At 52.5% G+C, this 52,376-nt stretch overlaps 8 non-coding genes across 8 annotated transcripts; 2 read left to right on the top strand and 6 right to left on the bottom strand.

Annotated features, from left to right (window-relative positions):
* Nucleotides 1-97: 97 nt before the first annotated feature.
* On the bottom strand, nucleotides 98-170 carry TRNAK-CUU. Its single transcript has one exon. It is a non-coding gene; the product is annotated as a tRNA-Lys (tRNA).
* Nucleotides 171-1,894: 1,724 nt separating this feature from the next.
* On the bottom strand, nucleotides 1,895-1,978 carry TRNAS-AGA. The gene has a single exon. It is a non-coding gene; the product is annotated as a tRNA-Ser (tRNA).
* An 8,070-nt stretch (nucleotides 1,979-10,048) lies between these two features.
* TRNAT-UGU lies at nucleotides 10,049-10,122 on the bottom strand. The gene has a single exon. It is a non-coding gene; the product is annotated as a tRNA-Thr (tRNA).
* A 6,203-nt stretch (nucleotides 10,123-16,325) lies between these two features.
* TRNAS-UGA lies at nucleotides 16,326-16,407 on the top strand. The gene has a single exon. It is a non-coding gene; the product is annotated as a tRNA-Ser (tRNA).
* An 11,807-nt stretch (nucleotides 16,408-28,214) lies between these two features.
* On the bottom strand, nucleotides 28,215-28,301 carry TRNAN-GUU. Its single transcript has one exon. It is a non-coding gene; the product is annotated as a tRNA-Asn (tRNA).
* Nucleotides 28,302-39,430: 11,129 nt separating this feature from the next.
* On the bottom strand, nucleotides 39,431-39,594 carry LOC123359175. Its single transcript, XR_006575828.1, has one exon. It is a non-coding gene; the product is annotated as a U1 spliceosomal RNA (small nuclear RNA).
* A 3,684-nt stretch (nucleotides 39,595-43,278) lies between these two features.
* Nucleotides 43,279-43,394, top strand: LOC123359186. Its single transcript, XR_006575834.1, has one exon. It is a non-coding gene; the product is annotated as a U5 spliceosomal RNA (small nuclear RNA).
* A 1,913-nt stretch (nucleotides 43,395-45,307) lies between these two features.
* LOC123359188 lies at nucleotides 45,308-45,471 on the bottom strand. The gene has a single exon (XR_006575836.1). It is a non-coding gene; the product is annotated as a U1 spliceosomal RNA (small nuclear RNA).
* Nucleotides 45,472-52,376: the final 6,905 nt, after the last annotated feature.

Genomic DNA, 52,376 nt, shown 5'->3' with positions numbered 1-52,376 from the left:
CAGGAAATGGCCACAGCTTCTGGGAATCCACATGTGGCTGGTGTACAGCACCAGGAATCATTTGGCCCCTGGCACACAAGGCAACTTAAAAGCTGAGCGCCCAGACAAGGGCTTCAACCCTGGACCCTCAGATTAAGAGCCTGATGCTCTACCAACTGAGCTACCTGGGCTTGTTGAGACCATCTTCACCGTTCACCACAAGAGCGAGCAGGCAGGCAAAATGGAGGCAAAAAAATGTCCCCAAAACTCCTCCTCTTTTTCTGCACAGCCACTGCCTGTCAGCAGGATTCCTCCTCCTCCTCCCTCCTGTGCCTCAGTGCGACTAAATCTCCACAGGTTCCTCCTGGCGCTCACGTCCGTGAACCCGAATACGCTCTCAGTCCTCAAAGAGAGACCTGGAGAAGGAGACTTGCTGAAGCAAAGCCACAGGGGGTCTCTGAGGTTTCCCTGGCCCCTCGCCCCTGTCCTGCCTGGCTGATGTCAGCATCTCTCTGTGAGGTCACCACCTCCCCACCACCTTTGACCAATAGTCTGAGGTCCTGCAAAAGGCCTTTGTGATGTCACTGCCACACCCCTCCCTTGCTGTGCCAATGTCCTGCCCCTGACCAGGCACTTTGGAGGTTTGAGCTACTCCCTGTGGATCCCCCCACTCAAGGAGCGTTCGTTCTAGGAAGCAAGCCGGTAGTTTTTGATCATCTACAAATTCTATCAGCACACTATTTAGCAGGTCATTTATGAATATGTTGACTAGTACTGGCCCCAGTACAGACACCACTAGTTACCTGTTTCCATCCTGAAAACTGACCATTTATTCTTACCCTTTCTTTCCTATCTTTTAACCAGTTATTGATCCACATGAGGACCTTCCGGAGGTGAAAGTAAGCCGGTATGTTCCGGTATGGGGTACCGGCAAGAGCCAGTACGCTGTGCCAGCCCGGCCCGGCTTCCCCAGGCTGGTGATTTAAAGGGCCCAGGGCTCCCTGCAGCGGCTGGAGCCCCGGGCCCTTTAAATCACCTCCCAAGCCCCACTGCTGGAGCCCCAGGGAGCAAATCACTGCCATGGATGCTGCTCTCTCCCGCTCTGCCAACACAGAGCAGGGGTGGTGGGAGCTTCCTTACAGTGTGTGGGGGGGGCACCATTGTCCAAATTGTGGCACCCCCATGACACCTTCCCTAAGGACCCCCACTCACAGCAGCTCTCCCCACGAGGCCACAGCCACAGACGCCTCTTCTCCAAGACTGCACCCTTCCCCCCCCCATCATTTGTCCTAACAGCCAGTAAAGAGTGGTGGGTCCATGGCCCTCTAAACCCCCTGTTCCAGCCCCCCTGACACAGAGCTAAGCAGGCAGCAGTGTGTGTGTGTGTGACAGAGAGTGCTGTGCTGAGCTGAGCCAGTGAGAGAAGGGGGGCTGATGTCGCGGCTGTCCCCTGCCTCAGGACTGGTTGCTTCCAGCAGCTGTCTGAACTTAGAGACAGTGTGCGACACACTCACTCTTCCGCAACACACACACTGTCTCTCCCTCCCCTCACACACACACTCTCTCCCCCACCACACACATTGCAGTTGAAAAGCAGCTGGCAATCTAGTAGGATGCCCATGGAACAATGGGATAGAAACCTGCATCATGTGATGCTGTACCAGCCAGTGAGGCATTGCAAACCCTTCCCAGCCAGTTGCACAGTGGGATAGCTACCCACAGTGCACTGCTCTCTGTGGCAAGACAAGAGATGCTAGCATGGATGTGCTCTGGTGACACAGGGGCATAGGGTGGACATGCAACAGCTGTTCAATTAAAACACTTTAACTAAAGCCATGTTACTCTTTCATGTAGCCATAGCTTAAGAGTGAGACAAGACTCAGATCCAGTGAAACTAAAGAACCACAACTTCCTCCGTAGTTGACAGGATTTGAACCTGCGCAGGGAGACCCCCCAATAGATTTCTAGTCCATCGCCTTAACCACTCAGCCACAACTACTTGCTGGATATGTGATTCTCACTGCACTCTAGTTCTGTTCTCACTGAGTGATCAATTACAGTTGTTTCCTGGAGGGGGCAGAGAGGGGTGGGCAGGGTGAGTCTCAGGGGAGGGGGGCAGAGAGGTGGGGGCAGTGGGCAGGGTGGGTCTCAGGGAGGGGGCAGAGAGGTGTGGGCGAGGGCAGGGCAGGTCTCAGGGGAGGGGGCAGAGGGGTGGGGGCGATGGGTAGGGTGGGTCTCAGGGGAGGGGGCAGAGAGGTGTGGGCGAGGGCAGGGCAGGTCTCAGGGGAGGGGGCAGAGGGGTGGGGGCGATGGGCAGGGCGGGTCTCAGGGGAGGGGGCAGAGAGGTGGGGGCGATGGGCAGGGCAGGTCTCAGGGGAGGGGCAGAGAGGTGTGGGCGATGGGCAGGGCGGGTCTCAGGGGAGGGGCAGAGGGGTGGGGGCGATGGGTAGGGTGGGTCTCAGGGGAGGGGGCAGAGAGGGGTGGGCAGCAGGCAGACCTTGGGGCAGGGGGTGGAGAGGCGCGAGGAGGCCTTGGGGGAGGAGAGGAGCGAGCGACCAGAAGGCCTCAGCCAAAGAGCAGGGGTGGGAAGTGGCCAAACGGGAGTGAGGGCGGAGCACAGGTGAGGCCTCGGAGGGAGGAGAATGAGGGAAGGGGGTGGAGTGGGGGGACAGCACCACGGTCTGGGCAGGGGCCGCCCACAGGATTCAGGGGGCCTGGGGCAAAACAATTTCAGGGGCCCCGTCCATAAAAAAAAGTTGCAATACTATAGAATCCTGTATTCTCCTGGGGGCCCTGCAGGGCCTGGGGCAAATTGCCCTCCCCCCCGGGCAGCCCTGCCCTCAGCCTCTCCCTGTAAGTCCCCTGCCCCCTCATCATTTTTGTTGCCCTCCCCTAGACTCTCTCCAATTTGTTTCTGTAGTGGGGGGGAGGGGGAACTGGACGCAATGCTCCAGATGTGGCCTCACCGGTGCTGACTAGAGGGGAATAATCACTTCCCTCAATCTGCTGGCAACGCTCCTACTAATCCAGCCCAATATGACCAGTTACCCATATTGAATGCAGACACAGCAATATCTGATACATTGGTTCCTGTCCATTCAGGAGGTTATTTCCCACCTGTTCATAAATAATGAAGCTGCTCTAAGCGGAGGGGAGAGAGCTGTCCCATCCGTGTAGTTAACCCATCTCCCCGAGAGGTGGTAGCTATGTCAGAGGGGGAAGCTATGCTGGTGGGTGTGCAAGCTGTGGTGTCTACATGTGTATATAAAGTTTAATCAAACCCCATTTTTAAACCCCATGCGGTCTGGGAATAGAAAAGGAGCTCGCTGAGGCAGAGCCCGTCCTTCAAAATCCTAAAGATCACTGACTTACCTATGCAAATGTCATGGGGGTATAGCTCAGTGACAGAGTGTTTGACTGCAGATCAAGTAGTCCTTAGTTCAAATCCAAGTGCCCCCTTACAAGCCTGTTTCTTCAACAAAAATAATTCCATTTTCAGTATGCTCAGGAGCTCCACTAAATAGGGATCCTTGACATGAATGGGACACACTCAATATTTTCCTGTGCAAATGCATAAAAACCTAGCAAACATGTCCCCCAGCTGAAATCAGTTCCAATCCTCTAAGTGTCTAGGTTTGTTTTCATCAATGAAACAAAGGCACATGAAGACACATTTGCAGGTCCTTGGCCTCCATGGGCTACAATGTGCAGAAGAACAAGAACCACATCCACGTGGGATGCATGGACTAGTCTGTATTACATTTGGTAAGTAAGTTGCCATTGGGACTGAAAACTCTAATGGGGGTGGACAGGAGCCTGTTACAAAACTAAAATAACCAAGATTTACCAAACTCCCTGTTACACATTCAATCCTCAGTTTGTGCACACGGCATCAAATGGGGCTCTAGTAAATGGCAACCCTCCTTTAACACAGATCGTTGTTCCTTGTGACTTTCAGATGCATTCAAATGGCAGCTGTTCAGAGGTCATGTGATGCTAGTTCATGAGCAGCAGCAGAGTCTCTGTACGTTACCAACCGTAGAGCTGGGTGTGTCTGCATCCAAGTAACTGCAGAGTCAGTGTAGTCCCAGACAGTTAATTGCACAGTCTCACTTTCTGGTCTCATTGATCATTTGGGTAGAAACAGCAACGGTTTGGTGGGTTTTGGTTTTTTCCCCTTCGTTTTCTCCTAAGGAATGTGTGATCTTGAGCATGTTAGTTTAAGTTCCCTGTGGGTCAGGAAAATTCCATATCCTTGAAATAGCTGGGGAAGTGACCTGTTTGTATAACCTAGATTAAAGGAGCTTTTAAAGAAGAAACTGCTTTACAAATACAGTTGAACCCTGTTATGTCGCCGGCCTAGGGGTTTGCCAAAAAGCGTCGAGATAACCGATGATCGAGATAAACCCCTATCCACCCCCCCCACCCCTGAACTCCCCTGCCCTCTCTCCAACACCCCCTCCCTGCCCCCTTACCGCGGTGCCTGCACGTGGCTGGATCCGGCGAAGCGGGACGGGGAAGCGGGGCCGGGCGGCCGTGGATGGGGACCCGGAGCCGGGCAGCCAAAGAAGCGGGACCCGGTAAGCGGGCCGGGCGGCAGGCGAAGCGGGACCGGGTAAGCGGGGCCGGGCGGCAGGCGAAGCAGGACCGGGTAAACGGGGCCGGGCGGCAGGCGAAGCGGGGACCGGGTATGCGGGGCCGGGCGGGCGGGCGGGCGGCGAAGCGGGGACCGGGGAAGTGGGGCCGGGCGGGCGGGTACGTGGGGAACCGCGGGGCTGGGGACGCGGGGCTGGGGAGCCGGGGAGCGGGTGGCCGGGGACGTGGGGAGCCGGGCGGCCAGGGACGCGGGGAGCCGGGCATCTGGGGAACAGCGCGGCTGGGGAGCCGGGGAGTGGGCGGCTAGGGACACGGTGGGTCGGGGACGTGGGGAGCCGGGCGGCTGGGGAACCGCGCAGCTGGGGAGCCAGGGCTAGGGCAGGAGTCGCGTGGCCGGGGAGGGATGCGGCAGGAGCCGGGCAGGGCCGCCACCGGAGTTACAGTCGAACCCATTTATCTCGACCTCGGTTAGTGGCAAATTCGGCGCTCTTCTGTGCTCGAGATATTAGGGTTCGGCGAGATTAAAGAATCGACATAACCGATGAGAAACCGATAAGACAAAGAGGGAGTTTGGCGGTTCCACTTCTAAAACGTCGACTTAATAGGATTGGCAAGTTAACCGAGGTCGAGATAAATGGGTTCGACTGTATGCTGGGATAAAAACACTAAATTCCCCGGCCAGACACCAGGCCAGGATCAACTGATGGGGCCAGGATCAATTAATTACAGAAGAAACAAACTCTTGGGAAGTAGCTGTAATTTGTCCCCAAACCTTTCCTTGTTCTCATATGCTATCAGGGATTCTCTTCTAGAGGGCAGAGTTAAGGTTATCTGGGCATGTACCGTCACTCTGTATTCCCGGTTTTTCCAGAGTTTTACTGAACTTGATGTTCTGGAAGGTAAGAGATAGTCACAGTCAAAGTTAACTCTGTGTTAACAAAGGTTTTGTTAGAGGCAAATAATGAGACTAATCCCTCATTGCGGTAATTCCACTGACTTCAATGTGCTCTTTCCCCATTTCTAGTTCCAAAAAAATAAGCAAATTAAAACAACCTTGAGAACTAAAATGCTGTGAGAAAGTGGAAATTTTAGTAGCTCAAATATTTCAGTTTCTTCTGTGTTTTGTACATATGTAAACGGCACAACATGTTAATTTATAAGCACATCTTTCTTAACATCTTTAAATATTCTGTAGTACATTGACTAGATCAAGTGGGTTGTTCAATGCAGTGAGGTTTTCATGCATTGCCTAATACATATTTTTCGTATTAAGTAAATGAACACAACTCATTGAACACAAAATTGTGTATTTCACGCTGTGAACTGTGTTGGTAGCTCAAATTAATAGGTTTATTTTCTCTCTCTCTTTCTCTCTCTGTGAGGCACAACAAAATAATTTAGTGATGCTGAAAACGTTCCCTTCTCCTCCAGAACTGCCTTGGAATCACCTTCCCTTTGTAGATTAATCTGCCCCATGTCTCTACAAGGAAAATATAGTTTCTATGAAAAAAACACATTTTTTTAATTAAAGGGACTGAGACAGAATAGATTACTCAGACATAGGTTAGGGGTTTGTTACAGGAGTGGGTGGGTGAGATTCTGTGGCCTGTGTTGTGCAGGAGGTCAGACTAGATGATCATAATGGTCTCTTCTGACCTTAAAGTCTATGAGAATAGCCACATGAGGGTGACACATCAGGAATGCAAAGCAACAGGTTCCTGGTTTGCACATTGATGGTGACAAGGGATTGAACTCGACTCCCCTCTTTTCACAGACACATTTGTTTTATTCTCTGAGGTCAAACATAAGTTTAAATGTTGTACTTAGTCCTCTGCCTTGTAGCTTCAACAGCCACAAATGCAAGATGAGTTACTGCAGCTAGACCTTGTGTCCGTGTTTAGGTGGTTTTCACCTAAACGTTCAAGCAGCTCCCAGTAATGTGCCGAGCTCCCCAAGTCCCACTGACAGCTGAGCTCTTCCTGCCCACTGAGCCCAGCCCAGACAGTGGGTGGGGGATGAGTTTGTACCCAAATAACTGACAGAGCCAAGCAAGGAGCAAAGAAATGTTTGCTTCGGTCACTAGGTCTGTGTTTCTATTGCTCGTTTGCTCTCTCCCCTTCCCTGATAAGGAGCAACAGTAAGAGAAGAAGAGGTTAAAACATGTGCAAGGTGGTGGCTGGGTTTGGATGACAAATTTAAAACCATCTCAGCGCCCTCTAGTGTGACACTGACACCATCAGATTCTCACCTTTCACTCACACTTCATTAATAACAGTTTCCCTGAACTACTTTGCTGTGATTATTTCAATAGCTCCTACACCGATACCTGCTGCCCCTTCTGGCTGGTTAATTGCACTATTTGGAACCTGCTCCTAAAATTACACCCTTCGTGGGAGCAACATTCAAAACTGCCCAAGGAAACCCCATTGGGTTTCAAGTGCAGCCCAGGCAGGGTGGCAAGGGGACAACCCAGGGGTCCCAGAGCTTCTTCTTCCTCCTCACAGAGAGAAGGTTAAGGGGGGGCCACCAGTTATGACTCCTGGGTTTTAGTCCTGGCTGTGGGAGGAAAGGGGTGTTTAGTGGATTAGAGTTGGGGGCTTAGGAATCTAAGAGGAAACATCTCCCTTTTCAGCTTCAATGCACATTGAAGAAGAACATGGCTTCTCATCTCTTAGGTTTCAGAGGAGCAGCCGTGTTAGTCTTTATCCTCAAAAAGAACAGGAGTACGTGTGGCACCTTAGAGACCAACAAATTTCTTAGGTTCTGTTGCCATCATGTGGCCATTTCATTTCACTTCTTATTGTTAAAAGGTCTGGGTACTTCAATGAGGCTAATCATCTAGTGGAACAAGCTCCGCAAGGGACGTGGTTAATTCCCCATCACTGCCGTGTGTAAATGAAGACCGCAGCTCTTGCTGCAAGACACCTGGTGTGTGAGTGTCCCTGTTCCCCCTTCAGAACCTCTGGGACATGGTGCTTCCCTCCTCCCACTTCAAGATCCCCAGCGTGTGGGTGCTCCCATCCAGGATCTCCGGTGGGTGTCTCTGTCCCCCACCCCATGAACTAGCTCCAGTGTGTGGTTTCCCCTGCCTGCCCCCAATTCAGATCTGTGGGTGTCTCTGTTCCCCTTTTCAAGATCCATGTTGCTTGGGTGCATCCCTCCTCCCCAATTCAGAATCCCCAGCGTGTGGGTGCTCCCATCCCCCCTGCAGGCTCTGCGGGGGGTGTCTGTATAAAAAGAGACTGTGTCTCGCTGAGGCTGCGCTGCAGGGGCTACTCACAGGTGTGATCCCACTACTGATTGGCACAAAAGTTTTGACCTGCTCTGTTTCTGACCTGGACCACTTCACTCCTCCTTAGGCAACCTGGAGACCCCAAGCTGCCCTGGGATCACCATATTGATGCTGAAGTTAGTGCGGACACCCGATTGGCACAGCCCCCTGCAGCCCAGAACTCCTGAGCTCAAGCGAGCCGCTGGCCTCAGCCTCCCCAGGTGCTGGGATCACAGGCACCAGCCACGGGGCCTGGCTTGTTTTGTGCCCTGGCAGCTGGAGCTTTAAACTCTGCTTGTGAGCTCTGTGCCTTGGCCAGACGGGGACAGCCTGGAACTGGGAACTGCTCCTGCTTCCCCCGCCCCCCTCTCATGTCGAGCTGCAGGCGCCGCTGTCCTCTCATGTAAGGTCCCGGATGTTTCGGTGCCCCCTTCCCCCGCCCAGGTGTCCGGGTACCTCTGCCCCCCCTACAGAATCCTGGATGTGTGGGTGTCCGTCCCTCTGCAGAGGATCCCAGAGTGTGGATGCCCTTGTCCCCCCCCACAAGAACCTGGGTGTGTGGGTGCCACTCTCCCCCCCAGTAGATCTCTGGTGGGTGGGTCCCCAGGGTGTGAGTGCTCCCATCCCCCGATACAGACTGGGGCGGGGGGGTATAACTGGCTCTCCCTGTCCTGCCCAGGCAGTGCTACAGCAGCTGTTCACAGGGGCAGCAACCCCACTGTAACCCTGCAGCTTTAACCTGCTCCAGGGGTGACCTGCTTCACCCCCCCTTTGGGAGCCCGGGGACCCCGAACTCCCCAGAATCACCTGATCGATGCCGAGCTTAGCACAGACACCGGCTCAGCATGGCAGGGAGCTGCCCTGAGCCCTGACAATCAGCTTCCCCCTGCTGCACAGCGAGGGTCCCACGCGAGAGGCTTCGTACCAAGTTTGTTCAGGAGCGTCCCAGGCTCCAGCTGTAAACTCTGCTGGTCAGTTCTGACCTTTGGTCACACGGGGGCGGCACTAACGGTCCCATCTAAACGCTGTTTGCGTTCGGCCCTTCGGATCGCAGATTGTAACCCGCGGGCAGATCTCTGAGTGCAGCCAAATCCTTCCCCAAACTGAACATTGAAGCAGAAGCTCCCATTGGAAAGATCAGGATTTTTGCCTTTAAAAACAAGGGAAATGTCTACAACGAGAGACTGAAGAAGCTCAATTGATTTCATTGACTGGAGGTTAAGAGGTGATTTAATCACTGTTTTAAATACATTTTACAAATGCCCAGAGGGGGGAATATGTGATTTTAAACTGTTCTTTAATTCACCAGACAAAGATTGAACAAGACCCCATTGGCTTGCAGTCGATGTCAGAAAATCCCACCTGGAAATGACCGTTTTTTAACCGTGAGGCTAATTATCTAGTGGAACAAGCTCCGCAAGGGAGGTGGTAAATTCCCCATCAGTTGCAGTTTGTAAATCAAGACCGCAGCTCTTGCTGCAAGATACCTGGTGTGTGGGTGTCCCTGTTCTGCGTTTCGGGATCCCTGGTACTTGGTGCCTCCCTCCCACCAGTTCAGGATCCCCACAATGGGAGCTCCCATCCCCCCCTCCAGGATGAGTGTAATGCTAGGCTATGTCCACACTGCAATGAAACACCCATGGATGTCCCGTGCCAGTGCAGGCTCCCAGGCTAGGGCCGTGGGGTGGTAAATTTGCACCATAGACATCTCGGCTCAGGCTCAATACCGGGCTCTGTACCCCACAAGGTTGGGAGGGAGTTTAGGAAGCAAACAAGGTAAAATGGCAGTGGAGTATTACCCTGGACTCAACGGCATTTCTCCATTGGTCTGTCTGCTTTGGGGCAGGGACAATAACACGTCCTGCTGTTTTCGTTATTTCAAAGGGCGGTTTAGGATTTTCATTCTCACACACGGTGCACAAAGCAGGACTCAACCCTCGGTGTAAACTAAATGAGCTGCCCACAGGTTCTAGCAGCCACAATGAGCCCTTTGGTGTGAGATCCCAGACCTGCCTCTGTCCCACAGGGAGGGGGGTTTATCTGTGACAGGCTGGAACACTGACCTATCAGCTCTTAACTCCCAAACTTTCAGTAAGTCTGTTATCAGTGCAATTTAAACAACCATACTGGGCTGGACCAAAGAGCTCTGTGTTTTGTCCTCCCACAGTAGCTGATACCAGGTTACCCAAGAGTTAGTCAACAAGGCACCACTGGGAATTGAACCCAGGATCTCCTATTTACAAGGCAGGTGCTTAAGCCAGCTAAGCCATGGTGCCTGCCTGTGGCAAAAACACACTGTCTGCCCACACCTGACTCCCTGTCATCCCCACTGGGGCCTGAAAAGCTTTGCTTGTGTTTGGATTCTGCAAAGCAGAGGAGCAGGTGAGGTTTTCCTTGCAAGCTGTGTGTGTGTTTGTGTCTGTGTGTGTGAATCTTTGGCCAGGTCTGCACTACAAGGTTACTTCAGCATCATTATATTTCTCAGATGTGTGAAAAACACACAACGCTCCCTCGGTCAACAGTTTTTGGCTGGTGCACACACTGCAATACCACGTCTGGCGACAAAATTGCCCTGTTTTGGTGACAAAATAAAACCACCTCGACGAGAGGCCTAGTGCTTTTTGCAGCAAACTTAAAGTGACAAATGTCAGTGTAAATGCTGCTGGTCATTATATCACCATAACTGGTTTCCACCAGTATCCCACCACATCTGCTATGAACTCACCTGCCCTGCTTTCCTGCTACAGAGGCTGGGTCCCTCCCCTTTCATAGCTCCAGAAAGTTCTGACAGCTGAGCCACTATCTATACCGGGATTAGCTTGATAGAACTGCATTGCCAGCCTAAGTACTGTAATTACACTAACCTAATTTTGTAGTGTAGACCTGTCCAAAGGATCACACACACACCCTGGGAGCAAAACTTCATCTGCTCCTCTGCTTTACAGAATCCAAACACGAACAACACTTGTCAGGGCCCAGTGGGGATTGGTAGAGTCAGGTGTGGGCAAACACAGCATTTTAAGCAACAGTAGGTATCCTCGGTTAGCTGGTTAAAGTCTCTGTTTTGTAAACAGGAGATCCTGGGTTCAACTCCTTGTAGTCCCTTGGGAATGGCTTTTGGGGCACCTGGTATTGGCTACTGTCAGAAGACAAGATTCAGGGCTAGATGGACCTATGGTTTAAATTACACTCACAGGCACTGATAATAGAGTTACTGAAAGTTTGGGCGTTAAGAGCTGACAGGTCAGTGTTCCAGTACCCTCAATGTGGTTTTACCATTTTCACTTGCTAAACTCCCTCCCAACCTCTATAAAATTACAGTGCAGACATATGGGCTTGAGCCCAACCTCTGAGGCCCCATGAGGGGTGAGGGTTTCTGAACCCAGGCTTCAGCGTGAACACAAATATCTGCACCACAGTTTTTAGCCCCTCAGCTTAACGTCTAGGAGCCCAAATCAGATGACCCAGGCCAGCCCTGCTGCCATCTTTATCCCAGGAGAGATGGACTCTAAGGGTAAATCTCCATTGCAATGTAAGCCCAGGTGTGGCACGCTGTGCTCAAAGCAGCACCTGGAAGCCCCATATTCACCACTCTCATATAATGATGACATGGTTTGTACAAAGTCTGCCTGGTGAGGTATCATTTCAAAAGTCTTGATCTGTTGAACATTAATATCGGGTTGGATTGTGTGTGCTCACATTGGTTGGGAAGTTATGAAGTTTTGCTCTGTGTGTGTTATTGAGATATGTTATGAGGTTGGGAAATGCCCCCCACCAGCCTTTCAGGTGTGACAATGGAGGAGCCAGACTCACTGCTGGCCCATTGACGGTATCCACACTCCCAAGGACTATCCTAGGGTCTGTGTACAATGCAGGCTTCTCCGAGATAGCACAGAGACAATGGACACTGCTTGACTCACATGGTAACAAAGGAGCTTCCTAGCAAGTTGGAAGAAACTATGAAAGAGGGGAAGAGACTTCATGACTTGGCCTCTCTCCCCCACAACTCAGCAGGTGGAAACACACCTGGAGGACAAAGACTGGACTGAACTGATTCAGAAATCAGAAGAGAATAATAACAATAATACTTGCAAACCAAAGTCCCCAAACAGACTAGTATTGTTTTTTCAGCAGAAAATTTTCAGTTTGGGGAATTTTGTTTTCTCAGTCAGACCTTGCCAAGGGAAGCAGGGAGAAAATGTTGGAGTTGCCTCCTTCAGAACAGCTCGGCCTAGACACTAGCTCTGGTTCACTGCTCTGGCCTTGCTCGGGTTGAGGGTATTTTAATAATTTGGGCAGGTCCCAGGGTGTTTGGGGGAGATGATGAGGATGTTCCCTTTTGAGATAAAAACTAAGAAATACAGCACCAGAGAATTATTTTTTTTTAGAAATCTGGGTTTTAGACATTTTATTTAAAGCAAGGGAGTTCTGAGTTTCTGAGAAGGTTTTTGTTTGCAAGAAGCACCATTGTTTGATCTGTCATTGTACCAAAGGGGAAGAAGGTTTTTTATAAAGGATGGGTGAAGACTAAATGTATCCGATGAGGATGGGATTCAAACCCATGCGTGCAGAGCACACTAGAGTAGCAGTCCATCACCTTAACCACTCGGCCAGCTCATCATAACTGTAAAAAAAGGGACAGGAGGAGAAATCTAAGGCCAGCAGAGATAGGGACAATAAGGCGTTTTAAATACTAAGCGGAAGCAGGGGCTGAATGAGCTCCCCCCTCACATCGAGTGAGGAGCTGGGGGAAAGACTTCATGAACAGACCGTGTTTGCACAGACACACCTAGTGTGCCTAGCTATGCAGCATGATGGGGCCACTTTCCCAAAATGACCAGTTTTGGCTGGTGGTGGGTTACAAATCACTTTAGGATTGAGTGGAATGAAATGTTATTATCCTTCCTGCATGAGTGAAGGGCAGCAGAACATACCTAGTCGGTCCTGATGGAGGGGTAGGTGGGTGAGGAATAGCTTTATTGGACTTCATAGAAGAGATTGAGAACGTCACCATAAAACAGTGATTCCCCAAACATTTCACACTGTGCCCTCTTATCCAGTTGGGGGAAGGCAAAACCAGAGCTTGAGGGATTCAGCCCTGGGTGGTGGGGCTCAGACTTTTGGCTTCAGCCCCAGGCCCCAACAAGTCTAATGCCAGCCCTGGCGACCCCATTAAAACAGGGTCACGTCCCACTTTAGGGGCCTGACCCACAGCTTGAGAACCACTGCTCTATGCTGAGGGGAGAGAGTTTCCTGTGGGTGCAGTTAATCCACTTCCCAAGAGGTGGCAGCTATGTCAGTGGGAGAAGCTATATCGGTGGGTGTGCAAGCTGTGGTCTTTACCACATTTAAGAAGTTTAATCAAACCCCATTTTTAAAACCACGTGTGGTCTGGGAATGGCAAAGGACCTCGATGAAGCAGGGTTTGTCCTTCAAAGTCCTGGAGATCATGAGTCCATGCTACTGTGGGCATGGGGCTATATCTCAGTGGTAGTCTGCTTAATAACAGATCAAGTGGTCCTTGATTCAAGCTCTAGTGTTCTCTTATAACCCTCTTTCTTTTTTTTAAAAAAAGGAAAACATTTTCATTTCCATTCTCCATAATGTTCAGGGGATCCTCTATACAGGAGTGCTTGATATCAATGTAAACACTTAACATTTCGCTGTCCAAATGCACAAAAACCTAGCAAAGCTGTCCATCAGCTGAAATCAATTCCAATCCTCTAAGTGTCTAGTTTATGTTTTCATCAATTAAACAAAGGTATCATAGGAATGTACATTTGCAGATCCCTCTTCTCCAGGAGCTGTGTTGTGCAGAAGAACAAGAACCACATCCAGCTGCAGTTCAGGAGTCTGATGACCAAAGAGCCAATAAATGTTCTGAGGCTGGATAAAAATGCCTTCTAGTGAGCTATTGAAGGAGCTCAACCTGTTTAGCTTATCAAAAGAAGATTGAAAGGTGACTTCATTGAAGTGTTGAAGGGCCTTAATGGAAACAAAAGATTGGGTATTAAAGGGCTCTTTAATCAAGGAGAGAAAGGCATAACAAGACCCAGTGGCTGGAAGGTGAAAAGAGACAAATTCATATTAGAAATAAGACACAAATATTCAACAGCGAGGATGATTCACCACAGGAACAAGCTACCAAGGAAAGTGGTGGATTTGCCATCTCCTGATGTCATCTAATGGAGACTAGATGCCTTTCTGGAATGTGTTTGCCCCAAAAGTAGGTCTGGTGTCATACAGGAGGCCCGTGATATGCAGGGGGTCAGATTAGATGCTCTAATGGTCTCTTCTGGCCATAAAGTCGACTAATTTCTGAAAAACTGAGTGTAGCATTGGGAGCAGCGTCTGATGTTTTCCTGTCTAGCCGGCTTGCTGCCTAGAATGAACGCTCCTTGAGTGGGGTGATCCATGTGGAGTAGCTCAAACCTCCCAATTGCCTGGGCAGGGGCAGGACATTAGCACAGCAAGGGAGGGGTGTGGCAGTGACATCACAAAGGCTTTTTGCAGGACCTCAGACTATTGGTCAAAGGTGGTGGGGAGGTGGTGACCTCACAGAGAGATGCTGACATCAGCCAGGCAGGACAGGGGCGAGGGGCCAGGGAAACCTCAGAGACCCCTGTGGCTTTGCTTCAGCAAGTCTCCTTCTCCAGGTCTATCTTTGAGGACTGAGAGAGTATTCGGGTTCACGTACGTGAGCGCCAGGAGGAACCTCTTTCGAGTTGTCTCCTTCCCTTTGCCTGATTTTACTAGAAAACAGACGTCCCTGTTTAGAAGGTAAGAGCCTCCTCGAGGTTTGAAACCTGTTCAGTGTGATCCATCTGGTGACTGTTGAATTCTAGGCATGGAAACCACGAGCTTAAGGAGGCAGAATTTTATTGCGCACCTGGGATTTTGTCCCTTAGAATCACTGGGGATATTAGGGTTTGTCCTTTTTGTTTCACCTTTTCCTCCATCCATCCCTCCCTTCCTCCTTTCTCTTTGTCTCTTGCTTCTTTTGTCTTTTCACCTGTTCCCCTCCCAACACCAGGAGCGAGGGGTGTGTGTGCGTGTGTGTGTGTGTGTGTTGCGACGGAGTGGTCTGCAGCTCCCACTGTGGGAGGTCCACCCAAAAATGTGGGGCTGAAATAGTGCTCGGGCAGTGATCCCCACTGGTGACCTGGGCCATCCTTTGGGCTCTCTGGTGAGAACCCTCAGCCTCCCGTCCTCAGTCTCTACCCTGATTGGCTGAGCAGGGGGTTATTGACAGGGAGGAGACTCAGGTCCTTGTTGTTCTCTTTTAACATCAATTAAATAAGTCATAACCAGTCATATGTTTGATGAATTTTGCTGCTTCTCTGCATTAATGGTCTCTGAGCAGTTCATGATGCTCTTTAACATTGCAGTTCTCCTCAAATACTTGCTGAATAATTACTGTGCACTGTTGTTGGTGTGGAGCTCATCTGAGAGCACTTTAATCAGGTCATTCAATGTCTGCAATTCAAGATCCGATGGTTAGTTTGAAAATCAGGGCTCTTGTGTCCTATTCCCAACCCTGCCACTGTCTGGCCGTGTGACCTCAGACAAGTCAATTCTTCTTTCTCAGCCTTAGCTTCTCCCTCTTTCAAGGAGGGATAATAATGATCCGCTCCTACCTACCTCAACACACTCACTGTCTCTCCCCACACACAAACAGTCTCCACATTGCAGTTGAAAAGCAGCTGGCAATCTAGTAGGATGCCCATGGAACATTACACCATTGGACCAGCTCATGCTGCTGTATCTGTGCATCAGTGACCCTCACAGGGCCGGCTCAAGTAAGGGACTGTTGGCCCCTTACTAAAACTTCGTGGGGGTTTGGTTGGCTAGTTCCCAGCACCAATAGAAGGGGGAAGGGTCAATGGGAAATCAGGACCCTGAGACTGACAGTCCCCAGGGGCAATGGGGAGAGGCCAAACAGCCAAGTTAGCTGCACTGACAGGCCAGGCAGTGTAATGAGGGAGTCACCAGGCCAGGGGGTCCCATCCTCCGTGGGAGCTGGAACTGCCTGGGCCAGAGTGGGGTGGAGCTAAGGAGAGAGCAGGAGCCCGAGAAGAGCCGGGGAGCAGAGCTGCACAGGTGTAGTGCCAGAACCTGCTCCCTGTAGGACTTTGCTACCTGCAGCAGTTACTGAGACCTGAGGTTGTTCTTCTTTGCTGCCTTGTCCTAATTGGCTAAAACTTGACAGTGGTTTCTCTAGCAAAGGTCCAGACATCCTCATTCACATCAGGCTTCAAGTTGAGAATCATTTCCCCTTCCCGCTCTGTGGGAGGGGAGACTTTTAAATGCACTCTCTGGGCGACTGCACATGGCTAAGCAAAGAGAACAAACACCCCAATCCCCCCTGTACTTTGGGAGCCAGGTTTGCGGTGGGAATTCTGTAGTTCAGATGACTTCACACCTGGGCATTGTGATTCTTTACCAGTTTCTCTGGCACTGGGGCAGTTTCCTGCTCACCGCTGTGATGGCCGAGTGGTTAAGGCGTTGGAGTTGAAATCCAATAGGGTTCTCCTGCGCAGGTTTGAATCCTGCTCACAGTAAGGCCTGTTTATTAGCCAGTCTCTCACCTGGGCAATACCTCTGTACAACCCCCTGAGCCACTCTCAATTCTCTCCCCACCCCAAGTAAATCCTGTTCTGCTCCTTTCATAGAGATCCCTGGGACACCACCTCACACTGTGTCCCTGAGGGGTCAGGCAAACTCTCAGCACCTGAAGCCTCTGCCACCCACCTAGTGCCCCATAGATTAGCCATGTCGACGTGCTCTCCTTCTCGTAAATCCGGTCAGTGCGACTCCTGGCCTGTCCCCCAGAAAGGTGTATCCCCTCTGCAGAGCTGGTCCCATGATGTAATGGGCAGGACTCTGAATCCTGCAATCTGAGTTCAAATCTCAGTGGGACCTTGTGGTAAAGCCCTGTAGCTCCCAGTACTCAACTTCCCTGTCTCCAGCTGTGCAAGAGCAAATCTTTCCCCTCCTGCTGGGTGACTCACCCCTCCTAGAGCCAGGTCTCTGGCTGGGGTGGCCACAATGGGTTAGGGCTCTAGAACTTGCTACCCTGATGGGTGGGATTCTTGCTGCTTCACCTGATGCCCACAAGTTTGGCCCTGGTGCTTCCAGCCACACTTTTCCTGGGGCCCACATGGTGCTTGAAGAAAGGAGGGTCAGGGGCGTGATTGATAGTCAGGGCTTGGCAGGAGGGAGGGAGGAAGAGCCCCAGGCTGGAGCCCCACACACCTTCCCTCCTCCTCTGGGCACCTAGAGCAGAGGCGGCCCAGCTCTGTCTGCTGGACACCTCGGCAGAGTAGGTGAGTTCATGTAAATACAGTCTGGTCCCAAAGCCTCCCCCAACCCTGGCTCGTCACTAGCTGTCAGGGCGGAGCTCATTCACACCTTGCTTCCAAATCATCATTTGAAATTCTGAGGCTGGCCAACATTGCCGAAGCCAATGCACCGACATTGTCAGCAAACACAACAGCTGGGTGAGGAAACCCGGCTTTGTCCAGACTTTTCAAACCTATTAAACTTTCTCAGGTACAAGTATTTTTCATACGTTGGAGCTGCTTTTAAAGTGTGTGTTAACGTTTCAATTTCCATTCAGATTTGCAGCCAGTGACAACATTGGCAGCACTGCATGTAACTACCTGACCACTGGGGGGGGGCGTTGGGGAAATTCGGGGGAGGGGTGCACAGCCCCCTGGCTGGGGGACATATAGGGAATGCCGGTTTCACTGAATTGAGTCTCCTACTGCAGCACCTCAGTAGGTTACATCAGAGAGGAGCTGCAGTGTCTAGGCAGTGGGATGCCTGTGCCTTTAAGAGCCCAGCCCTGGGAAGCCCATGCTGAGAGGTGCTGCCTGTGGGAGGGGAAATAGAAAAGCCCCTCTGCTCCCCCGACCCTGTTTTTGCAAACACTGGAGTCTCAGCCCCCCGGGGTAACTGTTACCCCTCTGCCCCTGCCTGTGCCGGGGTTTAACCCTCTGGCAGCGCCTCCCCCTGGGCTGAACTCCGGCTCCTTCCCCCCTCCCTGACTTTGCCCTTCAGCCCCTCTCCTAACTCTGCCTCCAGATGCTTGACCCCCCGACCAGTCAATTTCCACCCCCTGCTCAGACCCTGGCCACCCCCCTCCTCTGATTTGCCCCCCTTTGCCCCTCTTTAATCCCTGTAAAAAGTAGGGGGGGCTGGGTCCCATTCTTTGGGGGGGCTGGGCGCCTGGCCCCTGCCTGCCCAATGCTCAAAGCGCCCCATGATCTTGTGGATGTTTGCCGAGTGCTGCAGGGTCACCTGCAGGGGGAGAGAGACGCGGTTAGGAGGTGATGCCGCCAAGGATGCCTCACCTAACACTGAGATGCAGCCACCTCTGGGGTGGGTTGCACAAGTCAGCAAATGAATTTGGAACAGGAAATGCACTGAAAGGACCAAGGCAGCTGCAGGAGGTGGAGAAAAGCAGAAAAAGCAGGAGCCCTGCCCCTCCCTCACTCTACCCACTAACCCTCATCCCCTCTCCTCCCAGAGTTGGGGGGAGAACCCAGGAGTCCTGGTCCCCAGCCTTGCCCACCCCCATATTCCATCCAACAGCTGCCCCCCCCAATTGCAGGGCAGCGCCATGGGGCACACCAGGGGCTGCCTGTTTGCACAGAACAGACGACACCAGTGCCCCAGGGTGGGGAGAGATGATGCTAAGGGAGAAGCAGGCAGCAGACACCCCCACGACAGAGAAGGAAGTGCTAGGGGGCTCCGTGCTGCAAGGAGTGAGGGGGGTTGGCAGGGAATGGGAGGATCTCCCCTCACAGCGGGTGCATCTGTCTCCCCAGCAATTCCTCCCCAGCCCTACCCCGGCCCAGGCTAATCCCGGCCCAGCTACCAGGGTTACATTTGGCCTGGATTCCCCAGCTGCTGGGGGAGGGGTGTGGGGCTGGGGAGCATGAGCCTCTACTCCCCCTTCCCCCGACACAGCTGCATGGGAACTGACCAAAGGAGCCTGCAGCACTGCTGCCTACAGGAAACTGAGGCACCAGCCAGTGACAGACACATCATGGCTCTCCTCAGCCTCATCCTCTTTTCCATATACAACCCGGGGTATGTGAGGAGGGTAAACTCAGGGCAGTTGCATAGTTAACCTGTGGAACTCCTTGCCAGAGGGTGTTGTGAAGGCCAAGACTATAACAGGGTTCAAAAAAAGAACTAGATAAATGAACAGAGGACAGGTCCATCAAGGGCTATTAGCCAGGGTGGGCAGGGATGGTGCCTGTAGCCTCTGTTTGCCAGAAGCTGGGAATGGGCGGCAGGGGATGGATCACTTGATGATTCCCTGCTCTGTTCATTCCCTCTGGGGCACCTGGCACTGGCTGCTGGCAGGAGACAGGAGGATACTGGGCTAGATGGACTTTGCGTCTGACCCAGTCTGGCCGTTCTGATGTCTCCGTTGGCGCAGCAGTGACACCCAGTGGTCAATCAGGGTAACACATAGAGCATGTTTCCCTTGGAGCAGCAGTGACACCTCGTGGTCATTCAGGGTAACACACAGAAGGTGTTTCCCTTGAGACAGCAGTGACACCCAGTGGCCAGGTGGCGTAATGCACAGTGTGTGTCTGCCTTCTAGGAGCAGTGACCCCCCACGGACCAGTCACGGTAAGGCACAGAGTGTGTTTCCCACCAATCTGGGTAATGCACAGAGCATGTTTCCCATGGAGCAGCAGTGACAGCCAGTGACCAGCAGGTGGCATCAGACTCTTCTCGTTTGGTGGGGGACTGAGGTGGGCTAGATTAAAAAACCTGGCCCCACCTTTCATGGGGGGGCCATGCCTCCCATGCCTCTGCTCCTTCTCAGTTAAAGGCCAGGGGTTAGAGCAATACAACCTTTATTAAAATAAAATAGTAAACAGGGTTTACTTTAAATAATCTAAAGCTGTCTAAAGCCTCGTGGCTCAGATCAAGTGTGAGTAGTCTCTTGGCCTATCCAAGGCCGTGATCAAGTGTCTTGATGTTTTTGATCTTTTGGCCTCGAGATGAAAGTCTTGTCTGTGTCTTTGGAAGCTTGAGGTAAAATATTATTTAAATCCAAAGTTCTTAAAGATCCCATCAATAACCAAAGCCAAAATAAAAAATTGAAACCAAAAACAATGCTTAATTTAAAACCCAAACACTAAGAAAAACTTTGTTTTTAAAAATAAAAACTAACAAATACCATAAATTAATAATTTCAACATTTTATCAAAAAGGTGTGCTACAGCAGGATGATAAAATAACATAAAATAAATAAGCCTGACCACGAAAACCTCCTATAAAGGAATCGAATCCTTGAATACTGGCCAAATCTGTATAAAATATGCAGAACAATGTCAAAACTGGTGTTGTAGGTCAGCCATTTGAATCCAGCAAATGTCAATTAAAAGCTCCATTCCAACTTAAAAAAACAAAACAACCTAATAAACCAAATCAGTCACAACCTGAAACAAGCCTACACAGAAGCAAAACTGGAACAAACGATGTAAATTTCTAATTCTAACTTCTTGTTTCTCCCAGGAGGAAAGTGTTTTGCACCCCAGTAACCAGGCTATCACTGCAGCTTTCCTTTCACTAAATAAGATTTTTACTAAATATAAATTGCCCTCAGATTTCTGTATGAGAAATTGAAATTGTATCTTTGCACTAATATCCCAAGTGTGCAAGTCCGTCCCCTCAGAACAGCCCCACACCCTGAGCCCAGGGGAGACTCCCAACTGGTTTGTGCATTTGTAACCCTGGGGCCTGAAGCTGATGAGAGAAAAGGAAGTGAACCATCTTGGAGCTTTCCGATACCATCTGCTGGGAGCAGAGGGATTTGACTGAGCAACGTCCTGGCTAATTTTCACCTTGTTCTCTGCCAGCAGGCTCCACTGGAGAGCTCGGGAGTGACTTGACCATGGCAGCACCCTATGTACATTTTGGAGCCATTGGGGTGAAATGTGAGTACTTTTGGGGTTGGGACCCACATGAGAAGGGATGTGGACAAACTGGAGAGAGTCCAGCAGAGGGCAATAAAAATGATTAGGGGGCTGGGGCACATGACTTATGAGGACCTACAGGCCATATCCTGTATGTTAAGCTAAGGCAAAGTTAGCATACCTATATTGTGACCTTTTACTCAGAAAGGAAACTTGACCTTTATCTTGTTACTTAAATAGAGAAGTACCCATGCCTGTCTAAGACCTTTACCTAGACCAATCGACAATGGAGAATGGCATAAGGGATTTTTCAGTGTTGTACCCACAGAATTAACAGGTACACCACAAGGGAACTTAGGTACATGTAATCAACACGCACAAACATACTAGCCTATGAAGTAAGCGTACCCTAATGTTTTGTGGGTAAGGAATGAAATTTGGGCATAGGAGGAAGGATTTCCGGCGCTTGTGCCCTATAAAAAAAGGTAACCCACCTCGCTAGAGCACGTCGCTCTATCAGTCTATCTTACTTCCTCCACTCTCTCTCTATCTACTAACAGTAGGCTGTACTTGTTCTTAAACTTTAAGTTTCACAGTAACTCGGCTAAGCTCGGTTTCCCTACGTTTTTATTCTTTGTTTATTAGGTTTTGATTTTAAGTTTAATTTATTCAAGTAAACCCAAAGTAACATTAGCTTTTTCTAAGCACTGCATCTTTCACTCAATAATTGAGAAATCTGAACTGCAAGGCTGGTCCTGTGTCTCTTACCACCAGGTTATCAAGGAAGGGTGTGAGTATATTAACCAAAACTTTGTTGCATACAATGCCATATGTATCTTTTGAATAGCAGTAATGCAACTGTAACTTTATAACTCAATTAAATTAAATAAAATGTAAGCTAATAAATTAAATTTTCATCATATTTTCCAAATTAATATTATTAGTACACCCTAAATCAGGCTGCATGGGACAGAGAGTTGGAGTGCAGGGGGATGAGAGCACTGGCTAGGGGGTGCAGGCTTTGGGGTGGGGTTGGAATGAGAGGTTCAGGGTGCAGTAGAGGGCTCAACGTTAGGGCAGAGAATTGGGCTGTGAGGGCTCTGGAACAAGGCCAGGAAAAAGAGAATTAAGGCATGCAGGGCCGTCTTTAGGATTTATAGTGCCCTAGGCGAGATTATGAAACTGGTGCCCCTGTGCCTGATCTGCTCTTAGCAACACAAATATAAGCATACAGTATTGGAAAACTTGCCACATTCACGTTATTAAAACCAGTTTAACTTAATTAAGCACACTGTAATGCTGATGCACTAGCACTAAAGAAGTAGCACTATAGAAAAAATTCTGATTTGACAGAATGATGCAAATAGTATAATTTTTTAAATTTTGTCAAAATTTTATTGGAAATTTATATGAAGAGGTATTGAAACAAAGATTTGTTTTTAATTAAAAGCTATCTTTATGGCTTTTTTGGCTGCAAAATCAGTTTAATAAGCTGGGTCTCCAAACAGTGGGAAAATATAACCCTAGTTTTACTGCTAGGTAAAGCACAAAGTGACCAAAATGAAGTCAGCACAGAATCATCTCATCTAGATTAAGGTAGCACAGAAATGTTACAGAAGTCCTATTGTGCCTTATTTTGTTTGGAAAGACATTAGCAATAGCAGCACATTCACATGATAAAATACATGATAAATCACTGCCTCTAAAGTTCCATCAAAAACTGACATTTTCACAGCTCTAGCATGATCTTCTGTACAGATTCTTCACAAGGAAGTGTCCCTGGCCTTTTTAACTCATATTAACTATGTATTTACTTTATGACAGTTGGAGAAAACATTGTGAAAATGTAAAACATTGGCTGCCCAACTTCTGGGCTGGCAAAAGCTATACTGACTCACAGGAAAAAAAAAAGCAGGAGAATCTTAGTACAACATATGGTGAGTCTATACCAGGGGTCAGCAACCTTTCAGAAGTGGTGTGCTAAGTTCACTGTAATTTAAAGTTTCTCGTGCCAGTAATACATTTTAACGTTTGTAGAAGGTCTCTCTCTATCTCTATATTATATAAATAAACTATTGTTATTATCTGAGGTCCTGCTCAAGCCAATGCCAGCTGAGTAAATGGAACCCCAGACCGGCAGCGGGCTGAGCGGGACTGGTGGCTGGACCCCTAGACAAGGATCCCAGGCCCTGCTCAGCCTGCTGCTGGTCTGGGGTTCTGACCACCAACTCCTGCCAGCCAGGATCCCGGCCGCCAACCCCCCTCAGCCCGCTACTAGCAAGGGATTCTGCTCACCCAGGCTGGCAGGAGGCAGACAGGGGCCGGCGGCTGGGCTCCTGACTGGCAAGGGGCCAGCAGCCAGAACCCCTCCACCTGCCCTGCTCAGCCCGCCACCAGCCCACTCAACCCGCTGCCGGCTGAATGAATGGAAACCAGGCTGACAGCAGGTTTAGTGGTTCAGCCGGCCAGCTCACCTGCCACCTTTGGCCCTGCTCTATACACTAGTAAGGAGATGAGCATATTACAGTTGCTGGAGGGCTCTTATCAGGAGTAACAGGCTATAGGAAAGTCAGTCAACATTTTTTGTTTCTCTGATGAAAACTGGCCCACTCCCTGCCTCAAACCAAACCTGTCACTAATAATTGTCAACAACTTAATTTTCTGTTTTTGGCTAATATATTGATTTTTTAAAAAAAAATATTGAAATTGGATTCAGGATTGTTAGCAAGAATTTTTGGCAAACAAAGTTGTTAAATGACAACCTAAATGGCAACACAGTACTGCTTTCATGCTTGGCTCACCCCCAGCCTGCTGGTCCAACAGCTGCAGTAGATCCCAAAATCCACCTCTTGGGATGCAGAGTGGCAACAGCAGCAGCAAACCCTCAGGTCCAATCACACGCCAATGGGCACCACCACCAGCCTTACGGACCATGGTGAAGTTAGCACAGCATCTGATCTCAGGGACAGGTCACCCATGGAGCCACAGCAGCTCATCCTGCCCTGTGCAGCTCCCCCCGGATGAGATGGATCGCTGGCAGCTGCCAGCCCGGGGGAGAGGCGCTCCCCAGCTAGGGTGACCAGATCCAGATGTCCTGATTTTATAGGCCCAGTCCCGATATTTGGGGCTTTGTCTTATATAGGCACCAATTACCCCCACCTAGAGTGACCAGACAGCAAGTGTGAGAAATCAGGACAGGGGGTGGGAGTGGGGGGTAAAAGGAGCCTATATAAGAAAAAGACCCAAAATTGGGCCTGGCCCTATAAAATAGGGATATCTGCTCACCCTACCCCAACCCCTGTCCTGATTTTTCACAAATCTGGCTAACCCCAGCCCAGCCCCGTGTGACATTCCAATCCTGGCTCACTGCCAGGAAGTGAGTTACTTTCCCTTTCATTCCTCAGCAGGCAGCCAGCCTGCTCCCCCACCTACCCCCCAGCACCTCACCCAACCCAGCCCTGACGGAGGGGAGGGAGGGGAGAGAGAGGGATGCTCCTGGGGAGGAGGGAGAAAGGAGGGGGTGCTCCATGGGGAAGGGGGGAGAAGAATGGATGTTATGGGGGACAACAAAGGATACTGGTTCCAGAGCCGCAGAGCCTGCCTCACCTCACCTCAGCAGGGGGGAAAGAGTCACACTCACAGGTGAGCTCCTTCCCCAACACCTCCCCACTCCTCTTCCCAGAGACCCCAGCAGCCCATCCCCTCCCTCAGACTGTGCTGCATTCGGCTCTCTCTAGGATCCAGCAGCCCTGCTCTTACATGCTCCACTGCTTCCTATCTGTCCAGGCTCCCGGCAGAGCGGTGCCCCCAGACCAAGTGGTGCCCTAAGCAGCTGCCTATGGCTAAGGATGGTTCTGGAGACAGGAAAAAGATATCAGGCTAGAGTAGAAAGTGGGCGGGGGAGAAGAGTTTGAAATACAAGAAGAAAAATCTTCCTCCTGCTTCTTCTCATCAGAACATCTAAAAACCAGATGAGAAATACCTCTCCCACACTGCAACATCAACGCTGGTGGGCTTGGACTGAGAAAGGAACTTCTCTCCCCAGCAACTCCAGCTCTCCTGGGCTGGGCCATGGACATCTGCCCCCACAGATCTGGTATGCCTGGCCTGGGACACGGGAGGGGCTCCTCTCCTCTCCATTGGGGACATGGTGGGATGAGAGATGTGACAGGGCTTTACGGGAAATCATTATTTGCCTGATTCATGTGCCAGTCCTAGTCCTTGCTGACCAAACAAACAGTATCCTGCATGCTGATGCCAGTTTGGAGGGTCTGGGAGCACTCTCCTACCAGGAAGTGGAAGGTAAATGTAAATCTGTGGCCTTTGCCAGCTGAGGACTGTCTGATAGCGAAACTCGCTATCCCATCCACCAGCTGCAGTTCTTGGCCTTGAAATGGGCCATCACTGAGAAATTTTGAGACTACTTGTCCGGTGCTCAGTTTCAGGTATGGACAGAGAACAATCCACTGACTTATGTGTTAACAAGGGCTAAGCTGGATGCTACAGGGCAGAGATGGGTGGCTACTTTTGCTAGCCATAACTTCAGCATTCAATACCAATGAGCTGGTATAATAGGGAGTGTGATTTATCAGGACCACCAATTCTTGGCTGGTGGGAGGATGTAATCAGGGTCAGAATGAACTCTACCCTGCCATCTGTTGGTGATGTGTTGTAAAGGCCTTTGGTTGCTGATGTGCATGATCACACCCACCCCGCATTGCATGATGGGGGTGCTTGTCCAAATGGTGATTTTGGCTGCTGTGGGATCCCCAAACACTTATTAGGGCAGGAAAAATAAAGTGTAGTAATCCTGGATATATGAATCAAGGACAGTAGAACGGTACTTAGCAGTTCATGATTTCGGGACTCACCCGAACCTACATAAAAATCGTTAGACAAGGGACATGGGCTCCAAAGAATAGCAATTTAAGAGAGATTGAAAATAAATATTTGTGTTTAGAGCCATGGGATTCTTTTGAACTCTCTAAATGCACATTTTATGGTTTTTTTCTCTTGAGTTTAAAAATTGAATTAATTATTATCCCATTACAAATAATGTGTTATAACACACACTTAAAATCTTTGACAGATAGGTAAAAATTTTAGTTATACTGAAGCAGGTGGTCTCTGATGGTACTTAAAAGCTGAAGTTGGTAGGAATATAGTGCGGAATGAGAACCTGGCAGAACAGTTTTGCTGGAAGAGTTAGCAGAGCGAGATTGTTAGTCACAGGTCAGTGGGTGGGTTTATGCAAATACTGGACTCTTGGAACGGAGCAGGGGCGGGGGGCACACGACTTCTGTGGCACACGCAGCACCTCTGCAACTAACCTTTGCTACCTCACTCCCTAACAACACACCTTTTACCACTCAGGACCAAAATACACCGTGAAAGAGATCTAACGGCATAAGCTTAGGATGAGCAACTGCAGCACTAACAACAATTTGAAGAAATTCAAAACCACCTCTGTCTTTCCACACCAGGGACAGCAGAAAGGACATCAGCAGCAACTGCAAAAGACCAACAAACACCCATTTCTACCTCCTACCATGTGCTGCCGTTAGGAACCCATACCCCTTAATGGTGAGTACTTTTCAGGCGAGGGTGACGCTCTCAGGCCTCAAATGCCAGGTACAGTTACTCTGTCCTTGATCCAAAATCAACAGGGAAAATACACTGGATTACTCCTGCCCCAATAACAAAGAGACTGGGGATCCCACAGCAGCTGAAATGACCTTTTGGACAAGCACTCCCATCATGCAATCTGGGGTGGGTGTAACCATGCAAATGACATCAGCCCCAAAAGGCCTTGACGACAGATCACCAACAGATGGCAGGGCAGACTTCATTACTGACCCTGCTTCAACTAGATGGTGGCAAAGATTCCAAAACACCGAACGTTAAAACTCACCTAACGCGGGTCAATCCATCCTCATCGTCGTATCCGCTCGTTATACTCCACACCCGAACGTAGCCCTCATATGGACAACATACCCTCCTAACTCAGTATCTGTACGTTAACCTTTTACCCCCAGTCAGGGCTATTGCAGATTATGTATTCCTTACGCCACCCGATCTTAAACCAAACTTCACGCCCCTTGGGTAAGCTGTACGTTGTTCCCTGAGCACCAGAAACTTCTACGCCGAAACTCTGTACCGTACACTTTTTTTTTCTTTGAACATCATCTTAATAAAATGTTGACTTTTGTTCGAGATCCCGGCTCCTGTTCCTTTGCAAGGCGTGTGCGTTCGCTCCGCGTTTTAGTCTGTTAATACGGCGGGGGGGCGATTGAGCCAGAGGTGCTTGCCTGCTGCAGACACGGATCTAAGGCTGAACCTCGTCCCTCACAAGCTTGAAAGCTTAACTGAAAACAGTTTAAGAAGTGCTCCCGTCTCCGGCACTCAGCTACCCAGCTCCCAATGGGGTCCAAACCCCAAATAGATCCTTTTTACCCTGTAGAAGCTGTAAAATCCTGTGACCAGGGCAGCTGCCTAGCAGCCTGCGCATCTGCCTGCCAGCGCGAGAGCGTGTAAGGCTCTAATCCGGATAGTGGTGGCTAGGTGGCAGGGGGAGGGTGCAAAGAACCAGCAGAGTGGCACAGCGGGAGCGTGCTGGGCCCATAACCCAGAGGTCGATGGATCGAAACCATCCTCTGTTATGCATGCAATTGTTTCTTTTCCCTCTGGGCCTTCAAGCGAGCCGGTGACCAGCAGAGAGCCTAGGCCATGAGGCAAGAGGTGGCTGAGGCAAAGCAGCGGCCTGCCAGGGAGCTCCCCGGCACCTCTGGCTGCCTGGGCTGAAGGCAAGAGGCAGGCCTGGGCGTGGCGAAGGCCTCCTGTCCTGGAATGAGGCTGCAGTGCTTCCTGGACCCCTTTTCCCACCGACACCGGCAGGCGGCTGCTGCGGGAGAACACGAGGGAGGCTCTCGGGGCGCTAGGCAGCGCTGTGTGTGTGGCTGTCAGGGGAAAGAGCCCAGGCTCCCGACTCGACCTGCCATTCACTCGCGTGGCTCTGCGCGCTGTCAGCCGGGGCGGGGCGGGCCAGGCCGCGGACGTGACTCAGGCTTGGGCCGCATGGCCGCCCTTTCCTGACGAGGCATGAGGCAGGCCAAGAGCTTTGCACAGCGTACAGGGAAGTGGGAGGGAGGCGTCTTTGAGCCGGCCTGTCTCCTCCGCTTCTCCCTTGCCGCTTGGGCGGAGGCGGGAAGGGAGCGAAATGTTCCCAGCTGAAAGTTTTTGTGCTCGGCCTTGAGGATTAAGCCTGAGCCTCCGGCACGGCTGCTGGCAGATGGGTTTCTGAATGGCATCCAGCCCGCTCTTTGGACCACCACCTGAAAGCACTGAGGCCAAGAGGCAGCAAAATGGGACCTTTGAGGCTCCCCCACAGGCCTGGGGGAAGCAAGGAAGTAGCACGGGCTTAGCGTCGTCCCTGGGTGGGCTCGAACCACCATCCTTTCAGTTAACAGCCGAACGCGCTGACCCATTGTGCCGACCCATTGCGCCACAGAGACATGGAGGGACAAGGCTGTATTGAGCACAAAAGCCAGGAATCAGCTCAGGGTACGGTATAGCACACGCAGGCAGTGGTTAGCCAAGCAACAGCAAGGAACTGGACTGCTATGGAGCGAAAGTTCTGTGGGAAGGAACTGAAAAGAGCACCGGGGCTGTGGTACAGTGCTCACATATACTTTTTTTGGCCTGTTTTGCTGGAAGAGTTAGCAGAGCGAGATTGTTAGTCACAGGACAGTGGGTGGGTTTATGCAAATACTGGACTCTTGGACCGGAGCAGGGGCGGGGGGCACACGACTTCTGTGGCACACGCAGCACCTCTGCAACTAACCTTTGCTACCTCACTCCCTAACAACACACTTTTTACCTCTCAGGACCAAAATACACCGTGAAAGAGATCTAACGGCATAAGCTTAGGGCAAGTGATTTCAACACTGCAGCACTAACAACAATTCTAAAAAATTTAAAAATGCCTTTGTTTTTACACACCTGGAATAGCAAATGCAAGAACATAACATATGTCCCTTTCTATCTCCCACAACATTTTGCCGTTTGGAACCCAGACCCCTTAATGGTGAGTACTTTTCAGGCGAGGGTTAAGCTCTCAGGCCTCAAATGCCAGGTACAGTTACTCTGTCCTTCATGCAAACAGGAAAATACACTGGATTACTCCTGCTTCCTCTCCCACGATGCTCTGCTCGCACACTTGCTCATGCGGCTCCAGTCCTCCAGTCTGGCCCCTCCCCCTGCCTGGTGCACTCCCCTGGCCAGCCCGGGCTCTTCGGTGCTGAGAGCCCGGCCACCAGCCCCACCAGGGGCCCTTGCCGAAGTGCCGCCTGGTCCCCGCTGGGGCCTCTGCTGGGCCCGCTCTCCGCGGCAGGCGGGCGGGCGGCTGCGTCAGGGGCTGCAGCCCAGCTCAGAACAGGAGGGGGCCGGACAAAGCTGGAACCTGATTTCAAGAACACTTCAGTGATGCCCAATAGACATAGCTGGGTCCAGTCCCAGGAATGATCAAACCTGAGATTTAAATCGGTTCAATTAAATGCTCTGCCGGTGCCCCTGACTCCCTGCCCGCAGCCCCTGCTATCCGAGCCCTGAGCTACCAGTCAGTGCTCTGCCTGTGCCTCTCACTCCCAGACCACAGCTCTGGCTTGTCGCTGGGGCACTGGGCAATGCTGTGGAAGTGCGCTATACACAGCCAGTCCGGATTCTGCGGGAGTTTCCTTTCTCTGAGCAGGCTGTCTGCAGGGCAAGAAGCTTATGCAACTTCAGCCTTCCTGGGTCTGACTCTTGAGCATTCAGTATCCCTGTCCCACCAGCCACATCCTGCTGTGCGACTGCACATGGCTAAGCAAAGAGAACAAACCCCAAATCCCCCCTGTGCTTTGGGAGCCAGGTTTGCTGTGGGAATTCTGTAGTTCAGATGACTTCACACCTGGGCATTGTGATTCTCTGGCATTAGGGCATTACTGTGCTGATGGCTGAGTGATTAAGGCGTTGGAGTCTAAATCCAATAGGGTTCCCCTGTGCAGGTTGGAATCTTGCTCACAACGAGGCCTGTGTTTTAGCCAGTCTCTCACCGGGGCAACACCTCTGTACAACCCCCTGAGACACTCTCAATTCTCTTCCCACCCCAAGTAAATCCTGTTCTGCTCCTTTCATAGAGATCCCTGGGACACCACCTCACACTGTGTCCCTGAGGGGTCAGGCAAACTCTCAGCACCTGAACCGTCTGCTACTCACCTGGTGCCCTATAGATCAGCCATAGCCCTGGTTCTGCTCCTCTCTCTACAGTGTGAAAGGAGCCAAGTCAGTGACTCCATGGGAGCCATTTCCCCACAGGAAGTGCATTGAGTGCCCCTGTGGTGCTGGGGGGCTGGCGCTGCTGCTGCCTGTGGGGGCTGGCACGGGGGCTGATGTCTGCACAGACTCTCAGCTGCCAGGCCGGAGGGGGCACTTGGGACCTTACCAGACTGGCTCAGTGAAGACAGGGGGTTGACAGAGCAATACAGATGCTCTCCAGAGCACGGAGCAGCAGCCGCCCATGCAGCCAGGCAATGAGCATTTCCCACAGCCTGGAGCCGAGGGGGAGGCGGCAGCTGCTGTTCCAGCTGCTCGGGGACAGGCCCTGTCAGCCAACAGCCACTTCTTACTCCCCACAGCTAAGGGCATCGGGTTCCTCCGGTGGGGGTGTGGAGCAGCCATTCGTTTTCCTGTTCACACTCCTCTGCGGTGTGAAAATCGGGGAAGGGAGGCAGAAGCCCCACTTCCCTCCCGAAATGACACCCAGTGGGGGAAGCCAGGACAACAGGGTGGGGCGGCAAGTGGTGGCCAGACTCTCACTGCCAGGGTCTAGTCTAGCTCAGGGTCCAGCTCAACTTCCTCCCCCCGCCACTGGTCCCCAGTCCCCTTCCACCGCCAGGTCAACCCGGGCACTAGGGCAGGAACCGGGTGAGGCAGCAAGTCAAGCTGAGCAAGGCAGGCAAAAGCGAGTCTTGTCTTCATGGGCCACTCACAATGACGTCCTTTTTGTGTGCAATTGCTTCAAAAAACTCCGGGAAAGAGAAGAAAGAGGCCAAAATACTGCTACATAGCTGCCAAAGTAGCTCAGTTGGGAGCATATTGGGCTGAAGATCTAAAGGTTGTTTGTTCAATCACAGGCTCTTTCATCCCTTTTTGTACAGTGGTGGTTTGTCTTCTGGGAGCACAGGGGTGCCTGCACTCCAAGGTGAGTCTCTGAGCTTGGGCTCTGCAATAGGAAAAAAAAAACAACTGTGTGCTGCTGGCCTCACCTTTTCCAATGAGGGATGGGAGCTGTCTCTCCTACATGAGTTATTGGTGGACCCAATATGGCAGGAAGAGAGTGAGGCAGGGTGGCCCTCAGGAATGGTGCCACAGGGAGTGCTGGGCAGGGATTGGGGATGAAAAGTCCTCTGTGCAGCTGAGCAAGGGCAGTGCCCTGGAAGGGGCATATGTGAAAATGGCCATTTGGAAGGTGGAAGGGATTTGGGGGCCCAGGAGGAGGCACTTGATGTTCATTGCCTTGGAGCAGCTGGGCTTGGACATGGTGGGTGTTCAGGAAATGCACATTAACAACTCTAGGGTAGCTTGATGGGCAGAGGGTGATTGGAGGAAGGGCCCCTCTCTCTGGTCCTCCAGGCCAGTGAAGAACGATGGGGTTGGAGTCTTGTTCTTCACATTCATGGTGCGAGTACAGAAGGTGGTGGAGCTCCAACCAGGGAGGGCATTACTGGTGGCTTTGTGCTCTGTATCACTGGTTATGGCTATATTAGTGTGTATGGTCCCCAGTTAAGACGTGAAAGGAAAGTTCTATGAAGGAACTGGCTCCCTTCTTCTAGACCGCACGGTGTTTGGTGTCGGGGGGGATTTCAATTGTTGCACCGGCCTGAGGACTGCTGGTCCTGTTTTCCCGACCGTCAGAGGAAACTCTTCTATGATGAGCACTACCTGGCGCAGGTCTGTAGTGAGGTTGGATTAGAGGACGTGTTCCTCCCTTCCTCTAGACTGTTTGGTGTTGAGCAGGATTTCAATTCCCTGACCCAGGGCAGAGGATATTGGAAGCTGAACATCCAGAGCTTGCAAGATAAAGGAGCAGGGGGGCGAGGCCTGGCGGTGTTGGCAGAATGGAAAAGCATCAGAGGGTCCTATGGCAACCAGGGGGATTGGTGGGAGTCGGTGAGGGAGGAGTTGGCGGCTTTGTTCCGGCAGTCGGGCAAACACCACAACATTTAAGAAACCAATGGTGCCAAGTCCTGCAGCGTCGCCTGTGGGATTTCCACAAGAGCATCCAGGCAGGGGAGCCAGTCAGCGTGTGACTGTACGACCGGATCAAGCGACAGCTGCCCGAGTTCCAGGAGATGAGGCTGTAGCTGGCTGATATGAGCAGGAGCACCGAGTGAAGGGAGGGGTGGCCTCCCCTGACATTTTTGTGGCCTGCAGGGAATGGAGACAAAGCAGGGGGATGTGGGGTCTCAGGGCAGGACCCACGGATCTGGTAGAGCAGGACCACAGTCGCTGGAGGAGGAGAGAGAGTCCTGCGAGAGGAAGCCGCTGGTGGGAAGCAATAAGTGCAGAGTGCAAACCAGCCAGCTGAGAGTCACAGGGGTCTAGAAAATGAAACAGCAGCAGGGCCTATGGTGTAATGGGCAACCCTCAGGACTCTGAATCCTGGAATCTGAGTTCAAATCTCAGTGGGACCTCCTGGAGATATGTTAGTTTGCTGCAAAGCCCTGGAGCTCAATGTGCTTGGCTACCCTCTCTCAGGGTGAACTAGAGTGAATTTTTTCACTCCTGCTGGGTGACTGATGGCCACTGGAGATAGGTATTTGGTCTGGCTGGTTCAATGGGCTGGCGGCTATAGGTTGGGGTCCTAGAACTTAACAGTCTGGAGAGAGATTCCTGTGGATTGATCATATGGTTGTTTCTTGCTGCTTCACCTGAAGTCCTCAACTTTGGTCCCTGCAACTGCCACACTTTTCCTCTTGCCCACATGGCATTTAAAGGAAGGAGGGCCAGGGCCAGGCTTCATAGTCAGGGCTAGGCAGGAGGGAGGAAGAGTCCCAGGCTGGAGCCCAGCACACCTCTCCTCCTCTGGGCACCTGCAGCAGAGGCAGCTGGTGCTGACAGCTCCAAGGGAAGGCTTAAAAGCCACAGAGCAACCAAGGGCAGGGCAAGAGGAAGGCAGGACCATGCCTATGCGTGGCCAGCAGACAGCCACAAAGACACCCGGCCAACCTGCTCCCTGCCATGCCAACCCCCCACTGAAGGCCACTCACAGACCAGCATTCGGTCTGCGGCCAGCATCACAAGGTGGTTGGAAAGCAGGGCCAGCCCCCGAGTGGGGTCTCTGACCGTTCCCACTCAAGGGGCTCCTTTTGGCAGTGGGGCAGGAGTTATTTCCACCAAGAGGCTTTTTCCCAGCTGCTGAGAAGCACAGAAGTACCCGGTCTTTGCTCTTGCGGTGAAAGGGGTTAATACCTTTAGGCGGCCTGGCTAACTCAGCTGGCAGCACCTCTGGCTCTTACTCTGAAGGTCGAAGTTACAATTCCCTGTTTGGGTGCTTGGGGCTCCTCTTCAACAATACAACACACAATGTGCCTAAGCCCCCACCCAGTAACCTGGGAAAACTAACCCTGGCCACTGGGTGCCTCTAAGAGATGATACTTTCCCCACTCACAACCACTGAGTGCAGAAAAGAAACTTCAATAAAAAGGAGGAAAATCACCTTGTATTAACTTGGGAAAACACCACAATCAGGATTCATAACACAACACTATGAGCAAAACACCCACCCACAGTGCACTGGGCAGTGGCCTTTGGCCTCGGGCTCTTAAATCAAGACTCCAGAAGCTCTGTGGATGTGCCCCTCCCTTGACTGCACCTCACCCACAGCTGCTGCCCTGGGTCAGTGAAAACCCAGAGTTCACCTCTCACCTCCCGGGGGGAAAGCCCCTTTCTCCCTCCGCTGTCTGGCCACATTGCTGGCCACTTGCCGTTCCCCCCTGTCACCGCTCTGCTGGCTACCCTCTCTGCTCCGGGACGTCTTGTGGTCCCACCAGGAGCGGAACAGGCTCCCTAAAAGCAGGGCCGCCCAGAGGATTCGAGGGTCTGGGGCAAAGCGGGGGAGCGGACATAAAAAAAGGCGCCACGCACTGCGGCGCTTGTACTCACTGGGCGGCGTCCGAGTCTTCAGTGTCGGCGGGTCCTTCACTCGCTCTGCGTCTTTGGCAGCACTGAAGGACCCACCACAGAAGTGCATCCGAAGACCCGGAGCGCTGCCAGGGAAGGGATTCTTGGCCAGGGTTTGCGGGGCCCCTGCAGGGCCCGGGGCCTTGGGCAAATTGCCCCACTTGCCCCCCCAGGGTGGCCCTGCCTAAAAGTAGCGGCCACCAGAGCCCAAACAGTAGCCCCACCCCTTCCACTCGAGGCCACGCCCCTACCCCACCCCTTCTCCCCAAGGCCCCACTCCTGCGCTGCCTCATCCCCCAAGACCCCTCCTCCAGCTCACTGGTCTCCGTCCCCTCCCCCCATCATTAGCCCTTACTGTCATTACAAAGTGGTAAGGCAGAGCTGTGACGAAGTGGGTCTGTTCGTACTGGGGGCTGGGTACAGATCCTAAGTATCTAGCAGCAAAAGGCCATGCAGCCAAATGCCTGAAGCTCTGTCTCCTAGCAACTGATGGCCCGGCCCCTCCCTGCAAAGGTGCATCTAAAGGTGTTGGAGACAAAGGGGTCAGGTGACCTCCTAGCCTGGGAAAGAAGCTGGGCCGGAGGAGGCTGGGAGACGGGAGTTGGCTGGGGAACAGAGGGGAAGCAGAGAGAGAGGGCTCTGATCCCCGATGGGGGTTATGGGGTCCCAAGATGGACCTGACAGGGGGGGATCCTGTTATCTGTGCCTGCAAGACCTATGTTGGACTGTGTTCCTGTTCTCTAAATAAACCTTCTGCTTTACTGGCTGGCTGAGAGTCCAGGGCCTGACTCCCCTACACTCTGTGACAAGAGCCCTCCCATTTTTAAAAGTCCTGGGGTGTTGTTCCCCCCTGTTCAGGCACCCCTGGGGCCCTGCGCTTCACACAGCTCTCCCTGATTTCAGCTGTTAGTGAGGGAGCCTCCCTGCTAGCGCAGACTCGGCAGTTTCTTGCATGAGAGACACTGTCCCAAAGCAGGACTAATACTTAGAGCTGGTTATCAGTGATTTCAGCTCTGTTGGTCTGCAGCAAGACTCTCCATTGAGTCTTAACCAGCTCTGTTATTACACAGGGAAGAACAAAAGGGTGAAATGGGGCCTGGAAGCCTTAAGAAGAATCCACCCCACCAAGTACCAATACTTGTCGCTACCTGCTCTCAAACCCACTGAGAATGTTTTGGGGTCACTCCTTGGCTTTATCAGCCTGGGGGGGGGGGTCTCAGAAAACACTGATTGACAGGTGCTACAGTGGTACAGTTGGTTAGCATGCAGTGCTGAGAGGAGCTATGCTGAGATTGTGAGTTCAAACCTCACCTGGAGCACTGGTTTTCATTAACAACATGGCATCACCCTCTCATTTGGCCCTGTGGAATGTAGAACTCCAGCCCAGGGAACCCTGAGAAGGAAAGGAGTCAATAATGCCCCCTTCCATTATTACCTCCTCTCCAGAGCTCAGGTCAGAATCTACAATCCTTTCTTCCCCCAGCCCCTGTGCCAGGATCCCTCAAGCAGAGACTAGAGTCCACCATGGCGTCTGTACTATTGACAAAATTACCACAATCTAGTTGAAACAGGGTCAGTATGAAGTCTACCCTGCCATCTGTTGGTGATCTGTTGTCAAGGCCTTTTGGGGCTGATGTCATTTGCATGGTTACACCCACCCCGGATTGCATGATGGGATTGCTTGTCCAAATGGCCATTTCAGTTGCTGCGGGATCCCCAGTCTCTTTCTTATTGGGGCAGGAGTAATCCAGTGTATTTTCCTGTTCATCTTGGATCAAGGACAGAGTAACTGTACCTGGCATTTGAGGCCTGAGAGTGTCACCCCTCGCCTGAAAAGTACTCAACAATAAGGGGTATGGGTTCCTAACAACACAATATGGTGGGTGGTAGAAATGGATTTTTGGTGGGGTCTGGGATGTACTGCTGTTGTTTATGTCCTTTCTACTGTCCCTGGTGTGGAAAAACAGAGACAGTTTTGAATCTCTTAAAATTGTTGTTAGTGTTGCAGTTCCTCATCATAAGCTTATGCTGTTATATTTTTTTTCATGGTGTATTTTGGTCCTTAGAGGTAAAAGGTTGTTCTGTGTGTGGTGTTAGGGAGTGAGGTAGCAAATGTTAGTTCTCTAGAGCCATTAAATGAATTATAAATCCAAGGTTAAACATGTTTAAATTGGCATTCTGCTGGTGCATGTCCCGCAAAAGTCATGTGCCCCCACCACCGTGGTTCTGGTCTCAGTCAGTGCCTTCTTTTCTTGGAAAGGAGATGAAGCCTCTTCTGGTAAACTAGCATTTCACACTTGGTAATGCTTCTCTCCTGACTGGTGGCGGGGTTTAGTGCCAATGCTTATATATCACCTTACAACATGGGCTATGGCTATTATAGGTGAGAATAATGCATGCAGCAACTCACAAGCTTGTCATAAACTCTAAACACGTTTTTATAAAGCTAATGCCTGTTTTAACAACACTAACAAACAGGTGAGCAAGACTAGTCTCCAGCCATGCATTTGTCACTTTTCAATAAGGCCTAGGGGCCTTGGCATAAGCTGGCACCTGGTCTGCCAGTGTCAGAAGAGGATCTGCCCTCTCTTATCCCCAGGTGTCTTTACTGGGAGCAGTACTATTCAACTTATTCATAAATGATCTGGGGAAAGGGCTAAACAGTGAGGTGGCAACATTTGCAGATGATACAAAATTGCTCAAGAGAGTTAAGTCCCAGGCAGACTGCCAAGAGCCACAAAGAGATCTCACAAAACTGGGTGACGAGACAACCGAATGGCAGATGAACGTCAGTGCTCATAAGTGCAAAGTAATGCACATTGGCAAACATAATCCCAACTATCCCTATAAAACGATGGGGTCTAAATTAGCTGTTACCACTCGAGAAAGAGATGTGGGAGTCATTGTGGATAGTTCTCTGAAAACATCCACTCAATGTGCAGCAGAGCGTTGGGAATCATTAAGAAAGGGACAGGTAATAAGACAGAAACTATCATATCGCCTCAATATCAATCCATGGTACGCCCACATCTTGAATACTGCGTGCTGATGCGGTCGCCCCCAACCTCAAAAAAGATATATGGGAATGAGAAAGAGTCAGAAACGGACAACAAAGATGATGAGGGGATGTGGACCAGCTTCCATCTAAGAAGAGATTCATAAGATTGGGACTTTTCATCTTGGAAAAGAGACGACTAAAGGGGGATACGAGGGAGGTCTATAAAACCATGACCGGCGTGGAGGAAGTAAATAAGGAAGAGTTATTTACTCCTTCTCATAACACACGAACTAGGGGTCACCAAATGAAATTAATAGGCAGCAGCTTTATAACAAACAAAAGGAAGTCTTTCTTCACGCACCACACAGTCAACCTGTGGAAATCTTTGCCAGAGGATGTCGCGAAGGCCAAGACTGTAACAGGGTTCAAAAAAGCACTAGATAAATTCATGGAGGATAGGTTCATCTATGGTGCTTCGCCAACGGTATCCCTAGCTAGGTATCCCTGTTTGCCAGAAGCTGGGCATGGGCGACAGGGGATGGAGCACTTGATGATTCCCTGTTCTGTTCATTCCCTCTGGGGCACCTGGCATTGGCCGCTGTCAGCAGACAGGATACTGGGCTAGGTCTTTAACTTGGACGGGTAGCTGGGAAGATGATAAATCAGACAGAACCCGTTCGACAAACCTCTTCATTTCCTTGTTATTGCCTGACTCCTTTAATTCTTTTCCTTTTCCTTAGTTCCCAGCAGACCGACTAGCCACCAGATTTGGGTGCTAGCAGAGGGACCCGACGAGCTCCTTCTTTTCGGCAGCGTTGAACATGCCAGGGCACAGTCAGATTCTGGATGCTCATCTGAATGTAACGCCTAGCGCTCACCTTTATTTCTGTTTCTTAGCTCTTTTGGGCCATCGATCTTTGGTCTGACCCATAGGATCCCTGCATTAGGAGAGATGGCTAATTAATGAGCCCATAAACCTTGGAAATCAAATGAAACCTGAAGTCCGTAGAAGACCTCGAAAGGCCCTTGGGGGGTGGAGTGCGAGCTGAGGAAGAGTTCCCTGCACAGCTTACCTCTCCATTCTCGTTTTCCTGTCCTGAGCGCAAAAGCCAGGAAGCAGCTCCGGGTAGGGAGGGGATACCATATGTGTGCAGTGGTTAGACAGTAAACAGCGAGGAACTGGACTCGTGTGGAGTGAAACAGTAAGCATCTTCTGTATGCCTGATGACTGCAGGTTTGAGAGAGTTATGTGGGAAGTGGAGGCTTTCGGTGGGCTTTCAGAGGAAATGTAATGGAAAGGCTGCAGAAAGTGGAATCCCAGGTTTTTAAACAATCCTCCACTAACACACCAAACAGCTCAGGTCTAGTTACTCATTCAAAATTAGAATAAAGTTACAGGAAGATTTCATCATAAATGAAGACAAAGCCTAAAGATTTCAGAACACAACTGCTATAAGGAGCCATGAGGGAAGCAATACAAAGTCAACCTTGCCTCAGAGAAAGGCAGTTAAACAATTTCTCTTTTTTAAAGCAGCATAATCTCCCCAAACGGAAGGGCACTGTTCCCGGAGAAGGGTCCTGGAGAGGGTTTTCCTCGTTGGTGCCGGCTATCCACCTCCCCGAAAGGCGGGAGCTAGGTCGACGGAAGAATTATTCCGACCAAGGCGCGGACTGATGTAGCCGCGCCGATTTACGTTCCCCGTGCAGCCCAGGCCCGAGGGTCGGTGCGTGCTGAACAGTTAAGTCAAAACAGCTCCGTCCGTCAGAGTGTGCAAAAAGGAAAACCCGCTCCTGGGCGACACGGCCACGCCGCCCTAACCCGCAGCGTAGCTAAAGGGCATTCGGGGAAGCGGTGGGTGGGCCTCAAGCGACGGAAAGCCCTCCTCCAGCATGGGGTTGTGACAGCCTAGTCTCCGTAGCACAGACAGGGTGGCCACCAAGAGACAGGAACAGACAGCGAAAGCCAAAGCGGCCCCAGGGCAGGGGGCGAGGCTGCCTGTTGGACGAGGAGACCAGGTGGGACAGGCGTTTTGGACAGGCCGTCCTCCCGTCAAAGGAGGAAGAGCCCAAGAAGAAGGGCCGGGCAAGAAGCTACAAGCAGGGAAAGAAGCAGAACAGGCAGGCAGACAGCTCCCCTTAGAGCCAAGGAAGGCACCCGTCCAAGCCCCCCAAAAGCAGACTAGAGAGCAGATCAGCTGCAAAAGACCAGGGAAAGCCAAGAACACAGAGAGACCCAAGTAAAGTTTCAGAGCTGAACTTTGCTTATAAGGAGGAACCTGTGACAAAGATACCTAGAAGTACAGAGCCTGTGGAAAAGAGCACTCCCAAAGGACCAGAATAACAACTGCTTTCCTGAGAATCTGCTTTGCAGTGCACTAAGCCTAAACAGCCCACTGTCAGTTGTCTGTTGTTCAAACCAATCACCAGGGGAGAGCGCGAACACAATCCCCCACTACCACAAATTATGCAGTTGAGTTTCCCGCATTTGGGGAAATTGCAGGGGTCAGCACACCCACAGTGCAATGGATGAGCCTCACCCTGGGAAAACCACCTTTGTGATCATAGTATCTCCCCTGCCAAGTAAGTATGAGTTCCTGTTGCCCGGCCGCCGCTCGCCCTCGCTCGCCCCGCACTTATCACACACGGGGCGGACCGCCGCGCCCCCACCGCCGGCCTCGCCCACACCGGCCCCCACTGCCGACAGCTGCCCCGACGCGGCCCCCGGAGACCGTCCCTTCCCCACGCCGAGCTCCCGGTGCCAAAGTCAGGCCCTGCCTGGCAGCCTGCGTCCGCTCCCACAATGCTCTGCTCGCACACAGATCTGCATACCCGCTCACGCGGCTCCGCCCCTCCGCTCGGGCCCCTCCCCCTGCCCGCCCGGGCCGCCGCTTTTGCGTGCTCAGCTCTTTGAGCTCAGATGGGGTGTAGTGCTCAGATCGAGTGCGACAGACCTTAACTTTGCCATCTGAGGGTCATTCTATCCCCATTACCTGGCTTGCTTATTTATACCTATGACTGTCTTTAACTGTTGTATGGGTGATGTACCCTCACTGCTTGCTGACTGTATCTTGAACTCACCCACAGTATTCCCCACATTGGGGACATTGCACACTGTATATGTGCTGTCCAATACCGAAATACTAGCATCCCCCTATACTCTGTATGTCACCCCTTATGACCAGTAACTGATGTTACAAACTCTCTGTATTATCTATTTTTAAACATTTTCTAATAAACATTTAAAACTAAAATCGCTCTATACTTTGTATGTCACCCCCGATGACCAATATCTGACGTTTCAACTCTCTGTATCGTTCATTTTCAAATATTTTCTAATAAACTTTTAAATCTTGGCCTATCCAAGGCCGTGATCAAGTGTCTTGATGTTTTTGGTCTTTTGGCCTCAAGATGAAAACCTTGTCTGTGTCTTGGGAACCTTGAGGTAAAAAATTATCTAAGTTGTAGCGGGTCCTGTCCCGGGAAGCCAGGCCATCAGAGAGACGACGTGGCCCACCTGCTGCTGGGGAAAGAGTGCAGCTTGCATTTCGCTTCTTTCTCGCTCTCTCTCGCTCTCTCCCCACCGGAAGTTGGTCCAATACAAGAATGACCTCCCCTGCCTTGTCTCACGTCAGTATCTCCTCGGAGCAGAAGGTCGGGTGTTGTCAGCCACTCTCCAGAAACTGGACGGCCACTCGATCCCTTTTGTTACCTGCCAAGTGAGGCTGAGTGCACTGGCAGGCAGCGCCGTTTGAAGAAGTGGAAGATTGGACAAATGACCAGGGAGGAGTATAAAAATATTGCTCAGGCACGCAGGAGTGAAATCAGGAAGGGCAACTCACGCTTGGAGTTGCAGCTAGCAAGAGATGTTAAGAGTAACAACAAGAAGGGTTTCTTCAGGGATGTTAGCAACAAGAAGAAAGTCAAGGAAAGTGTGGGCCCCTTACAGAATGAGGGAGGCGACCTAGTGACAGAGGATGTGGAAAAAGCTAATGTACTCAATGCTTCCCCACCCTCCCCCTTCGTGATTTTGTCTTCACGAACAAAATCAGCTGCTGCTCTGGGCAGCACAGCATGGAGAGGAGGTGACCAGCCCTCTGTGGAGAAAGAAGTGCTTCGGAACTATTTAGAAAAGCTGGATGAGCACAAATCCATGGGGCCGGATGCGCTGCATCCGAGGGTGCTAAAGGAGTTGGTGGGTGTGATTGCAGAGCCACTGGTCATTATCTTTGAAAATTCATGGCCATTGAGGGAGGTCCCAAATGACTGGGAAAAGGCTAATGTAGTGCCCATCTTTAAAAGAGGGAAGAAAGAAGGAGGATCCGGGGAACTACAGGCCAGTCAGCCTCACCTCAGTCCCTGGAAAAATCATGGAGCAGGTCCTCAAGGAATCAATTCTGAAGCACTTAGAGGAGAGGCAAGTGATCAGGAGCGGTCAGCATGGATTCAGCAAGGGCAAGTCACGCCTGACTAACCTAATTGCCTTCTGTGAGGAGATAACTGGGTCTGTGGATGAGGGGAAAGCAATGGATGTGTTCTTCCTTGACTTTAGCAAAGTTTTTGATACGGTCTCCCACAGTATTCTTGTCGGCAAGTTCAAGAAGTTTGGGCTGGATGAATGGACTATAAGGTGGACTATAAGATGGCTAGGTCCTCGGGCTCAACGGGTAGTGATCAATGGCTCCACGTCTAATTGGCAGCCGGTCTCAAGCGGCGTGCCCCAAGGCTCGATCCTGGGGCCGGTTGTGTACAATATCTTTGTTAAGGATCTGGAGGATGGCGTGGACTGCACTCTCAGCAAGTTTGCAGATGACGCTAAACTGGGAGGAGCGGTCGATACGCTGGAGGGTATGGATAGGCTACAGAGGGACCTCGACAAATTGGAGGATTGGGCCGAAAGAAACCTGATGAGGTTCAAAAAGGACAAGTGCCCAGTCCTGCACTTAGGACGGAAGAATCCCGTGCACTGCTCCAGACTAGGGACCGAATGGCTAGGCAGCAGTTCTGCAGAAAAGGACCTAGGGGTTACAGTGGACGAGAAGCTGGATATGAGTCGACAGCGTGCCCTTGTTGCCAAGAAGGCTAACGGCATTGTGGACTGTATACGTAGGGGCATTGCCAGCAGATCGAGGGATGTGGTCGTTCCCTTCTCTTCGACATTGGTGAGGCCTCATCTGGAGTACCGTGTCCGGTTTTGGGCCCCACACTGCAAGAAGGATGTGGAAAAACTGAAAAGAGTCCAGCATAGGGCAACAAAAGTGATTAGGGGGCTGGAGCACATGACTTATGAGGAGAGGCTGAGGGAACTGGGATTGTTTAGTCTGCAGAAGAGAAGAATGAGGGGGGAGTTGATCGCTGCTTTCAACTACCTGAAAGGGGGTTCCAAAGAGGATGGATCTAGACTGTTCTCAGTGGCACCAGATGACAGAACGAGGAGCAATGGTGCCAAGTTGCGGTGGGGAAGCTTTAGGTTGGATCTTAGGAAAACCCTTTTTCACTAGGAGGGTGGTGAAGCACTGGAATGGGTTCCCTAGGGAGGTGGTGGAATCTCCTTCCTGAGAGGTTTTTAAGGTCAGCCTTGACAAAGCCCTGGCTGGGATGATTTAGTTGGGGATTGGGTTGGACTAGATGACCTCCTGAGGTCCCTTCCAATCCTGATATTCCATGATTTGAAGCTGTTCCCGTGTATCGAGGTGAGCTGCAGCTCAGCGAACCCCAAGGATCTGAGCGAGGCGAGCTACTTTGCAGCAGAGGCAGACCAAGCAGCAGGTACCGTACAACGCGGGGTCGCACCCCGGCCGGCAGATAGAATCTCATGTGCGAGATCCCGGCTCCCGTTATTTTGCAAAGTGTGTGCGTTTGCTCCGGGTTTTAGCTGTGGGCCAAGTGCCCTCTGGCTTCTCGTCCGGGCTCCGTCCTCCATGCGCCTGGGCATCAGCGGGACTGTCTCAGGAGAGCAGCTGCCCCATCCCAATCTCCGCCCAGCCGGGGAAGGAGCAGAGGCAGCCCGGAGAAAAGACTCCTTTGAGCGCCGGAGATGGCCGGAGCATCTTATTTGCATAGCCACAGTGCATTGCGTGCAGCGAAGCGAGTCCCTGGTCAAGGGGCTGGTTTTGCTCCCTGTGTCCCCGGTTTCGATGATCCAACTCGGGCTGCCAATCGGTTCAATTCCATTTCCTCTGAAAGCTAGCGGTGTAGCGGGCTGGGAGAGTAATCACCCTGACTTTTGGGAGCGTAGGCGGTTGCCCCGGCAGCGCCTCTGCCGCATATTCTACATACTCTGTTTTCTCTTCAGTTCGTATAAATCTTTCGCCTTTTACTAAAGATTTCCGTGGAGAGGATTGTTTATGAGTTTGTACCCAATTTTTTAAGGCTTTGCTTTGGCAAGGCTGTTGCCTGCTGTGAGAAAAACAGAAGAGTGCTCCTTGAGCTGGTATCACTGGCTGAAGCTTTTCTATAGTATTAAGAAAATATAGTATGGGGCACCTGGCATTGGCCGCTGTCAGCAGACAGGTTACTGGGCTAGGTCTTTAACTTGGACGGGTAGCTGGGGAAGACGGTAAATCAGACAGAAACCATTGGACAAACCTCTTCATTTCCTTGTTATTGCCTGACTCCTTTAATTCTTTTCCTTTTCCTTAGTTCCCAGCAGACCGACCAGCCACCAGATTTGGGTGCTAGCAGAGGGACCTGATGAGCTCCTTCTTTTCGGCAGCATTGAACATGCCAGGGCACAGTCAGATTCTGGATGCTCATCTGAATGTAACGCCTAGCGCTCACCTTTATTTCTGTTTCTTAGCTCTTTTGGGCCATCGATCTTTGGTCTGACCCATAGGATCCCTGCATTAGGAGAGATGGCTAATTAATGAGCCCATAAACCTTGGAAATCAAATGAAACCTGAAGTCCGTAGAAGACCTCGAAAGGCCCTTGGGGGGTGGAGTGCGAGCTGAGGAAGAGTTCCCTGCACAGCTTACCTCTCCATTCTCGTTTTCCTGTCCTGAGCGCAAAAGCCAGGAAGCAGCTCCGGGTAGGGAGGGGATACCATATGTGTGCAGTGGTTAGACAGGAAACAGCAAGGAACTGGACTCGTATGGAGTGAAACTGTAAGCATCTTCTGTATGCCTGATGACTGCAGGTTTGAGAGAGTTATGTGGGAAGTGGAGGCTTTCGGTGGGCTTTCAGAGAAAATGTAATGGAAAGGCAGCCGAAAGTGGAATCCCAGGTTTTTAAACAATCCTCCCCTAACACACCAAACAGCTCAGGTCTAGTTACTCATTGAAAATTAGAATAAAGTTACAGCAAGATTTCATCATAAATGAAGTCAAAGCCTAAAGATTTCAGAACGCAACTGCTATAAGGAGCCACGAGGGAAGCAATACAAAGTCAACCCTGCCTCAGAGAAAGGCAGTTAAACAATTTCTTTTTTTTAAAGCAGCATAATCTCCCCAAACGGAAGGGCACTGTTCCCGGAGAAGGGTCCTGGAGAGGGTTTTCCTCGTTGGTGCCGGCCATCCACCTCCCCGAAACGCGGGAGCTAGGTCGACGGAAGAATTCTTCCGACCAAGGCGCGGACTGATGTAGCCGCGCCGATTTACGTTCCCCGTGCAGCCCAGGCCCGAGGGTCGGTGCGTGCTGAACAGTTAAGTCAAAACAGCTCCGTCCGTCAGAGGTGTGCAAAAGGGAAAACCCGCTCCTGGGCGACGCGGCCACGCCGCCCTAACCCCCAGCGTAGCTAAGGGCATTCGGGGAGGCGGTGGGTGGGCCTCAAGCGACGGAAAGTCCTCCTCCAGCACGGGGTTGTGACAGCCTAGTCTCCGTAGCACAGAGACAGGAACAGACAGCGAAAGCCAAAGCGGCCCCAGGGCAGGGGGCGAGGCTGCCTGTTGGACGAGGAGACCAGGTGGGACAGGCGTTTTGGACAGGCCGTCCTCCCATCAAAGGAGGAAGAGCCCGAGAAGAAGGGCTGGGCAAGAAGCTACAAGCAGGGAAAGAAGCAGAACAGGCAGGCAGCTCCCCTTAGAGCCAAGGAAGGCACCGGTCCAAGCCCCCCAAGAGCAGATCAGCTGCAAAAGACCAGGGAAAGCCAAGAACACAGAAAGAGCCTTATAAGACCCAAGTAAAGTTTCAGAGCTGAGCTTTGCTTACAAGGAGGAATGTGTGATAAAGATACCTAGAAGTACAGGGCCTGTGGAAAAGAGCACTCCCAAAGGCCCAGACTAACAACTGTTTTCCTGAGAATCTGCTTTGCAGTGCACTAAGCCTAAACAGCCCACTATCGGTTGTCTGTTGTTCAAACCAATCACCAGGGGAGAGCGCGAACACAGTCCCCCACTATCACAAATTATGCAGTTGAGTTTCCTGCATTTGGGGAAATCGCAGGGGTCAGCACACCCACAGTACAATGGATGACCCTTACTCTGGGAAAACCACCTTCATGATCATGGTATCTCCCCTGCCAGGTAAATATGAGCTTCTACTGCCCGGCCGCCGCCCGCCATCGCTCGCCCCACACTTGTAACACACGGGGCGGACCGCCGCGCCCCCACCGCCGGCCTCGCCCACACCGGCCCCCACTGCCGACAGCTGCCCCGACGCGGCCCCCGGAGACCGTCCCTTCCCCACGCCGAGCTCCCGGTGCCAAAGTCGGGCCCTGCCTGGCAGCATGCGTCCGCTCCCACGATGCTCTGCTCGCACACAGATCTGCATACCTGCTCACGCGGCTCCGCCCCTCCGCTCGGGCCCCTCCCCCTGCCCGCCCGGGCCGCCGCTCTTGCGTGCTCAGCTCTTTGAGCTCAGATGGGGTGTAGTGCTCAGATCGAGTGCGACAGACCTTAACTTTGCCATGTGACGGTCATTCTATCCCCATTACCTGGCTTGCTTATTTATACCTATGACTGTCTTTAACTGTTGTATGTGTGATGTACCCTCACTGCTTGCTGACTGTATCTTGAACTCACCCACAGTATACCCCACATTGGGGACATTGCACACTGTATAAGTTATGTGCTGTCCAATACCAAAAGTACTAGCATCCCCCTATACTCTGTATGTTACCCCTGATGACCAGTAACTGATGTTACAAACTCTCTGTATTATCTATTCTTAAACATTTTCTAATAAACATTTAAAACTAAAATTGCCCTATACTCTGTATGTCACAGCCGATGACCAATATCTGACGTTTCAACTCTCTGGATCGTTCATTTTCAAATATTTTCTAATAAACTTTTAAATCTTGGCCTATCCAAGGCCGTGATCAAGTGTCTTGATGTTTTTGGTCTTTTGGCTCAAGATGAAAACCTTGTCTGTGTCTTGGGAACCTTGAGGTAAAAAATTGTCTAAGTTGTAGCGGGTCCCGTCCCGGGAAGCCAGGCCATCAGAGAGACGACGTGGCCCACCTGCTGCTGGGGAAAGAGTGCAGCTTGCATTTCGCTTCTCTCTCGCTCTCTCTCGCTCTCTCCCCACCGGAAGTTGGTCCAATACAAGAATGACCTCCCCTGCCTTGTCTCACGTCAGTTTCTCCTCAGGGCAGAAGGTCGGGTGTTGTCAGCCACTCTCCAGAAACTGGACGGCCACTCGATCCCTTTTGTTACCTGCCAAGTGAGGCTGAGTGCACTGGCAACTGGCAGGCAGCTCCACATGGAGCTTCCCACCTAGACATCCCTGGATGAGGTGAGGTGGTGCATTGGCAAAGGGGGCGGTTTGAGCAGGGTGTTGTTTGTGTGTGTGTGTGTGTGTGTGTGTATGTGTAATTTTGGGAAGTGATGTCACAAACTGCTGGGGCTGGTTTCCTATTGGTGTGACCGATTTTTGCAAAGCTTCCCCCCCAATCTTCTTTTGGCACTAGGGCTTTCTGTGCTGCTGTTGACAAGGGCAGTGGCACAAGGGGCTCAGGGTGGAGAATCAGGGAGCCGGCGGGGTGGGGGAGAAAGGGTGCACGGGGGTGTGTGTGTCACAAGGATAAGAATCACATTTAGCCCTTGCACGGCAATGGTGGTGCACTCATGCACTGCCACAGCTTCTAGTACCATGATTATTTATCTGTACAACAGCAGCACCTACAGACACCGGGGCAGAATCAAGGCCCCCGTTGGGCCAGGCGCTGCCCAGACACAGCGAGAGACAGGCCATGCCCCAGAGAGTTTACAGGCTCCACACCCAAAAAGTGGGAGAAGAAACAGAGGCCCAGTGTCACACAGAAGCAGTGAGAGTAAAACCCAGGACTCCTGGCTCCTCCTGCTCTAACCACTAGACCCCACTCTGCTCCCAGAGTTGGGGACAGAACCCAGGAGTCCTGGCTTCCCAAAAGGGCAGGAGTGGGGTCTAGTGGTTAGAGAAAAGGAAGATGGGTGTCAGGACTCCTAGGTTCCAGTCCCAGCGCTGGGGCTAGAGTGGAGTCTCGTACGTTAGCACAGGTGGGGCTGGGAGCCAGGACTCCTGGGTTCTTCCCGTCCCGCACTGAACCACCTTGCACAGCAGGAGGGGGCTGGGCAGGAAGCGATGATGGGGTGAAAACTACCAAGAAATGCAAATCCTGGAAGGAGCCGGTGTCAGGAACTGGGTGGTACAGAAACCACGGCCCCCATCCCATCTCTAACCCCCCCTTGGCTGGCACTGGATCATGCCCCCTGTGCCCCCCCAAACCACCCCCTGTGAGCCCTGGGGGGAAGGGAATAGCCATGGTGCTGGGCCCCCCATCCAATTGACGTATTCATTGTCGCAGTGACTCAAGGTGTGTGCACAGAATAGGGATGGAGTGTGTGTGTGGATAGATGGATTTCTGCATGTGTTTGTGTGGTTTTCTGTGAGGCGTTGGGTGGGGGGTGTTATTACAGCTGTGGGGGTTTTGTTTGTGGCTGTGCAAGTGTGTGTGTTCATGTGGCTGGATTTGTGATGTGTTTGCATCTGTTAGCAGTTGTGTTGATGTTGGCTGGATTTGTGTGGGTGTTTGTGTATATTAGCAAGTGTGTGTGGCTGCATTCATGCATGTGTTTGTGTATGTTTGCAATTGTGTGTGTGTGTGTGTGTGTGTGTGTGCTCTGCTGCCCTTTTTCGGCGCAACAACTGTTTCTCTGTATGTCACAGCCCCCATACCGTCGACCCCGGTGGTGATTTCCCCATGTTACAAGGGCTGGCTGGCCTGACCCTTCTCCACTCTGCGGAGTGTGGTGGGGCTGCAGCTCACTCCCTGTGGGGCAGGAGTGCCAAGGTGCGGGGCACTGGGCTGCGATGCACCTGGAGAGCAGCTCAGGTGAGGTGGGGCAGGGCATGTGGTGTCCGTTCTGTGTTGCCTGGTGCTGGGCCATTGCACAATCCCCAGCCACACCGCACAGTGCACCCCGAGAGGGGGCAGGAGGCCAAGCAGACGATCCAGCACGAGGGGGAGAGGATGTGTGGTTGTGGGGAGGAAAAGCCTTGGGCTGCTCTGGGGGAATGCAGAGCAGGGGTGACACCCCAGAAACCTGCAGCAAAGGGATGGACAGGTGGGGTGGGTGGATAGAAGAGGCAGCGAGCCTAAAAACTAAAAGGGGAGTGTGGGGTCTAGTGGTCAGAGCATGGGAGGGGGGCTGGTGGTCAGAATTCCTGGGTTCTATCTCCAGCCCTGGGAGGGGAGTGGGAGCCAGTGGTTAGGGTGTGTGTCAGGGGAAGAGCCAGGACTCCTGGGTTCTCTCCCTGGCTCTGACTCTCTCTTGTGCAATCCCTCAGCAGTAACCCAACTCACCAGCGTGTGGGAGCGAGGGGCTGGGGCCGGGTTGTGACACAGCCCAGAGTCCGTACTGCCCCTTTGTTACCCAACCAGGGCAGGGTGGGGGATGGCCTGGGAGACCCGCTAAGAAAGGCGCTTCTGGTGGGTTTGTGTGTGGGTCACGCTGCCCCCTGCTGGATAGACCCCTCTAGGTAAGAACCAGTCTCAGCCCGGGTCAGACCCTGGGAGCCCAGCCCCCTCTGTCGCCATGGCGATGTCTATTGGTCTCCTGGAAAGGTCCATTCTCATGGGTAGCTGTCCAGTGGCAGTGAGTTCCACAGGCCTCGGCACAGGCTGTGTGGGGTAGGAGGTCCTTGTGTTGGGAGCAGTGGGAGTGAACTGTGTGCGGTTGTGTCTCTGAGCACAATTGCGAATATTCTGGTGTGTGTGTGTGATTGTGAGTGTGGCTGGGGGTGTGATTGTTTCTCTCTTTGGGGGTTGGGCTAGCATGCCCCTCTGGGTGTGTTGTGTGTGAGTGTTCTTGGGATTGTGTGAGTCCCTTTCTGCGTCAATGTGTGTGTGTGTGTGTCACTTGCTGCAGGATACAAAATCCTGCAAAGCCACCACACACACACACACACAGAGTGTGGCTCAGCCCCACCAGCAGGGAGCAGCAGGGACACACACGTCTCTCCTGGGCCAGCTTGGACAATTTCCCATCACGACCCGGCACAGTGCTGGTGCCCCCACACGGGGGTGGGCAGTGACCGGGCAGGGCGGGGGGCAGATGTGCTGGATTCAGAAGGAAGCACTTGGGAAAATCATTCACGGCCCTTAGCAGAGCTGGGACACAGACCCAGTGACCCCTGCACCACCCTGGGAGGGGAGTGGGGTTGAGTGATCAGAGCAGGAGGGGCTGGGCACCAGGACCCCTGGGTTCTACCCCTGGTCCTGGGAGTGGAGGGGGTCTAGAGCAGGAGGACTGGGAGCTAGGACTCCTGGGTTCCATAGGGGAGACTGTTTTTTCTTGTGCTTCCCTCCCTAGAAATCCAAGCCCAGCCTCCTAGTGGAAAGTGAGTGGGAGCGGGGGAAGTTGGTTTCCCACTTCAGAAACATGATTCAACCTCCCCTCCACCATGGGCTGTGACATCATGGACCTCCCCCAGGCAGACAGTAGAAGCCCCACCCCACCAGAGAAGGGGGGCGGGGGTCTAGTTCCACCCACAACAATCCCACTCATGGTTGCAAAAAAAAAACCCCACCCAGCCCCACAAACCACTGCTAGGACAGGATCTGCTGCTTTCTTTTCACCAGGAGCTGCTCCCCGCCAGGCACCACACCCCATTCACACGCCTTTGGTCAATATGCAGCTCAGTAGCAATCACTGCCCTGCAGTGACTCCGGCGCAGGCACCCACAGCACGAACTCCCCACACCGGATTCTGGCCACACGCAGAGAATTCTCTCCGCCGGGCTCCTTCGGTTCCTCTCGCTGCTCCCTGTCCTGCCGCCAGACACTGCTCATCTGCATAGCCCCGCCCATGGACACGTGACCCCTTCTGTCCTTTTAGTCTCGAGTGAATGAGTTGCCCGCGGGGAGTGAGCACGTCACCGCATGTCACAGCCGCCGGGTGGGGATTGTTTGTGAGCCCCGCGCTGGGGGCGGGGCTTCAGGGAGAGACCCAGCCCCATAGACAGACTGGGCAGGGAGACATTGGGGGAAGGGATGAGGGGATGGGGGGAGGGAGAGACCCAGCCCCATAGACCTGCAGGGGCAGAGGATCTTGGGGTCAGGAGGGGAGAAGGGGGGTTGGCAGAGACCCAGCCTGGGGTGCAGGAGAAATGGGGTGGGGTGGGGTGGAGGGAGACATGTCGGGTGGAGGTGGGGTGTGTGAAATGTTGGTCCAGGGAATCTGAGTCACTCCCAGGACATGCTGTGCAGGGGGGGAGCACAGGGGCAGGGAGAGAGACCCAGCCCTAGCCCCACAGAGCCCCAGAGTGATATTGGGGGCAGCGGAAGGGATGGAGGGGGGAGAGACCCAGCCCCATAGAGGCAGCGGGATATGGGGGGGCAGGAGAGGGGATGGCAGAGAAGACACCCATCTCCATAGGCCCCCAGAGGCAGGACATGAGGGGAGAAGGGGGGAAGGAGGGATCCAGCCCTATAGACCTGCAGGGGCAGGGAGATATTGGGGGCAGGAGGGGAGAAGGGGGGTTGGCAGAGACCCAGCCCAGGGTGCAGTGGAAATGGGGTGGTTTGGAGGGAACTGGGGAGGAGAAGGGACACATGGCAGGACACATGTTGGGACAGGGAAACTGACTCACTCCAAATACATGCAGGGCGGGGGCAGATCATGCTGGTCCCAAGGTAATTTCAGGGGGTTCTGCTGCCCCACTCAGCCGGGGGGCTCCCCTCTGGGCTGAGGAGCCCTGGGGTGGGGCGGGTGCAGGGGCTGGGTGTGTGTGTCAGGCTGGGGGAGCTGCCTGGGCAGAGGGGCTGGAACTGGGGGGGCTGCAGACACCAGCACACCCAGCACCTGGTTGGAGTGTCGGCAAGCTGCAGGGGGCGCTCTGCTGGTCGCCGCGAGGGCAGCAGGAACCCAAACCCCTCCCCCACTCCCCTCCCAGAGCTGGGGGGAGAACCCAGGAGTCCTGGCTCCCAGCCCCGCCCCCGAGTGGGGAAAGACGAGGCCAAGGGAGAAGCAGGCGGGGCCGGGGCTCTCTGGGGGGCGGGGCAGGGATGAGGAGTTGCATTGGCGGGGGAGGTGTCAGGTTGACCCAGGGACCCGCCCTCACCTGGGCTGGAGAGGACGGAGGCGCCCCGGGGCAGGCTGGGAGTTGTAGTTCCTGGCTCGTCTCAGAGCGGAAGTGACGGACAATTTGCTCAGACAACGCGCCCCCTCCCGGTGCACACTGGGAAGCGTAGTTCTCTCTCTCTCTCTCACACGCGGCCTCTATTGGAGGAGGGGCCGTAACTCGTCACTTCGCCGGGTCCCTCCCCGCTCCCTGATTGGCGGAGAGAGCGCGGGACAGAGACTCGGCGCGTGGGGGGAGGCCCCGGTTTCCTCGCCCAGAGGCTTCGCTGCCCCCCCCCCGGGCGCGCGCTGCGGCCGTTGGGATTCGAATCCCGCGTGGGATCCGGGGGGGGGGGCACAGGGCAGAGGCAGCGCGGAGTGAAAGGGCTTCACCCCCCCCCCAGCTGGGCCTGTGGGGCAGCAGCGGGGGGGGGGGGCTGAGCTGCCTGGGAGCAGCCCCACAAGCGGCAGCCTGGGGCCGCGGGGCCCCTCAGCCCCCCCCAACCTGCCCCTGCAGTGTCCCCCCCCTGCTGTGACCCTCCCACCAGCCCCGCCCCCGGCGTCCCCTCCCCCACCCTGTCTGCTCTGCCCGGCCTTTCCCTTCGCACCCCCCGTCCTCATCGCCCCGCCCCCGACCTCCTCCTCCCCCTCATCGCCCCGCCCCTAATTGATTCCAGCCCATTTCTCCATTGCTGGGCCCCCCCCACTTTCCCATCCCCCCCACTCCCCTAGTCCATCCCCAGGGTGTGAGGTTCTTCATCTCCAATCTCTGCTACCCCCAAACCTGCCGGGTTCCCCTTTTCAGCCACTGAGGGGTCCTCCAACCCGCCCCCACCCATCCACTCTGGGCTCTCTAAATCCCACATTCCCACAATGCACCTTGGTATCCCCA

This window comes from Mauremys mutica, unplaced genomic scaffold (genome assembly GCF_020497125.1).
Source record: "Mauremys mutica isolate MM-2020 ecotype Southern unplaced genomic scaffold, ASM2049712v1 Super-Scaffold_100101, whole genome shotgun sequence".
NCBI lineage: Eukaryota > Metazoa > Chordata > Testudines > Geoemydidae > Mauremys > Mauremys mutica.
Note: the sequence above shows the minus strand (reverse complement) of the source record. Positions and strands in the feature narration are given on the sequence as shown.